Source organism: Lampetra fluviatilis, chromosome 2 (genome assembly GCF_964198595.1).
Source record: "Lampetra fluviatilis chromosome 2, kcLamFluv1.1, whole genome shotgun sequence".
NCBI lineage: Eukaryota > Metazoa > Chordata > Hyperoartia > Petromyzontiformes > Petromyzontidae > Lampetra > Lampetra fluviatilis.
The window spans coordinates 5749300-5819825 of NC_136276.1; the positions used below are offsets into that span (position 1 = coordinate 5749300).

The window sequence follows — 70526 nt, forward strand, 5'->3', positions numbered from 1 at the left end:
AGCCACCGCAAGCGAGCGCATCAAGAAAACTAATTGCGACGCACATTTGTCACCCGCGGCCCGATCGTTCCAGTTGCTAAAAGTTTCGAACTTGCCACCGAGCATAAACGTGGGTACGGGAATCGCAAAAAAAAAGTTTCTCGTGGCTTGGGAGGCTTGGCGCACGGGCCGAGGCCTGCCACAGACGCTCCTGCCACGGCAACCCCAACACCACCATCACAGTAACAACCCCCCCCCCCACACACACGATACACACCGAGTGTTAGTGCAGATCGAGGAAACACAATACTTGATTAGGCCTCCCGGACTAAAAGTCACTGGGGCTCAGGCGCGGGCCATCCAACAGCCGCAGCAGCAGCAGCACCTCGGTCGGGTCGGCAGCGGCAGAAGCGGCGGCGGCGGTGACCACGGCGGCTGAGCCGCCGTGGTCGATGGGCCCCACCTGGGTCCCGAAACGCGAGGCCGAAGCAGGGCGGGCAGGCGGGCGGGCGGGCGGGCGCGCGCGGGGGGAACCCCACACTGGCACGAGCGGCAACGCACTTTAAAATTATTTCATTAGTTATGTTTTTTTTTCTCTTCTGTTAACAAAAAAAAAACTTAGCTCGCAGCGGCTGGCATGGAATTGGGGGAATATGAGGCCGCTCCCCCGTCGATTCATTTGTGTCCTGGAGGTTTTTTTGTGTGTTGTTGCTTGCTTTGTTTTTCCGCCTGCCTTCTGTTGCCGCATAAAGAGAGAAGGGGGGGGGTGTGGAGGGCAATAACGCGGAGTCCGCGGTTGCGTGTGACTGCAGAGCATGGGCCAGCGCTGGGCGAAAAAAGCTGTCAAACCGGCCACTGTCATAAAACTTTAAACGCGTCACGTGCTCCGCCTTCAGCCAGTGAGCTCAGTTGCTATATGGCCCGCAAAGAAGCAGTAAAACTCACCAGAAACAAAGTGTAAATTAATTTATAGCACCCCTCCTCCTCCTCCTCTCTCTCTCTCTTGGCTACCTGATTGCTTTTGAGGCGCACAAAAAGGCCAGCACGAACCTTGAAAGAATGACACACCAAGTTTATGCAACTCGGTGGGAGAGAGAGAGAGAGAGCGTGTGCAGTGGCCGGGACTTCTCCGTGTGCGTTACAGGGACACGCGGGACTCCTCCGTGTGCGTTACAGGGACACGCTGGTCCTCTCACTGTGATGTCGGGTGGGTGGGTGGGGGGGGGGGGCGACTCCTGTGAGTTGAGGTAAGTGCCTCCGCCAAGTCAGAATCTCGCCCGAGGGCCTCTGCGACGGCAAGATACGCGCTTTGTAGGCCTCGTGTTAAGCAGTTCATTAAGTCGCGTTATTTATATATATATGTGTGTAAAGATGTATAATGTAATACAATAAACGACGACTCTGTCGGGCCTTCCCGTGCGGAGCTTGCAGTCACAAGTTAGCTGTGCGCTGGAATATTGTTGCTCCGCCCTCCAGAGGAAAGCCACGCTCGTAGTGAGAGAGAGAGAGCGAGAGCACGTGCAACTACATATATACATATGAGTGGATACATATATGTCTATCTCTACTACGGCGGCGCGACGTGAATTGTAAGAGCAGAGGAGGGAAGAGTGGGAGTGGGTGGGGGGCTAAGAGAGGCCTCGGCGCGGTTTTGGTGGCCCTAGTGGGGGGGCGGGGGGGGGGGGCAGCCAGCGGTGGTGTGTCTCGGGGTACGGATTGGGGGGCGGCCCCCCCCCCCCCCCCGACGGGGACTCGCGTTGTAACTCGCTCGCGTGGTCTCGGCGATCTCGACTCGAGGGGGGTCGAACTCCGGGGAGACTGTCCCGCTTAGAGGAGCTTCCTGGGCGCGGGGGATTTGTTAGCGGGTCACCGCCGTTTCCCTCGGCAGATCTTCGCCGCCGCGTATTTTTTGACCGCTCGGAGATTTTTTTGTTTGGGGGGGGGGGTGGGAGGCGGGGGGTGAAGGATAAACATTTGAATTAAAATAGGAAACCACAAGTGACAGATTTCGGATGCGCTTGAGCGTTACTTTGAAACAAAGAGGATAGATTGCGCTGTAAAGTTTAATGGCTCACCGGCGACACAAAGCGGTTTATGATCGCTTCCCCTAAAGCCCGCGAGCTGGCGATTCGAGTTTTATTGCGCAATCGGAAATCGGGCCCTTTTGATATGCGCGGCCTCCGACAGAGCCCCTTTCATGGCCCACCATCAAAGAGCGGGGGGGGGGTAAGTTATTTTCCCAAAGTCCCGAAAACACGACGCTTCTCCTGCTGCTGCTGCTGCCGCTGCTGAACAGTGTCAAATATAAACTTCTAACCTATTCACACCGCCCCCCCTCCACAACTATCACCACCATCACCACCACCACCATCACCACCACCATCGCCGACTCTTCGACCACCAGGCGCGCGGCTTTATCGGTGATGGCAGCCGTTTGCTGTAATAACGACGGGACGCCTTGTAACAACAATTTTCGATAGTTCGGGAAAGTTAACGGAGCAACGTTCACGCGAGCAGCCTCGTCATGGCAACGACGAGCATTGGATATGCCGGTGCGCGCGGGCACGAGTGACGGACAACCCTAAACGCAGCGACCGCGATGGAAACGTAGGACAGGGCGAGCGGTTTGATGACTCAAGATCTGACTTTTATTTTTTTTTCCTCTTTGTTCTGATATACAGATAAATTGGCAAAATGACAGCACACCTTTGACACGAATTATTTTTTTTTTAGCCCGACGGCCAAAAAAAAAGTGAGCAGATCGATTGCGAGTTCATGCGCGTTAAACAATACGATATACATCATCAGACAGCACGAGTAAGTGAGTGGGCAGGGTGCCCAGGCAGATCCTCACGGAATGTCCTACTATCTCTCTCTTCTCTTTTCAAGATAAGTCTTACAAAAATCAACCTCACAAACTACAATTGTACCGACGTAAAAGCGCGCGCGCGTGCGTGCGTGCGTGCGTGTGTGAGTGGTTCCTTGCGTTTTGTTTGCTAAGCAAAGCAACTAAGTCTAATTTAGGAACAGACAAAAACGTATTGCTCTTAATAAAATTACTTTACACTATACAAAGCGGTTGCGGGACTTCCAATTGTCTCTCGAGCAAAAGCCACAGTATAGACACAGAGAAGACGACGAAATGCGCGGCTCACAGCTACCAAGCCTGAACATGCCCCCCGGACACATTCTTTAAAAGTACGCGAAGCGAGATCATGGACACGAGTCCCCGCAACAACAACAAAAAACTACGGTTCACAATTGCACCATAATACAGCACAACACCTACACGTCACATTATTTATACAAATGTCAATGCACAGGTATCGTTAATACTGCCCGCTATTACAAAAAATCATAAAAAAAAACGAAAGATAATGTAAATGACACGAGACTGGATTACGTTTGTTTTGTTTGTTTACCCTCATATTAATAATTATCAGCAATTTTTTTTTTGCTGAGGCTGTCGCTCGGCACACACACAAACAAACACACACGGGGTGGGTGGGTGGGGGGGTTCTGGAGATGTGACTTTAGCCGTGGTAGGCGCCGGCTTGGTTAGCCATGCTCAGGCTCTTGAGTTTGTTGTCCTTCTTCCACTTCATGCGCCGGTTCTGGAACCAGATCTTGATCTGGCGCTCGGTGAGGCAGAGCGCGTGCGCGATCTCGATGCGGCGCCGGCGGGTGAGGTAGCGGTTGAAGTGGAACTCCTTCTCCAGCTCCAGCGTCTGGTAGCGCGTGTAGGCGGTGCGCGAGCGCTTGCCCTCCGGTCCGCTCATGCCGTCTACGAGAAGAGGGGGGGGGAAGCGCGCATCACGGCAAACGCACGCGCAATCCGTGAGATTTATTCGACGTGAGAACGGGGACGTTTCGGCGCGTTGTTGTAAAATAAGGGAAAAAAATATCGGCGGCCGGACGAGCGTGAAACATGCCCGTCAACTGTCCCTAACGCAAACAACAAATCTACAAACCTATCGATCCGTGGCTATTTTCCTATAGCCGTCTATGTCGCTTTCATTCGCCGTGCGCGTTTCAAATTGGCCTGTCACCCCCCCCGCGCGCGACGCGGTGTTTTTGCCGTCAGTGTCCCGCGGACGCCGCGCGGCCGTTCCCCCCTCGGCTCGCGATTTGAGCGCTCCCCTAGCCCTCGGAGTCGCGCGTGGTGCCGTGCGTGCGCGTGCGAGCGAGCGAGCGCCGTTACCGTGGTTGAGGTGGAGTTTCCTCATCCACGGGTAGATCTGCGGCTGCTGCTGCTGCGCCTGCGAGTTCTGAGACTGCGCCGCTTGAGACTGCTTCCCGCTTGCTTGCGACGACGGCGGCGGCGGAGGCTGCTGCTGCTGCTGCTGCGGCTGCTGCTGCTGTTGCTGCTGCTGACCGGCCTGAGCGCCGGCCGTTCCGCCCGCCTGGCCCTCTTCCTCGGCATGCATTGCCGGCGAAGAGCCCTCCTGCTCGGCGCCTTGGCTCGTCGCGTACTGCGGGCTGGCCAATCCCGCCTCCGCCTTGGCCCCGTCGCTGCTGCTGCTGCTGATAGCGCCGTTGCGCTTAGTGGCGTTGGTGCCGGGCGCGCTGGGAGACGGGCAAAGAGCGGAGCAGGCGGGCGGCTCGGCAGCGTGCGACACGCCCAAGGAATGCTCCAGGCGCGAGCTGTTGGCTTGCGGGAAGCTGCGAGAGGTCTCCGGGCCGCCGCCACCGCCGCCGCCGCCGCAGTGCTCGACGGAGGAGCGTCTCAAGCTGAGATCGACCCCACTGTAACCGTACGCGTACCTGGGCGAATGCATCGCGGCCGACTCCCTGTACGAGTCGCTCACTGCGCCCGCATTCCCGTAGCCGGGCACCTGGTAGTCGGGGCCATTCTGATAGCGCGCCGCGAAAGAGTTCACAAAGTACGAGCTCATTTGTTTTGTTTGTTGTTTTTTTGCGTTCGGGCTTGATTTGTGGCTATCGGTGCCTCCTGAAGCCCGTTTCGCACTGCACCCCGAACGGTGTATGAATTATGGGAATATCGAGGACCATGCTGGTTGCTAGTTTGGACGGGCTCTGCCAAATATGGGTGCCGCGTCGAGTCACGTGTTCTTTGTTGCCCAGTCGTAAATCTCGCAGCGGTGACCTCTGGGGGTGAATCCACGGCGTGGCGCTACGAACCACGCGGCACAGAGGGCCCCGCGCTCGGCTCTCGTCGCGCGGGGGGGGGGGTTGGGGAGGGGCCCGGCCACGGTTCCAGCGCCGATCTGTGGCGGCATCTACTGGCGGAGCTCGGGCACGCACGCCGGTGTCAAAGCATAAGCAGGTTGCCCCCCCACCCACCGCCACCATCACCACTCCTGCCCGCCCCGTCCGCCCGCCCGCCACCCTCCCTCGCCGTAGAGGGAAGGGACAATAACATTAAAATTATTGCGCGAGATGATAACGCGGCGGTATTGAACATTTTATGGTGGACATTAAAGTGCCGGATGCGGACAATAGATCACCCGAGCGCACAATGGCCGCGAGTGTTTTTTTTTTGCCTTCCGACAAAAAAAATAGAAAACCCCCCTCTTGATAAAGGCGCCTCGGCGTTTGCGGCGGCGCTAAACGCGCGTAATCGCCGGGCCAAACGTTACAGATGCTCGTTCGAATTTATGATGCGGGCTCAGATAAAAATAGATAAAATGCCCGCGCGTGAAGTTGTCATATTCGTTGCGTGCGCGTGCGCTCGCGCGGGCGGGCGGGCGAGCTCAAAGAGAAAGAGAGAGGGAGAGAGAAAAGGTGTGGGGGGCATAAATCTGAATGGTTCCCAAGCGTGCATTTGAGCCACTTGGAGCGGCCCATAAAGGAGCGTAGATTGAAACAAAGTGTTGTTCCAAACAAGGCGTCGGCAAGCCCTGTAATATTTTAATTGTGTCTGACGCACGGCGAGAGGAAGAAGGGGACCGACGAGGATGAGAATCCTCCCGATAAATGTCTTTCCCGCACTCGCGGAAACAATCGGTGGAAGGCGGGCGGGCGGGCGGGGGGGGGTGAGACGCGGAAGGGGAGCACGGGGTGCGAGATGTCAGCCAAACGCAGGCGGCTGGCGCCTGGCGGTGGTGATGGTGTGATGGTGGTCGTGGTGGTGGTGGTGGTGATGGTGGTCGTGTTGATGGTGGTCGTAGTGGTCGTGGTGGTGGCGTTAGCCCCGCGCGGACACACAGAGAACGAGCGAGCGAGCGAGAGAGACAGCGGACAGGGCGATCACACCACGAGCATCTCCCCAACAACACGCTCCGTGTTGTGTTGCCGCACTCGGCGTGAGACCGTGGCTGTTGATTTACACGAGGAATATATATTCACCGCCCCGCGCGCGCCGGGACGCCGCATATACGAGTCCCCTTAGTTGCGTTTAAATGCGCGCTCCGTACAATAAATGTAACCGCGGTATTATTATTACTAATATTTATGTGAGCGCGCCTCTCTTTATTGTGACAAGCTCACACACGCACGCACAAACACGTGTCTGTGTGTGTGTGTGAGCGCGTGTGTGTGTGTCTATAGGTGCGTCGCACACGTTTATGGACACGCACACACTCACTCGTATGTACACACGCACGTATACATACACACACACGTGGCGCGCGCGCGTGTATATATATTATAAGAAAAAATGTCTTGAGATACATTTTGCCGGCACCTCGCCCGTCCTTGTGTGCAAGAAAATAGCAGGCGACTCAGTCGAGTACCCAGGGACCTAGCAATGACTCACACCGCCCAGAGCTCAACCCGTGGTTGTTGTTGTTGTAGTAGTAGTGCCGATGTGGATACACGTGTAAACAACAACGGCAAAGACAAGAGATCTCTCCTAGAGCCCTTCTCACAGAATGTTGGAGAAAGTGCTGTTAGCGAGCACCTAACAGCGACAAGACACGCGTTTAAACACGCGGGGCTATATTCACACACTACTCTCACAATGTACACGTTACCACCGATGGTTCTTATTATTATTGTTGTAGTGATGATGATGATCATTATTATTATTGCGATCACAACTCGCTGATTAAAAAGTTTAAATAAATAAAAATCATAAATTACATTCACCATCTCCAAGAACTCGCTCGTGCATCGTCTGCTTCCTATTCGAGGTGCGGTGATTAAAAATTAATCCAGAGCGGAGCCGTTGAGGCAGTGGTAGACGCTCATCGGATAAATTTGACGTCGATTAAAAAAAATTGATTTTATATTTTACTCCGCGATCGCTCGGTATCCAATACGAGGGTATTTACCAAACAGGTCTTTATCTGACACTTTTGAATGTTTTTTTTCTAACCCAGCGATAATACGACAAGATCTTTAATTTTTGTTTGAGGGGGACAACAACAATAAAAAAACACCCTCCCCAGAAGATATTCCAGGAATTAACAAAAATATATTCCACCATACAATGGCAAAAAAACAAGCCATCTTTGACGTACACACATACACACACATATATGTACACATATATACACATATATATGTACATGCGTGTATTCCGTATATGTTTTCAGAACGATGAAATGCATAGTTTGAAGATAAACATTTTTAAAGTAAGCATCTTTGCCGTCAGTTCACATGTTTATTTTTGATCATCTGTCGGTTCGGAGATTCTGATTTAATGAGTTGCCTTGGGGGTTTTTTTTTCGTGAAAACACTCGGAGAGATGGTGACAGTCTTGTTCTTGTTGCTGCTGCTGCACCCTTCTCTCCGTCGTCCCGGCAAACTTTCTGGACTTCCCCAGGTTATGTGCGTACGTCGCAATATGCCCAGCAGGTATAAAGACAAAGCTCCTACCACCCCCCTCCGTATAGCCCTCACAGAGAGACACAATGGCCAAGATCCCCCGTATAGCCTTAACAGACTGTAGGTGCAAGTGTTGTTAGCGAGCACCTATAAAGGCCGGCACAACACACGAGGGGGTGTGTGGCCAACACCACGCCCGGGCGCCTTTGTCTCCCTAGTGGCGATGTTTACACATCGCATCAAGTACTCATTTAAGGCTGAGTCGACCTAGTAAAGGCCCAGGACCGGTTCAGATAATCGCCACCGGTGTTGGCCGTGAGCGGGAATCGAACCCGGGTCGACGGGTTCGTAGCGCAGCGTAGCGCTAACCGCTACACCACCGCTCCCCACAACAGAGAGATACACACGTACACGCGCGCCCGTGCCACCTATCTAGGGCTGCCGTCGAATCGACAGACAGACGTCAAGGTAGGTAGATACGCGTGCATGGGGTCACGCTTTTTTTCAGTAGTGCCAACGTCTCAATGATGCCAGCCAGAGTCCGCGTGCGACTCCCGGAGTACAGGAGAGGAAGAAGAAACGCGGGCGGGGGGGGGATGGAGTTGATTAACGCGAACTTAGTTCCACGCGAACTTAGTTCCACGCGACCTTAGTTCCACGCGACCTTAGTTCCACGCGACGTGAGTTCCACACGATTTGGCGACGTAAAATCGTCATTGGGTGGCGCGGAGAGGCTCGTGTTGCTTCTGTTTGTTTGATCGCGGATCGGTCGTGATAACGTTTGGTGTTTGAAGCGAGCCGCGACGAGCTTTAATCCGTTCTCAAATATTGAGCGACGTCGCCTTTGAACGCGCGAAGAGGTCAGAGTCGTTTCTGCGGTTCACATGTAATAATTTTATTTCAGATACATTAATACCACTAAGTGATAGCATTGTAACACTAAAGATACGTAAATCACACGACGATTTTACAATACATTTACAAATGCTCTCTTTTTTTTACAGACATCGATTTCAAGAATATGTTAACACGTTCCATTTAACTACTTCCAATTATACATAGGCGATCGTGTATATGGACATACGGCCACTATTTCAAACAAAATATGCGACATCTTTTGTACACATTCATATAAGGACAGCAAAGTGGACACAATTGTAAAAAAAAATATTTACGTGTACAATAATTAAAATAATAATATCAAACAAGAAAATATTTTACCATGGTTGTAATTATAGTGCACAACATAGTTTACGTTTTTTTTTTTAAATGACACACTTAACTGCGCGGAAGATGTGTTGTTTTGTGCGCGTGTGCGTGCGTGTGCGAGTGTGTGTTTTTTTTTCCTTTCGTATATTTTTGTTTGTATCGTTGTAAAAATGCAAAGTCCTAAAGTCCCAGCCCGGTGCACGTCACGCACTCGGCGTTCCCTCCGACGCGGCCGCCGCCACCGCCGCAGCCGCCTCGCACTCCTCCTTTGAGAGGCTCGGGATATTGTGCTCCTTCTTCCACTTCATGCGCCGGTTCTGGAACCAGATCTTGATCTGGCGCTCGGTGAGGCAGAGCGCGTGCGCGATCTCGATGCGGCGCCGGCGGGTGAGGTAGCGGTTGAAGTGGAACTCCTTCTCCAGCTCCAGCGTCTGGTAGCGCGAGTAGGTCTGACGGCCGCGCCGCCGGTCTGTGCCAAGCCCCAGACCTTCACGGCCCAACAGCCAGCAGCACAGACAAGCGCGTTACAAAGAGACAGGCCAGATCGACACCGAACGCTGGCATCGTCAGATACACACTGTAGATAATCGGCAACCACCACCACCACCACGACCACCACCACCCCGTACCGCCTCAGTCAACACCCACCTACACATCAAGAATGGCACTTAAAAGCGCACACATACAGCGAACGTTTAATTTACAAGATAGGATTGTCAGATAGGGGATCACGCGGCCGCGTTTTGGGCGAGGCTGCCGCTACTGTGCTGCTATTTTTAAACCGAGCGGCAGCAAGCACCGGCCTCCCGTATCTGCTGTTGTTATTATGCAACGGAGCGTTTATTTGCGAGCCATCGAGCGAGCAAACTGTAGCGTGCAAGCCACCGCACTCGGCGTAGCTATCGGCACAAGTCGCTCGTCTGGGTCGGTCACCGCTACACGCGCTTTGCACAAAACAACTCAGTCGCTGTACCTGCGAGTTACCCCCCCCCCCCCCCATAACATTCTGCCCCCACACCTCCACCGCCGCCAATTCAGCGTTTCTATCGCCGCTTAAATCCGCCCGCGAGAAACGCGACTCTCAACAAGCAACCCATTGTTTACATTCGCGATGTGCGGCTTTTAAAGCGACGGCGCCGCAACGCGCACAGCCGCCTACCGGAGCGGTGGGGTGGGTGGTTGGTGGTGAACTCTGCGCAGGCAAGAACACAAAAAGGTGGCTACGCTACAGCCGTGCACTCCCGTGCGTGCAAAGGGGGCGAGCGAGCGAGAGAGCAAGCGAGAGAGAGCAAGCGAGAGAGAGCAAGCGAGAGAGCGAGCGAGATCATCGCCACGTACCATTGTGCGAGTTCATGCGCTGCATCCATGGGTAGATGGGCACCGTCTGTTTGTGCTCGTAGGGCGACGGCGACGAGAGCGACTGCGCACCGACGCGGGCCTGCGAGGAGGCCCCCTCCTCTTTGCCTTCGTGGCCGGGCAGCGCGAGTGGCAGCGAGGGCTCTCCGGCGAGCGCCGCAAGCCCCCCCACTGCCTCCTTGTCGCGGTAGTAGCCCGCGTAGCTGTAGTCGTAGGCTGCCCGGCTCGCGCCGAACGAGCAGTTGGCTTGGGACGGGTAGTAGGCGTGATGGGACGCGGGGTAGGTCCTGTTGGGAAGCGTCGCCGGGCCGTACGGAGCTGGGAAGTGCCGAAGATGCTCGTATCCGAGCGGGTAGAGGGCGGGCGCTTGTTCGGGGTAGAGCTCTTGCGAGGCGGACCCCGCTAAACTTTCGGAAAAGGCCGAGTTCACGAAATAGGAGCTCATGTCGCTCGGCTCCCGCGGGCTGGCGGGCGGGTGCTTAAATATTTGCAAGCTTTCCCCACAAGTCTGGGGTTTAAGTTATAGTTTTTTTTCCACTTCTTCGCAAAATGAAGTGTCTCGGCATGGCCCTGCGCCAGAAAATCGAGAGCGGGGAGCGGTCAGCTGACCGGCGGCGAGCCAATGAGAGGGGAGGTGAAGAGGGTGGGAGAGGAATTTTTTTTTACATGCCACGAACAGACAGCTCAGAGCGCGGCAGCGACGGCTCAGTGCGGATGGCAGCAAACCCGCCTCTTCTGCTGCTGCTGCTGCTGATGATGCTACTGCTGCTGCTGATGCAACTGCTGCTCGTGATGCAGCCGATTCCCTCTTTTCAAGCCCTGCGCGCTTCTCTCTCTCTCTCTCATCCGTTTTTTTTTAATCGTTTGATTTATTTTTCTTCTTATTCTTCTGCCCCTTCTTCTGTTTCGTGGTGGTGGTGGTGGTGAGGTTGGGTTTTTTTTGCCGGGGGAATTTTTTTTGTTTGTTTGATTGTTACCGCCGCCGCTGCTGCTGCTGCCACTGAACGCATAAAAAAAATAACCGAAAACAATCGACTGAAAACCGAAAGCGCGAATTCGGTATTTCTCCTCGACACCTCTCCACCCCCACCGCCCCCCTCCCCCCCAACACGCCGCACGCTTTGCCCGCCGACACGAACGCGCAGAAAATTGTATATGGCAAGGATGGTGACGAAGGCGCTCCAGCGAGAGGGGTGGGTATCAGCTGGCTGCCTGGGCCGAGTCAAGGTGCGCGCGACCACTTAACGGCGCTTTAATTACTGCGCGCGCGCGAGCGCTCGATACGCAGCGCGAACGAGCACGCGGTGCGCGCAGTTTCTCACTCGGCGAGTTGTTTCGGTCCCGAGATTTCTAACCTCGCCTCCCCCCCCACCGTCCGCCCCTCCCGTCGGCTTTGTTTCTTCTTGTTGCACACAATTGGCGAGGTGTACACAAAGTCAGGCGACAACAACCAACAGCGACCGTGCGCGACAAAGCATCCGCGCCGATCTCGCTCGCTCGGTGAGGAAGTGGGTGGGGGTGGAAGCAGTGGGGGGGGGGGGGGTAGCAGCGATATCCGCAGTTGCGAGGGATATCCCGATCCCCTCCCACCGTGCGGGCCACGCTCGCCCTGGTCCCCGGTCAAGCAGAGGGGGGGCTCGCGAGGGGGTGGGGGCGGGAGGGGGGTGGGTAAGTTTCATCCACCGCGGGAACGCGAGGACGCATGGTCACCCCGTGACAATCCCTCTCTCGTCTCTCCCGACTCCGTGCGGTACGCGCGTGTGTGTGTCTCTCTCTATATCGCACGCAGTGGTGAGGCGACCTACGTAGCGGTGACTCACGCACGACTCGTAATTATCAGCGTTTTCTGCGCCTTCCGTATGCGTCTATGCACGTGTGTGTGTGTCTGTATCTGTATGTGTGCGCAAACACGAAGACAAAACCCGCGTGTACAAAAAAACCAAAGACAACATGCACACACACACACACACATATCCATCGACACGTCGAGAACATAGATCGGGCGTGTGATGCCCCGTGTGTGTGTCGCGACGCACGGGCGTTCGCTCCGTGTACCACGCGGAGTGTCTCGCGTGTCACCGCGCCTCATTCAAGGAGGGACAGAGAGGCGAGGTCGCCCAGGGCAGGGCAGTGGGCATCGATTTGCGAGCGAGCTTCGCCGGGGTACGAGGAAGAGAGAGAGAGAGAGAGGGGGGGTGGGGGTCGCCTTTGACGAGGCGCGAACCGGGCTCGCTCGGCTGCCCACGTCGAGGGGACACCGCCGTGGGGGGCTCGTGGGGGGCTTAGGGGGGTTCCGCGAGACACGGACGGACGACACCTGGGGGAGTGGGGGGGTGGTGGCAGTCGACGGTCTCGCGGCTACATAAAGTCGCCAGAATACGGCGCGTACTCAGCCGGTCTGAGCCGAACGTCACGACAACGTTACCAACTCTCGCATCAACGTACACATATATACACACACACACGTTATAGAAGCACACGCACGGGCGCGTGGACAGGTTCATTTATATATTATAATATCAGTTGACACAAAAAAATTCTAAACTATTAAAACGAATGAAAAGTCCACGATAAATATACTATCGGGAAATGTTTCCCTATTTTAAAAGTTTGCGGCTGTCGCCTGCAATCGACGCACGCGCGAGTTCTTTGCGCGGCGATCGCTGATAATGAATTCGCGTCGTTATTCGGCGCTTAAATAATTCGTGTTAATTGGTTCGCGGTGTCCCCACAGCGTCCTCTCTCCCCCCACCCCCCCCCCCCCCCCCCCCCGTGACCCCCCCCTCTTCTGCTGCAATCCGCAAGGCGCATTGTGCTGGCGGTACACGTGGATCAATAGCTATTTCGGTTTGTATGTGAACCGATTTATGGTAAATGCGCTCACATTTTGATGGTATTAGTATTGGATTTGTATGGGGAGACGCGCATTGGGTTTTTTTTTTTATCTCGCAAACAACTGCCCATAAGTCTGCCGCCTAAGACGGAACCCCCCCCCCCCCCCAACCAGCCATCGAGCCCTCCGGCGGAATAATTTACCCCCCCACATTTGCGGCGCCCAAACAGCGACCCCGCGACACCCGCCGCACGGAGGAGCGAGATGCGGCGAGAGCTTTTTTGTGTCTCTGTGTGTGTCCGTGTTTAATCTCAGACTTTCACTATCAGCAGCAGCAGCAGCAGCATCATCAACAACGACACCATCAGCAGCAGCATCATCAGCAGTATCACAGAATGAGACCGACAGACTCTCTCTCTCTCTGCGCGGACACATGTTCGTTGAAACAAACGAGAGGTTGAATTAGGGGGTGGCTTGGGGCCGCGGCGACGGCGGCGGCGGGAGGGGGGGGGGGGGTTATAACGACCCCGGCAACCTCGTCCGTGAGTTGAACCGCGCGTAATTCCACGCGCACGCAAAGCCGCGCCGAAGACGGTCGCAATTCCAACGCATTCGGTGTGAACATTTCCTCGAGTGAGTCTCTCGACTTCCCGGGCAGGGGTGGTGTTTTTTTTTATTGCCGCAGTAAACAGGCGTTGTAAAATTAAAGGCTTCGGCAATAAATAGCGCGAATTCCGCTGTCAGCACCCGACGGAGCCGGCCCGCAAGCCCCGCGACCCCCCTCGCGTGTCCCGCGGCTCCGAGCCGCCAGCCGGAGCCCCCCCTCCTCCTCCTCCTCCTCCTTGCCCTGCCCTGCGCTGTGTCCACCCTCTCGGTGCTGGCCGTGGTGAAGACGCCACCGGTTCTTTCTTAATTTTCTTGTTTTCTTTTGGCGAAGACGGATTCCGCGGTGCAACGCTCGCTCGCGCGCGCGCGCCTGTTCGCGTCCGTGTGTTTACGTGTTAAAACATCGCCACGAGGGAGACAAAGGCGGTCGCGCGTGGTGCTGGCCACCCACCGCCACTCTTCCCCCAAAACCCGTGCGCCGTGCCTGCCTTCATAACGTGTTCGCTAACAAAGGCACTTGTCAAGGCGATACGGGATGAATTTATTTTTTATATGTATGCATTTGTGCGTGTGTGTTTATGCGTTTGTGTGTGTGTGTGGTGTGTGTGTGCGCGCGCGCCCGTACGCGTGCGTTTTGTGTGTCTGCGTAGACGCGCGCGTTAACGACCGCCGCCCCCGAACGCGGCGTGCGCGATCGGGGGTGGGAAAAGTTTCGAGAAGGGGAACAGATATTAGGAGCAGGTAAAACGGCGCTGGCGTCGTTGACCCGCGTCGCGGTGCGAGGCGCCATCTCCTGCCGCGCTGCCTCCTCCTCCTCCGCCGCACCGAGGAGGTTTTGCCGGCCTCGACTCTCGCGACTCGCCGCCGCCGCCGGCGAGCACCGATGCGTTGTCGCGAACCTCTGCGACCGCGCCTCCTCGGAAGATACCCGGGGCGAGCGCGTTCCGTTCTCTCTCTCTCTTTTTTGACTTACTTAGTTTCGCCGAGGGGTTACTGCGATTGCGTTCGTTGGCGATTATCTGTTCCTCGTTTCGTTTCGTCTCAGCGAACGCGTTTGCTAAGCGAGAGCGGTGCGAAAAAGGCACGGATTTGCTTTCATTTTCGTCGTAGTGGTGGTGGTGGGGTGGGTTTACATTTACTTTAAAGTGCGTACGTTACATAATTTTGCGGTCAAATGCACACCCCCCTCTTGTTCGACTCGCTGCAAGCGCTCTGACGTTCGCGCGAATCTCTCTCCAAGCAACGCGATGTCTCTCTCGCGGTGGCTGAGTTGACTCGAGACTCGTGGCTCGGTTGCACGAGTCGACATGAAACGACTCGGCTCACGTAAAGGGAACTCGATACTAAAAAGTCACACTCCCCCCCCACCCCCACCTTCCACGCCGTTACTCCCAAATACTCAATTGCAGCCCTTGTATTTATCACCAAAAAGGTAACTCACAACAACAGCGACTTGTCCGCGTTCGAGTCAACGGAGCTGGCGCGGTTGGCTCGCAAAGTGTGGGAGAATTCGGAGATGTGCGACACAATCCGTGCGCTGTCATTTGATATGAGAGCGCGTTGTATTGGAGAAGCCGCAATGTGCATATTTAAAATACGCGTGTGCGTATGGTGTTGGCAGCCATGTACCGCAACGTAACGGTTACTCCTGCAGCCGTTTCGTTGACACGATGCTAAAGGCGAAAATAAGCCGCCGGCGAAAAAAAATGCACGACAGTAGGTACAGATATTAGCAATAATTGTTATTTAAATAACACTAAAAATTGTATACCAGACAAATACTGGACGTGCAACTATCGTATTATATTTAATAATCACCGTATAATTATTTAACCCCCCTCCCACATCGCAACTCGCGACGAAATGTGAGTAAACATTCAGCCCACAAACAATGCGGCGTCCGCGATGTCGCTGAGTTTATAATAACAGTTAATAATAATGGTTAATAATACGTTTATAATAATAATAATTTACATGTGTGCGTCCGCTTTAAAAAAAAATACAAGGTCCTCCCTTCAGACTTTACTCACTCGAAAGACAACAACAACAATAATCCACGCACGAACCTCCGCGTTCTCAATGCATGCAGATTATTATGATTAAAAACTATTGCGCACCAAAACATGCCCAATACCGTAAATGTAAACAATGTATTTAACAACAAGAAACAAAGTGTGCACGTAATTAATAGCCCCCGAGTCGAGCACTGAAAGTTTCAACAACAACAAACAACAACTACAATGCCAAGTCGTATAATTGACACGCACGCGTACAATTCAGATGTTTTACTTCGCAATCATATCTACTAGATCTTTACAAAGTGCCGCTTGTTGCTGGCCGTCGCGTCGGCGTGCTTTGGGGGGGGGGGTAGGAGTCTTCTCGGCAAATCTTTATTTGTCAAACATTTTTTTTTCAATAATCGACATCAATGTTATAGATCGTTGTTGTTTGTGTACCCCCCGTATTTTGACACGCCAGTTGCTTGAAGTTAACGCGGCGATGCTTAGCGGCGAGAGTGCATCTCAAACACAGTCAGGCGGCTAGGCCTCTGTACTACAGCACCGCATATGCAACGTGTATGCGGATACACATATACGTACACGTTGAAAGGTGTACCGTGTATACATTCACGAGGGGGGTGCGGGCAATATCTGCCGTATACCCCCCCCCGACCCCCCAATTCATAATTTCACTTCAATTCCACAAATCGCATCCTGAGTCCTGGTATCCGTGGCCTCGTATTAGTGGAAGTTCCCCCCCACCAATCCCCCCAATCTCACCCCAAAAATAACAACAGCTTTTGTATCGTCGCTGATTGCACGCGAAATTGTCCCGTGCTAATTAACACTATCGCACTATATTAATGTAAATATTTTTAAAATAATTGCGAAATTTTTTTTTTTAGTCGGCGAATTTCGAACACCGATAGATATACAATCCCGCGCTCAGTGGGAACAGCGGCGACTCGCTGGTGGCGGCGTTCAGACGGCGCCGAGGCTATCCGCACTTGAGACACCTCCACGCGGCCCGAGAATTGCGATGGGCTGGCGGGGGGGATGGGGGTAGCGTCCCTTTGGAGAATGTAAGGGAGGTGAATGACGCTGTCCCTCCACGTATCAAAAAAAATCATGAAAAAAAATTTCTATAACAAAAAAGTGTACACATCCCATCAGCCGTCAATGCCTTTTTTGGGAGTGAGGATTATCAGCAAAAATTGGTTCGATACAAGCAAGACTCTAGATCGGCTTTTGACATTAAGTGCATGCTTATATATGTGTGTGTGTATATATATAAAACGAGATACCTCCTTAAACAGGTATGTACGCTACGACTGACGCCAGGTGGAAGAAACTCTTACTTTGGAAAAATTCTCTCTCGCAACGCTATATCGCGATAACACAGCACAGGTGTGTGCAAACGCGTATCAAAACACGCGAACGCGTTTCATTTTTAAACGAGCCGTGACAGATCCCCATGTGCAGTTGATGCCAGTGTAATTTTAAATCCTCCCGAGCGGGTGAAACATAACTAAAATAAGATAAGCATGAACAGTAATGCTAATTTGGATGTATAAAGTGTCCATAAACATACTCTTAGGTTTTTTCGGTAAAGTCAATGGATCTCAGAGCGCTAATATATAATATTTCAGAAGAACAATAATAATATTACGATGTAATACTTAAGAGAGAGGAAAAAAACGTGCACGAAAGAGACAAAACTCCGAAACAAAAGTGACACCTCCTAAACCCTTTTAGAGGGCCGAAGTCTGAAACGTCGACGCTAAGTGTGATGATTTACGGCACACAACGAGAGGATCCCACGTGGCGGGAATAAAATAAATTATAATATTTGTCATCGTTCCCGAAATTGATTAAACGTACAATTTTGCAACCTACAATATTTCTGCTTTCATATTTGACGACGATTAAATTATCATTGTTCTTTGTGCGCAAACTGAATAAGCACAAACGAGCTTGCAATAATTCGCCATTTAGTGAATATCAAACGTACAAACGGTAAAATATTTCCGTGTATTAACAATGTAAACAAAGGTGTGTACACACGTGACGCGTGTACGCGTGTCGTAACGTGCGCAGTGTCACGAGTCCCCGTGTCTCTACTCTCGTGTTGTCCCCTCGGACCTGTGGGCTTTCTCCCGATACGCTTCGTTTGCCCCGAACCACTTCTTTCGCACCGTACGTAGCCAACCGTGTTCATCGGAGGTGCGGGTAAGGACAACAAAACTAAACACACTTCCGCGTGTAGCAAGCAGCAGCAGCAGCAGCAGCTGCAGCCACCCCTGCCTACTTGATAACAAAGAGTCTTGAGACTCGCGCATGTGTTTCACCGGGGCATGAGTACAGGGTTAGTCGTCGTATGGCAGTCGTGGTCCACGGTCCAAGCTGCGTGTTTGTGTGTGCGGGCGCTCTTGTTGTGCCGTGCCGGGTGTGGCCAATGTCGCGTGATGGGCAGCCACCGAATTGCAGCCGGAACAGTCCGGAACGCCTCGCCGGGAATTGTTTTGGCCAACGCCACAATTCCCATGAACGCGCGCGCGCATGAAGCAGGTAACAGCACTTTCGGGATTATGATGATGATAATTACTATTATAATCGATAGGTGTACCATATATATAGAGCCTCTTACGGCAGTGCATTTTCCACCGATAATTCCCCACTCTGGGCCGAGCCGGGCGAGCATCTTGCCGGACCGGACAATACCATCGCGTGGGAAGTCAAGCACCGATGTTGGGCGATGCGATGGGGAGGCTGGCTGCCTGCACACCCCGCAACCACCACCACCACCGCCGCCTCCCTCCCCCTTTAGGCCTGGCCATCATCACGCGCAGTAAAGGGGCGCTGCTTTGCCGCAGGCCTGAACCCCCCCGGCGGCCTCGGGTCTCCAGGAGGCGCGCGGCTCTCCGCTGCTTAGACGAGAGCGGCTCGCGCTTCAAGTGGCGGCTCCGCGCCGCAAGGGGGCGCACAGCAGAAGGGGGCGCGGCGCGGCGCGCGCACCGCGACGCGCCGCTGCCACGGCTCTTTGCCGCAAAGTTGTAAATTACGGGACCGCTGGTGCATAAGCCGAGGCACCATTTTTGTTGTGAATAAAAAAAAATACCCCCAAAAAAACAGCAGCAGCCACCGCCAACATCCGTAGCCAGCCGACAGAAGAACAACAACAACAACCACAGCAGGCATAGCACATAACGCGACTCAGCCGCGCGCGGAGCGGCGTCGAGAATGAATGAAAAAGGGACACGGGAGGGAGCGAGGTGTAGCGAGCGAGCGAGCGCACGGGGAGCGCGGGGGTGTCGCGGAGGCGCTCAAAGGACAGAGGCTGCGCGCTCGCCGATTGACGCGGAGAGCGCCCGGCTGCTAGGACGGGAGAGCGCCCGTGTCGCAGCGAGCCACGCACCCGCTTGTGTCACGCGCGCACACACACACACACACAACACCCCCACCACCACCACCACCAGAGCCAGAGCCCACCCCCCGCGCACGAGATGCACCCCAGCGGAAGCGTTGTTTTTTTTCAAAAATCAAAAGACGTAAACAAACGCCGTTGCTCTTATAACAAATTAAAAGCAACAACAACAACATTGGCGTGCGCGAGGTGGTGCGCTGAGCAAGCGGCCGCGGTCGGTCGGCTCGCGGCCGCAGCCCCGAGCGAGCGGGGGTGATTATTCCGATCACAGCCGCTAACCACACCCACACAATTACCCACGACGGACGGAGTAATTAATAATCCTCAATCCAACCAAGCAAACGGTGGTTTTATTTGTTCTACATTTGAACGAACACACAGGAAAAAAAAGAAAAAAAAATTATACCAAGCGCAAACAATGCGACGAATTGCCAGCGAAGGTTGATCAAACACAGAGTCTCGGTAGCTGCGGCAGTGACAGAAACCTCAATAAGCGGGGGTGGGGGGGGTAGACGCGAGCCGCTCAGCCCGGACCTTTCCCGGGGCCCCTCCGCGTGCGGGTGGCCGCACACGGGGCCGGGCAGAGAGCGCGCGCGCGCTCGGGGGGCCCGGGGCAAGGCCACAACAAAAATTCACACTTTGGCTCGAGTCGCTCCAGCGGGAGCGCGCACTTGTCACATGAGCAACCCACGGACACATGAACACCGACGCGCACATTTGCCCAAGGCGTAAGCTCAACCGCTGACAGTGCCCGTCGGGACCGCGTGCGCGCGCGCGCCTGCGCCACGGAGCCTCCCAGAGCGCCCGAGGTGGCGGCCGCCGTTCCCGGTGCCGCCGCAGCGTCCGGGGGGCACCGCCGCCTTAGGGGGGGGGGGGGAGTCGAGCGAGACCGAGAGGCAGGCAGAGCCCGCCGCTTACCAACAGGTTCCGTGAGGAGGTGGTCGAGACGCAGGTCGTGCTCCCGCCTCCTCTTCCTCCTCTTCCTGGTGGTGTCGCGTAACGCGCACTCGTTCCGTGTCCGGGGCATTATATCCAGGGCGTCTGGCGGCGGCAGGAGAAGCGGCGAGCTGTGGCTGGGGGGTGGGTGGGGGGTGGCGGCGCAGGGAGTAGCGGTGCTCGCGACACCTTCACGATGCGACCGGGCAAGGCGGTTGCTGGGGGTAGGTAGGCAGGCAGACGGGCGGGCAGGCAGACGGGCGGGCGGGCGGTCGAGAGAGCGGGCGGGCGGGCGGTCGGACAGGCCGCCTCCCAGCCCTGCCCTTCGCCCGGCCCGCGGCCGCGCCTCCTCGCGCCGAGCCGCGCCGACTGCGCGAGCCGACGGCGCGAGGGGCAATGACAAAATGCCCGGGGTTTTTTTTTTGGGGGGAGCGTAATTTGGGCGACGTAAGAGCCACAGCTGCGACACAAGAGCCGGGTAGAGAAGACTGCACGGGGGGACACTCACTAGGGAAATCATAAAAAGTTCATGTTCATGGTTACTGGCCACATGACCGCCGCCAGCCAATGACGAGGCGGAACGACTCGTAAAGTTTTATCACAAAGTTGTAAATTTTAATAAAACAACAAGGAATTTATTGTGTCTCCCCCCCCGCAGTAGGTATCCTCGCCTCCAGTCCGCCATGTTCTTTTAGGAAGGCGCTTTTGTCTTTTGTTTTTTTTGGGGGGGTCTGTTGCTTGCTGCTGCTGCTGTTGTTGTTGTTGAGCAGCGCGTTTGTGCTGGCCGGGGTGTAATCCGAGATGCTCATCACCTGCGCCTGGCGGTGCGCACCGCGAGAGAGAGAGGAACTACTTTTACTGTGCTGGGATTCTGAGCGCGGGCTCTCACGATGGGTAGGCAGAAGCGGCAGCAGCGGGCGGGGGGGGAGCGCGAAATCGCTCTCGTGCGCGTTTGCATTGTCGCCCCTCGTGCACCGTGAGTACGAACAACAAGAAATATAAAAAAATATTTATATAATTGCGACGCGAGGTATTATCGCTGCTCCTAGCGCTGCTCGGAACAATATTGGCCCCATGGTTTTTTAGGTAGAGGCGGTGAAGGTGGGTGGTTGTGGTGGCGGCGGGGGGGGGGGTAATCTTCCACCGGAAAAGAGTGCGGGGGGGCTACCACGCACGGATTTTAACTCGAAACGGAGGTGGGGGCCGCGGGTTTTGGGGGCACTTACCGTGTATTTTATTTCCATGCAGTCAGGGATGTTACGTGAGATGTGACGCATTTATATACAGATCTGACACATTTAATACGCGGTCTCCGCACGCGACGGTTACGAGTCTTGTTATATATTTTTCTTTAAATAATATAGATTTCGCGCCCACGGTGGTACGCGCGGTGTGCGAGCGAATATTTGGGACTCAAACGATGACGCAGATCGCCGTAAATGCTGCCCGTTGTGCGTCACGAGCCCCTGCGACTGGACACCCGTGAAAGGATAAAGAGCTCCACTGCTCATCGGATTCCTCCGGTATAAAATTCAATATTCTGATTCTTACTTAAAGCAAAATTTTGGGGGGGGGGGGGGATGGAGGGCACGTCCAGGTGGACGCCCGAGTCTCGTGTACTGCTCACGGACGAGGAGGACTGCTCACCGAGGCAGACGTGACCCCTATAGGTCTCGGAACCGAATGCGACATCCGCACGGCGACCTGGCCTAGAGAAGGCCGCGGAACGACGCCCGTGGCCACTCGTCGGCGATTTCGCGCAGAGGATTAACCCGGCAAACAGCTACTACAGTCGGCGGGGTTGTGTTGTTGTTGTTGTTGTTCAGTATTTCAGGTTCTGTTGCGAGTCGCAGTAATTATTCGTTGGGAATTTTCCGTCGGCAGCTTTGGAAACCCGACGCGGTTACGCGCTTTGGCGTTGCGCGTTTTATTTGTTACGCAACGCGCGATCTGTATGGAGTGCAATACATTTATTTGCATTTGTTTTGGAAAATGCGTCAAGCGATCGCGCGCGCGTGTGTATGTATGTGCCCAGGTGCATACCCCCGTGTGTGTATACATGTTTGTATATGTATACTACATTTATTCCACACGGTTTTTTTTTGGGGGGGGGGGGGGGGTGGATAATAATCGTTGATATTTTGAATCGTTTATTGAATAACAAAGTCGAACGAACGCGCAACAGTTTATTGAGAAAGATGATCGACTTTCACGAACTTTCACAAACAAAGAAATGAAAATGACGACAAATATGTAAAAAAAAACATTTTCAGTGTACGGTTTTATTTGAGTGTCACGTTAAATCACACACCATCACCACCACTAACCGACACGAAATGCTCCACGATAATGATACATTCAAGTTACACAGGATGGACGTGGGGATTGCTTGTAAAATATCCCCGCCTTAAGAGACGACGATTTATTTACCTACCAGACACACACGGCTAAACGGCGACCACACACACACACACAGAGAACGATCACGTATGTTTAGTGTTACATTTACTTTGTTATTGAAAATATAAAAAAGAAAATGAAGGCAAAAGTTATGTACATGAAAAGAGACGCTTTTGTGTTTTTTTTTTTACGAGACGTGTGTGCGTGTAACGAGACGTGGTTTCTTGTGAGTGGGGGAGCGGCGGTACAGCGGTTAGCGCTACGCTACGAACCTGGCCACCCGAGTTCGATTCCCGCTCACGGCCAACACCAGTGACGATTATCTGAACAGGTCCTGGGCCTCCCCTTAGATCGACTCGGCCTCAAATGAGTACACGGCGCGGTGCGTAAAATCATCGCCACTCGGGAGACAAAGGCGGCCGGGCGTGGTGCTGTTGGCCACCCAAGCCCGCTCGTGCGCCGTGCCGGCCTTCATAGGTGCTCGCTAACAAACACTTTCCCCAACAGTCTGTTCAGGGCTATACGGGGGGGATCTTTGTCTCTTTATTTATCGTGAGGTCAGCCGATAGGAAGCGGTGCGTTTTCTCGACTCTCCCCGCGCCCCCGCTGCCCGCCCGCTTCTCTCTTACTTTCTAGGTTGACAACAGCCAAAAAAACAATAATACTAATGACAACAGCAGCAACACACACACGCACACGCGCGCACACACACCCACATCGAGGTAAAAATGCGTGTAAATGTTTCATTACGGCCACCGCTAACACCTCGCTCGTTCGCTCGGACACACGCGCGCGCGCGCGGCTCCACAGCTATTCCACACCTGGTGACGAGAGCAGAACACGAAGGACGCGCGGTCCGCCCCGGCTATACTCGTCGTGAGCTACTCAATGTGACGGAGCAAATAACTTACACGACACACTCATGCGCACTTTTTACGCACACACACACACGAAACAACCGAAGGCTGATTTCTACTTGAACCAATTTTTCCGCAGCCCCCCCATCCCAATACCCCCACCCCCCCCCCCCCCTAACTACTCCGTCCCCGTTTGTCTCGCTGGTTCGCGCTCGGCGGCTGTCTTCGCTGCCCCCCAAACTAAGAACCCCAATTGCCCCCCCCCCCTTCCTCCCCCCCTCAAAAAAAATAATCTCCCTTTTCTAATCTTTCTTTTCCTCAGAAGCGGACGCTTCCGCGGCCGGATTCTGGTGCTCCTTCTTCCACTTCATGCGCCGGTTCTGGAACCAGATCTTGATCTGGCGCTCGGTGAGGCAGAGCGCGTGCGCGATCTCGATGCGGCGCCGGCGGGTGAGGTAGCGGTTGAAGTGGAACTCCTTCTCCAGCTCCAGCGTCTGGTAGCGCGAGTACGTCTGACGGCCGCGCCGCCGGTCCGGACCTTGGCACGAGTACAAGAGCAGCAGCAGCAGCAGCGGTCACCCCCAGAGAACAGCAGCGACACCCCACACAGTGCCCACCACCACAACGAAGACAAATAATTAATTCCCCTCCCCCCCCCCCCCGCTTTCAACTTCTTCCACCGTGTAGACTGAACAGACTGTTGGGGCAAATGTTGTTAGCGAGCACCTATGAAGGCCGATATGGCACGCGAGAGGGTTGGGTTGAGGGTAGCCTTTGTCTCGCAGGTGCTGATGATCTCACACACACACAGAGCGCACCAGGTACTAGGCTAAGGTTGGGTCGAACTTGGGGAGGCTCCGGACCGGTTAAGAAAATCGTCAGTGATGTTGGCTGTGAGCGGGAATCGAACTCTGGACATTGGGGGTTTGTGGCGCAGTGCGCGAACCACTGTCCCTGCGTTTGTCCAACGGGACACGGATTCACAGACACACACGCACAAGACACGGACACACAGACACACACGCACAAGACACGGACACACAGACACACGCGCACAAGACACGGACACACAGACACACACGCTGACGGACTCACGCACTCGTGTGCTTTCTGTGTGCGCATTATGTTATACAAAGTCATGTACAAACAAAATTTGTGTACACGTGCGTATGCACACACACATAGTAGGCAAATGGATGCCTAAATTGTGTTTTTTCTATATAGACGTGCACGCGTCCACTGTATACAAACGCATATCCACACATTATGTACTCACAAAACAAGTTTCCGCACACACTCGTTCGTCCCTTTGCTGTTCGTGCATATACCTACTGCTCGTGTAGTAGTAGGTCACGTGCACATGCAGTGCCCGCATAGCAGGCCCGTGCACGTCTATAATATAACATTACAACAACAACACATACAGTTGTGCATTAGGCCGACTATGATCCACAAAATGCGCAGACGATGTGGACAGTCGTATACAAGCACGTGCGGGTCTTCCGTGTGCACGCGTGTGCGCACGTGCACTATGCGTATGCGTCGTGTTCATGCGGGAGGTGGTGGAGCGGTGGCGCGGTGGTTAGCGCGCCGGAGTTAAATGAACCCCGGTCACCTGAGCTCCATTGCCGGCCGCGCGTGATGTCGGCGGCTGGCGAGTGATACCTGGAGCCCATTTCCTCCTTCAACAGCCCGCACTTGACCAGCGCGTAGAAGTATGGCCAAACAACGCACGAAGGCGTTCATCCATCCACCAGTGGAATTGACGAAAGGCGCCGTAAATATTTTGTGCACGCGCCTCCTGCGTGTACGCAATCTCGCACGATGCTTTGTACTGAAAGGTTTATTTTGTTCGGACGCAACTGGGCCTACTGCACGCGTGCCATGTGTATACACACGCTGCTAATATATATGTGTGCAGTCTGTGTACACATGCATCGGTTCTGCAATACAAAAATGGCACACACACGCGTGCGCTGTTTAAATGTTCACGTGGTACACGCACGTAAAAAGATCCCCCGTATAGCCTTAACAGACTGTTGGGGCAAGTGCTGTTGGCGAGCACCTATGAAGGTCGGAACGGTACACGAGGGCGTGGGTGGCCAGCACCACGCCCGACCGCTTTTGTCTCCCCTAGTGGCGATGTTTACACACCGCACCAGGTTCTCATTTGAGGCTGAGTGGACACGCACGCACGCACACGCACGCATACGGGCCTACACTATGGATACATGCACAGATTACACACACAAGAATGCCATGCGTGTATACAAACCTTACATGCGCCGTGTGTTTTATATACAGAGTGGCGTGCATGTACAACTCCATGTAAGTCGTCAACACGCACCTGTATATGCAAACTGGTAGTATGTTATTTATTAATATGTGCTACAACTGTTAACACCCGTGTCAATATTTATATTCCAGGATCGTGAGACGAAAGCGGCGGCTTGGGGTGGCATCCATCCATCCAGCAGCGGACTGACCACGGCTGATCACGTGTGTGATGATGTCACGTGTACATGTTGGCCTGCTATATTTGCATGTACTGTATTATGCAAGCGCAATAATGCGCGCAGGTAAATGTCTAATTAGAATTAAAATAATATATATGTAGTCATTGACGCGCATATAACATATCGATGGACATGTGTGCGTGTACACATATTTACACGGACGCTGGAATTATTTACCATACGCATCCTGTACAAGCACAATGAATATCTGAACACTTGGTACGCGTAAAAGCGTGCAGGTGTGCTCAATTTATATTTAAATATTCCGTCTATATTTGTAAATAAATATCTGCTGCATGTATCGCTCTAGGCAATTGCACGATATATTCTTTGATACACTTTTTTTCACGTATATATGCAGTGTTCACGCACGCGCGCGCAGTAACACCTGCACGTATCCACACAGATCGTTTGTACAAACAGCGGCGGTCGCCCACTGACAACCGCGATGTACAATTAACGCGATGTACAATTAACGTCGAAAGGCGTTCATAATGGAATAAAAAAAAACATTACAATTTCTGGTATTGCAAATTGTTTTTATCTTCATGCAAAAAAATATAAAACGAGCCGCTCCTCGTTATAGTGCGCACGTTTCTGTGAAAACAAAGAATAATATAAATGTTTTGTAATGCATCGTTGGAAAATAAAAGCTGCGAGAATGAAAACAAAAACCTTCAAACAGAACATTTTCGGTCGCTCGTTCTCAAGAAACTTTTTTGTTGACGTCCCCGTCTCGCGCGCGTCGTCACCGCGGGGTCCCGAGCCGGTGGCCGTCTCCTGTCGACCCCGTCGAGTCTCCGTTGTCCACAACGGAGGCCGCTCGCCGAGACAAGAAGAGCCAGGGGGACACGCACGCTCGCTCGCTCGCCGCGTGCGCGATACAACAAACAAACTGCAGACAAACACGCATCCAACCCGTTGGCACGCAGACCACGCAGACCACGCGTTTAGACGTGACCGCGGCGAGTAACCCTGCACGGTCACCTGTGCGGCCCAGGCGCGCCTCCTCCCTCGTCTCCTCCTCCTCTTCACGGCGGCGAACTCTCCTCGACCCCGACCCCACAGCGCCCACAGCGCCGCCGCCGTCTTTTGTTGTCGCCGCAAAACGCTCGAAATTCGTCCCCCCCCCACACCCCCGTGAACAGCGATGTTGCACAATATCGACGTACAACATGTATCATTATGTAACACCACCACCACCACCACATTTCACCATCATCATCATCATTACCACCATCATCATCATCATCGGCGGCAACGTTGTGTAACATCACGCGGGGTTTGCATTCTTTTGTTCGAGGCAAGCGGCCACTGTGAACGCGTCGCGGGACATTTCACCGTGGAGTCATCTCGGCGCCGTTGTTGATCGCCCCCCTTAATGAGATGCGCGTCGGCCGTGCGCCCGCGAGCGCGGACACGAAGCGCGCGAGTCGCGAGGAGCCGCCGCGCGCGAGTCGTGCTTCGTCTCCGCGACTTCCCTCCGCTCCGCGAAGCGCGCGCGGACCACCACCACCACCCACCCACCCCCCCCACCCCGGCCTCGCTCCACGCAGCTCGCGACGCGCCCAGCGCGAACCTAAACCCCGCGCGCGTCCTGTACGCGCACCGCCGTGCACACGACCGCGGTGCCCCGCGCGAGCGCGTCGCGAGTTTGCGGCTGGGGTGGTGGTGGGTGGAGCGGGAGGGCTGGCGAAGAAGAAGAAGAACAAGGGGGAGGGAGGGGGGGTGAGGTGATGGCGGTGTGGGGAGACTACCTGCCGTGGAGCGCATCCACGGGTAAATGCGCAGCCCAGCGTCGCTCCTGGCCGCCAGCGCCCTCTCCCCGTCCGCCTCGGCCGCCGCCGCAGCCGCGGCCGCCGCCTCCTTCCCGTAGGGGCTGTGCCCGAACGGCTGCTCGTAGGCGGTGCACGCGAGCCCGAGCGGCGCCGAGCCGCCGAGCGCGTAGCCCGCGCCGTAGACGGAGCCCGGCGGGCCGCCACCGCCGCCCTGCTGGTAGAGTCCGTAGAGCCCAGACACGGAGCCCGGGAACGCGGCCGCGGCCGCTGCCGCTGCTGCGGCGGCGGCGGCGGCGCCCGAGCTGAACGAGTCGGTGGAGAATTCGCACGCGGGCCGAGGCTCCACCAGCCCCGCGCCGGGCTGGAAGACCGAAGCTCCCGCGGTATATTTGGGGAAAAGAGAGTTCACATAATACGACGAACTCATAATGCGGCCTGATGATTTGTCGACGAGACTCTTCCGTGTCGGTTTTACGAGGACCCTTTGATATATGGTTAAAGCAGAGGCCAGATTTACAATGAACGCCCATCCTCCTCCCAGCTAAACTCTTGGGCCGCATGTTTGCGCATGTGACGTTTCATAGCCAATGGGAGATGAGAGGGCCCTATGATGCATTCGTTTAATCTGAATGCCCTGGTCAGAGACGGCTGCCGTTGCCGCCGCTGCTGCTGCGTTGCAAAAAAGAAAAAAACACTCACGCGACGTTGAGAAAATGACCGCTCATTAATTGGCTCGTGACGAGAATGTGTATTTATTGGCGTCGTAATTATCCGTCGTCATCGTCGCGATCATCATCACAAACCGCGTGCGTATTTTGTCAACGATTTCGAAATTAAAGCGTCGCCTTCCGAAATGTTTCCAACTGCCCTTCTCTCCCCCCCCCCCCCTGTGCGCGCCCCCAGACAGGGGTTTAACACGGGCCATGGAAGCCCCCCCCCTATCCAGAGGGGGGGGGGGCGAGGGGTTTAGAAACTTGGCCGCGGGAGAGGTCGCCACTTGTCTTGGCGTTTTGACCGGTGACGGCCGCTGTGACGTCACCGCCGCGAGCCCCTCTCTCACCTCTCTCTCTCTCTCTGCTTCTCTCTCTTCTCTCTCTTATCTCTCTCTTCTCTCTCCCGATTCTCTCTCTATCCGTGGCTCGCGCCGCCGTGACGCGCTCCGTGATTTGTGCTCTTCCGTGAAACGCGCCGCAAGCCGCGACCGCTGAGATTGTTGCTGTATAGAGACCGGATGCACTATTTTATAATTCCATTTTTTTTTTAAGATACAGCTACATAATGTTATCTTTCGCGAAACATTGGCATCTTGGGCACTCGAGTGAAGGGTTCGAGCGTTCGAAATCCCCCCCCCCCCTTTCCTCCCCCTATGCCCCCCCCCCCCCCCCCCACTTTTGTTTTGGCGAGTCGAGGAACAATAAATTCAGGAGCGACACGAGTTGCGTTGATAGTGTTTCTTGTTTTTTATTGTAACATGTTCTAAACATCAGTTAATGCGACTCACAATAAACCCCACATCTCTCATATACAACAATAATTCGTTAAAAACCCTTCGGCCGAGTATTTCTACAAAGTTTTAACCAAACTAACACACGACAGTTATAATGTTTTTTTTTTTGTTCCTTCCAGAATAACGCACGAAGAGCAGAGTACAACGAAAAATCACTTGCGACCCTCGGTCACGATTATGTACCACCCAATAATAACTACGATATCACCACTGGACATTTACAGGCAGGTCATGATGTCGTGGGGTTTGCGCGTACGCGGGCGTGTTTTCTTTAAACAGAAGAAAAAAGAAACACACATTTCGTTTCAAATAAATATATCAAGGAGGCGCGACGTCACCCTCGTTGTTCGCGACCAACAAAGAAAACTCGGAGGCGCAGGAATGAGATGATGGGGGGGGGGGGGACGCGTGGGAACGATTCACTGTCGTTCACACGCCGACCCGGACACCGAGTCCCCGGGACGCGACACGTGGAGGTCGAACGAGGGGCAGTGGCATCAGCACCACAGCGGGAGTCGCTATCAACGCGGCCGAGTGGCTTATCAACGCAGCCGAAGTGGCTTATCAACCCAGCAGAGTGGCTTATCAGCACAACCGAGAAGATATCATCAACACACGCGCATACACCGAGCAGATATCAACGTAGCCGAGTCGTTCTCGACACAGCCAAGCAACAACAGCCCGGCCCACATCAACAGAGCAAAGTCGCTACCAAACAGAACGGAGAAGATACGGACACGGCTGAGCCGCTATCAACAAGGGGCCGGAGTTGATAGCGACCCATCCAAGTCGCTATCCAAGCACCAGAGTCCGTTGATCAATACAGCCGAAGCGGTACGACCAAGCCGCCCTGTGGCAACGAAGCAAAGTCGCCATCGACACAGCCCCCGAGGGCTTATTAACATCGGCGCTCAGGATGTCAACACGGCCGAGCAGAGATACTGGCGGACAGACGAATTGCTACGCACGCAGTGAAGTTGCTTCGAACGCGGCCATCGCGAGCAAGATATTCGGTCCGCGCTCAAACAAAGTCAACGCGCACTGATATGAGCAGCAGCAGCAGCAGCAGCACCACAGAAACACATTCCGGGCATAATAACGAGGAGCCATGCCAGCGACAACACGCGCACACACGAACTCGTAACTAACATTGAATTTTAATCGACAAATTGTTTTCCCGATATTTTTTTTTCTCTTCCACAACGATATTCATGATAACAGAAAGACAAAAACAAACAAACATACAAACAAACCGGGCGACTGAGGAACCATCGTTACACCATAATATATCATTTATACACGGGTTGCGTGTGTGTGTGTGTTTTTAGGGCTACGTTTCAAGAGCCATTCCCGCAGAAACTCGCTACACACTGTATAGCATCAGTCTTCATTCAGGTGCAAATAAGAGGGGCGAATCGGGGGGGGGGGGGGAGCGGGTCTGACCCCTAGTGGACACCCAGAGGGGGGGGGGGGAGGTGAGGTGAGAAGGGTCGGGGAGGGGGGGGAATCCGGGGGACCCCCCCCCCGAATCATTCTGCCACCACCTCCGCCTTTTCAACTGGCTCCGTTGCCTCCTCCGGCTGCTGCTGCTGCTGCTTTGTGCTTCCTTCCTCGCCGGCCTCCTTGGGCGCCGGGAACGAGTCTTTGTTGTTCTCCTTCTTCCACTTCATGCGCCGGTTCTGGAACCAGATCTTCACCTGGCGCTCGGTGAGGCCCAGCGCGTGCGACACCTCGATGCGCCGCTTGCGCGTCAGGTACGGGTTGAAGAGGAACTCCTTCTCCAGCTCCAGCGTCTGGAAGCGCGAGTAGGTCTGCCGACCCCTGCGACGGCCAGGGCCTAGGGGCGAGCGCGGTGCGGGGAGGAGGAGGAGGAGGAAGGTGGTTGTAGGAGGAGGCGGGGGGAGTGGGGAGAGCGGCGGCGTGGGGGCGGGAGAAAGAGGAGGGAGGAGGAGTGGGGGGGGTCACACGCACGGGCTTTGTCAGGTGGCCACGTCGGATCAAACGTTACGAGTTGAACAGGAGAGGGCAGGAAATTAGCGGGCTCTTAACGAGCGCAGTTTTAAGAGTGCGCCGGGCCAGGCGCGGCGCTGCTCTCGGCAAAGCCGCCAAAGGGTCAGCTGACCGCGCCAGGCCACGGCTCCCCCCCCCCTGCCCGGCGCACGAGGGTCAGGGGACGTTCAGACGCACAAGCGGGGGGTGGGGGGCATGCCGGTACCGCCGTGCGAATGCGTTCGCGACCCAACCTCGGGGAGGGGAACGATCCCTCGGTGGTGGTGACGAGGTCGCTTCGGTGCCGCGCACGGAGCGATGCGGGGAGGCGGCGGGGGGGGGGGGGGGGGGCGGGCTGCGCAGCTGCACTGAGGCTCCCTGGGCACGAGGTACTGAGCCCTGGGCCCCGGGGGCGATACACAGGAGCCCCGGGGGCGAGACACTGTGGCCGCCAGCGGCGGCGGGGTAAGCCTCGGCGCAGCGGCGAGTGATGATTTGCGAGAGAGCCACGCTTTACTCACCCGCGCAGATTATGGGGGTTTAACGAGGGGTTTAGGTCGCGCTTTAGCGTCGCCGCGCCGCGTGTAAATATCTGCGCTTCAGATGACCCCCCCCCCTCGCCCGCACGCTCGCCCGCCCGCCCTTCTCAGCACATCACACGGGAAGTGACACGCGGGGCAATGCCATGGGGGCAGCCTCGCGTGCCCAAGCTCGCCCCCCCCCCCCCTCTTCTTCTCACGGAAGAACGCGCGAGCGCTGTGCTAATATTACCGCGCGAAGTCGAGTAATAGCGTCATTTGGCATTTCCAAAAACCATTACCCCCAACGACGGTTGGCACGGGCAACTCAATTCCTCCTCATCCCGCGCTAACAAATGGCCCATTGTCAATAAGCGGAGCGCGCCTCGCGGGGTCGCTTCCGCGAGCCAAAACCACCACCACCAAGTTCTCACCTTGCGGTCTCATCCAAGGGAACATCTGCGCCGCCGTGTAGCTCAGATGGGACGCTTCCGTCTCCTCGCCAACGCTCCCGACGGACGATTTGTAGTCGGGGTATTGCACCAGGCCGCCCTCTTGCTGCGCCGTAAAGACAGCCGCCCTCTGCAAGGAGTCGTAGCCGTAAAATTTGGGCGCCTCTCCGTGGCACGCGCTCACGGCGCAAGGGCCCTGCTGGAAGGGCGCTCCGGCGAGTGCCGACGGGGGCCCTCCCGGCGCCCCGCCGCCTCCTCCTCCTCCTCCCCCGACCGCGCCGCCACCGCCGCCTCCGCCTCCGCCTCCTCCGACCCCGCCGCCCCCAGCGTGGTAGAAGTCCTGTACTTGGTTCAGGTGCTGGAAACCCGGAGCCGCGCCGGCGCCGTAGACGACGGCGGCGCGTCCGCTCACGTCCTGCCCGAAGCGGCAGTCGTAATAGTTGGGACGGAGGGCATCGCCGGGCTTGTACTTGGAGAAGAGCGAGTTGACAAAATAGGAGCTCATGGCGAGGGAGCGAGGACGCGGGAAGCGTGGGGCGCTGAGGGCCGCCGTCAGGGGCTGGGCTGGCAGCCCGTCCCACCGCTTTATGGCTGTTTTGTGTTCGAGCAGGAGGAGGAGTAGGATAACCTCTCTGTAACGTCTACTTGAAAGAGAGGCGCTCCTCGGCCGAGAGGGAGGCAGAGAGAGAGAGGCGAGGGCTGAGGGGAGCTGCTCGCACTCGTCACTCTCGCCGGGAGCTGGCGAATCCCAACTCCCCGATCTCAGCAGCAGCAGCAGTAGCGGCAGTAGCGGCAGCAGCGGCAGCAGCGGCAGGAGCAGCCACGCAGCTCAGTTTGGCGACACATTCAAACCGCTCGCTCGTTCGCTCGCGACGCGTCTCTCACGGAGAAATTTTTTTTTACGACAGTTTGTATTTATCGCGGTGTAACGGTAGCCAATTGACTTGCGGTCCTGTGTATGGGTTTTTGTGGAATAGAGCACAGGCAGAAAGGGCATGGAGGATGGGAGGAGGAGGTGGGGGGGGGTGCTGCCGCGCATTGATACACCGGGTGGGGCTGTAAAGCGCAAGGAACCGCGTCACTACAATCGGAATCCATGCGCCTTGTCGGGAAAGCTGAAGGAAATAGGGAGGAGGAGGAGGATGCCGCTGAAGGGTGATCACGAGCGGGTCGAGAGAACTTAGCCAAATGTCAAGGTCGGGCCGGGACCCGTGGAATGGCTAATTAAGAGTTGCGACTCTCTCGTTATTAAAGCGCCACCGGCTCGGGTTCACGACAACTCCCCGGCTGCCACATGCCTCGCAATTGAGTTGATGATTTGGCTCACCCCGAAACAATATTTTTCGAACGATTTTTTTTCTCTCTCACTTGTGTGTTCGTGTGCGTCGTTCGCGTGGCGATTTTTGGACTACGAAGAGCAGATTGTTGTTGTTGTTGTTTTCCCTTCATTTCCTAAATTATTATTTTGTTGTGTGTGTCCGTGAATAACAGGAATCGATGGCGGTTTCTGAAACGACCCTCCACGCCTTCCCCTTGTATGACGAATTTTCCTCCAAAAATGGGCGGTTTACCAAACAGATGATGATTTAAAATTATGGATTAAAATATAAAGCACGTTGAAGTCACTTGACGTACGCGTCCGAGCGCGCACAAGTGCGGACGTAGCTCGAAAGTGATGTCGGGTCCAGTCGATGACTTTTGTTGTTGTTGTTGTTGTTGTTCTGCTGCTGCTTCTACTTCCTCTTCCTTCCCCTGGTTCAGCGAAAATATTCGTCAACTTTGTCCGCTTTTGACAACTGCCGTGGCACGCCCACAGTTTGGTGTTGGACGAAGAAGAATGTAAGAATGTATGAATGCGTCCATGCACGTCCGTATACATTCGTAGGTATGCTTGTATGTACGTACGTACGTACGTAGAACGCACGTACGTATGCCATTACAAGTACGTTGTTCATTCACCTTCGCACAAATGTGTGTGCACGTGTTTAATATATGTCTATACTGACTTGCAGTATACATGCCTGTGTTCGTATGTTCGTATGCATATTTGAGCGTGCATTTTTTTTGCGCAACTGTGTGTGTGTCGTGTTTTTCTTTTGTAACGACGGCAACAACAACAATCGATTTTGAAGCTATCATCTGTGAGTGAGAGTCGGGGCCTCGCTATCACGGTGCGAGGATGACGAAGCGAACGCGAGCAGAACCAGTTGAGCGCACTTTGCACATTCTCCCAATCGCCCAAACTTCGAGACGCTCCGCGTACCAACGTGTGTGTTGTGTGTGCTCGTGTGCGTCGTGTCCTGTGTTCATCTCGATGAACGTGGTGAGCGGCAGCGGGGGTGCTTCGCGCCACCCGAGTTCGATTCACGCTCACGGCCACCCAAATAAAGCGTGCTGTGACGATTTGTCCGAACCGGTCCTGGGCCTCCCCGATGTCGACTCAATGAGTAGCCGGTGCCGCGTGCAAACATCGCCACTGTGGAGACAAAAAGACGGTCGCGCGTGGTGCTCGCCAGCCAAACCCCCGCTCGTGTCCCGGTGCCGGTCTTCATAGGTGCTCGCTAACAGCACTTGCCCCTACAGGCTATGCTGGGGGGGGGGGGGTCTTTGTCTTTGTTGTCGTTAGAATTACCGACATGGCGGAAACGCACGCGCAATGCAAGTCGCGAACCAAATCTGTCGAAATTTTTTGCGGAGTTTTTTTCCTTCTTCCTTTTATTTTCCTCCCTCTCTGTTTTCTGTTTCACGTTATGAAGAAAAAAAAATCATAAGCTGGCGTAAATTTTCGAACGCAGTCATGCAAAAATGTCGGCTTGCGGCGGCGCACACTAATGGAAATCATGGCCGTGAATGCATTTCCCATCATTTCCGTGCACAAATGTTCCCCGGGCCCCTCGCCGGATTAATTTGTAACCAGGTCTAGGGAATAAGGAGGCGGCGGGCGGGGGGGAGTCTTCGAGCTCGGGGAGTCCTCGGGATCTACACGGTACTCCGCAAATCTCGGCGTGCAAAGACAACACATTAGGGGGGGGTCAGCTTTTTTGTGTCCTGCGCCCGCGGATCTCGTCGTCCCCGGAACGCGTAAAAAGTGACGACAACTCCGGCCACTCGCGCCTCGTGGTCCGTGCGGTGAGTCACAAGTTGCCCGTGGCATGCCGTGGTGTCCGCGGGCACAGAGAGGTCTCCGCCGCGAAGTCCTCGCCACGCAATCATTGCAAGCAAGCACGCGGAAATCAAATTAATCGGTTGGTGGCTGTCGCATTTTGATGGCTTCTATTAATGGCAGTTAAAATTTCAGCAAATCGATGTGAAAGTGATTTTCTTCATTTTATATTTTTTTTTACTGTGAGATTTGTTCACGCGAAACTATGCGATTAGACACGCGGCGTTGTTGTTGTTGTTGCTGCTGTTGTTGTTGTCGTTGAAGGCGGCCACGACGGAAAACTATCCACCTTCCCTGCGAGCGCTTTGCAGAGTTGGGCCGCTCTGTAAGCGATAACAATAACTCCACTGCCAACAGGTCCAGAGCTACCAAACACATCTTGGGATTGCAAAAATAAAATAAAACAAATTTAGTAATTGAAAATGCCTGTAATAATAGTAAGGTTAGAGTAGGTCACAGTGAGAGCCTAGCAATGGGACACGCTGGCGCGCCGCGCTTTGCCGAGAGCCGGTTTTGTTTGTTGTTGTTGCTGTTGTTGTTGTGGTCAACACGAAGTCCCCTCCCCTCTTCACAATCCGTTTGTCCACTCTGTACGGGCAACTCGGTCTCGTGCCCCTCACCCCCCCACCACCACACCACCACCACCACCACCACTCAGCGTCTCAGTCCCCACTCACTCCACCCTCTCGCGTCGCGTGTGCCGAGTGCCCAGGGTAGGGGCAGCCGAGTCGAGAGGCACCGCGCACAGCCAGAGAGCGCGTGCGGGACGCGCGCGGCTCCAAGACAACAACAACAACAACAACAGAACAACAAGAACAGAACAACACGACGTTAGCAGTTTGTTTATAAACATATATGTATGTAATACTGCATACAGTATTCTTTGGGTCTTTCGGTAAAGCCAGACAAAAATTACAAATATCGACGTTTCGATCGCAACACAAGCGGTCGTCTTGATACAGTGTTTGCTTTATTTTGTGTAGCTTGTGTGAAACGGGCGCGTGTTACACTCCACAATACCTAGCCACGTGTACGCCCCTGCGGTGATTTGATTACCCGTGAGTTGGCACTGACGCGCTCTTAGCTGATGCTGCTGCTGCTGATGGCGGTGGAGCGAGTCGAGATTGTACAGATTAATATTCGCGACCTGCGCGTGAACTCCACGAACAGGTATGTTGTTGAACATGAACTATTTGTTTATATATATAAATCAATATATAAAGACTAAATCAGTGTATTTACCCGTCAATTACATTTTAAATATATGACGAGGAACGATGCTGAACACGTAAAAAAACTAAAAATACTACATCGAATTCCGTTCAATATTTGTGACTTTAACTATTTAGTTCCAATTCAAGGTGCAGTATTTTTTTTATGTTACATATAAAACACATTTCAGCAATCGTGCTTATAAAAGTATTTATTTTAAAACACCTAACTTTTTTTTAAATCAGACTATGGGGCGCTAAGGTTATTGTTATTCAATGTGTGTGTATATATATATGTGTATGAGAATGTACACAGCGTACTGTCTGATACAAAGCGTACTCGTGAACTCTCCAATCGCTTTACCTGTGTGGCCACGGCATTCGCGATGTTTAGTAAATTCGCACAGAAGCCGCGATAAAAACCGAATGAACGGTGGTCCAAAAAACGAATTTAACAACATCACGAACGGTGTCGTGACACCAACAACAAAACTCACTTCCGTTCCGTACTTAAAAGCCACCGGGCCCTCCACGAACGAATATCAATCCCATAATTAGTCGCTAAATAACCGGTAGTGCTCAAAACATCGATGCGGCTCTTGCGTTTTAACAGAATCATCTTTCCTCCCGTGAGCTGTGTCCGTGCACCCCCCCCCCCCCCCACAGCTCCTCGTTCCTGTGGCCTGTTGCCTTACGTGCGTCGATTCGTTTAATCCGCGGTGAAATGAACGCAGGAGCTTTATCCGCCCCGGTGTTGTGAGTGTTGCGTGGTGTGGGGGGAGTAGAAGGGAGGTAGCCGCCCCCACCTCCTCTTCGTGTTTCTCATCGCCGCAGGCACCAAATATCCCCTCTCTCTCGCCGCGTGTAAAAAATGTAATTTAAACCGCGATGGGCATTTTGTTTGTTGCTGTTGTTGTCGTTGTTACAAAGTCGTAATAAAAACTTCCACCGGTTCTACAATGTCAGGAGTTCGAAAATGAATACTGCTGGGCGGTCTTTTATTTGTTTAAATAAAAAAAAATTCGGGGAGTCGCGACAGCTCTCGATCGCTCGTGCATCGCGTTCATAGGTCGCGTACAGATTAATACAGCAAGTACGTGTTCATAGGGCACACAGGGTCACAAATCATGTAGTGATTCACAGATCATGTAGTGGTTCACAGATCGTGTACAGGTTCACAGGGCATGTACAGGTTCACAGGGCCTGTACAGGTTCACGTGTACGGGCTCGTGGAGTGTCCCCCCCCCCCAGCCTCTCTACCCGCACACAGTCGAGGCCCCGAGCCGCATCCTCCGCGGCGCGTGACCTCACCTGCAGCCGGGCTACAACACGACAACACGCACCTGTCACCTGGCCACTGCCTTCACCTTTACCTGCACCGCACGTATGGGGAGGGGGGAGGGAGGGAGGGGGGAAGCTTTTGCAGCGACTCGAACAGCGCGAACGCCTTTCACTGGAACCAGGCGGAGTTCGTGCGCGCGCCCGCGACATCTTGCAAACTGTTCGGGTGCCACGTGCAAGTTGACACCGCAGTCACGTGTCGTACTTGCGCAGATCGGGAAAGATGAACTCTGCACGGTTCGTGCGAGTGGTGCACCACGTGAGCAGCAGCGACTGTGGGCGGTGGGGAGGGGGGGGTGAGGGGGGAGCCGTGTGGACCAGGGGGGGGGGGGGGAGAGGCCGCCCCTGCCTAAAGGGGGGGGGGGGGGGGCAGCCAGGACTCTCTCGGCCCCTCGCGCTTGGACCGCCTCTCGATGCCTCTCGACCTCTGCCTTCTCGGGCCCCGCGGATGCACGAAACTTTCCCGCAGCAGCATCGGGGAGGGACCACCACCCCTCTCCGCCTACCTGTGCCTGCTGCCCGCACACAGTGACCCACCTCCTCAACTATGGCCTGCGGTGGCCGTCTGGGGTCGGGGGGGGAGGACGAAAGAGGTCACAAAGTTGCGTGCGCTCAGCGCGGGGAGGCTGCAAAAGTTCAAGAGGGTTTTGGGGGGGGGGACGCTATGGCTCCCCCGCCTTCCCCCCCGTGAGCTGTCGCCCATTTCGGGGAATCAAAATGGAGCTCTTCTTTGGCTGTGCTGCCAATTGGCGGTGCGCCCGTCCGAGGGAAGAGGCCGCTTGCGCGATGCGATGGCGCCACCTGGCGGCCGCGGACCGCAACTCCCGGCTGAGCTCTCAACGGGCAGCGCGCTCACTCCTCCCCATCCCTCCCTCCCTCCCTCGCTCGCTCCCTCACTCCCTCCTGGCGCGTCCCACCCCCCCCAAGCCCCCCGCCCCTATCCAGCCACCCCACAATTACCCCCCCCACCCCTCACGCCTCCACCTCCTCCCAATCCCATCCCCATGGCACCCCCCCCACTCCACCGCGGTGAGTGGCCTGCAGGGACAGAGGAAGGACGGTCTCGCATCAGATCCCTCAAACAAAGCGCGAGATTGCAGGCCCTGGCATTGCCGGCCATAAAACCCTATTGCCTCACTTCCCCGGCGTGCCAAGCAGAGCGCCGAGCTCTGGGCTTTTACTGACTTTTTGTCTGGCCTCTGCGCGGGCCTTCGAAACGGCCGCGTCATAAACTCATTAACCCGCAGACGTCTAGCCGAGGCCAGCAGAGCACCCATCACCCCCACCACCACCACCACCACCCCCACCACCACCAACAACACCACCACCGCCCCCACCACCACCACTCCCGCGACCCCCCCCACAAGCACACCCCGCTCCAACCGGGTAAACAGCATCGACAACAAGATCTGTCCGTGTGATCCCTCGCTCCTCCTCCTCCCCCGCCTCTCTCTCTTTCTCTCTCTCTCTCCCTCCGCCTGTTGACTCACAGCGCGTTGGCAACCGCACGTAAATCTAGAAACAAAATAAAAAATATTATTATGTAAAATATTACGGGCGATTCCGGCGCGATGATGGATGGATGCAAGCGCGCGCGCGTGCGCTCAACGTGCATGGGGCGATCAATCAAAAGGCGCGTCTCGTCGCAGTCAAAATACCGAGAGCGGTGTAGAAAAACACAGAAGAAGAAGCAGCGAGAGAGAGAGAGACGGGAGCTTGTCCCGTAGCGGGGAGCAGCAGCGGCAGTTCGTAGTTGCGGCGTTAAGCGGGGACGCATCCAGGCGTTACCGCTGATTTTTTTTTTATTTGTTGTTGTTGTTGTAGAACCGCGGACCGACAGAGTAAAGAGATTGCTGCTGCTGCTGCTGCAATGGGTGAGGCGAGCCCCGTTCGTTGTCGACTCCGGGGAGCCGAACACTCGTGCGGGGGGGGGGCACGGACGGAGCCGAGGGCCTTCATCGGTGCCCGTGCGTTAACACCGATTGTGTACGGTGCGGTTTTTTAACGATTATATATCTATGTGTGTGTATATGTATACACACACAAACATGTGTCTTTGTGGACGCTCGTAGGAGACGGGAGATGCGTGAGAGCGTCGTTTGGGCGAAGTGTTGGGCGACATGCCTCGAGCCTCTTGGTTTTCTGTTTCTCTGAAAATGGGGGGCCCGTGAGTGGGTGGGGAGTGGGGGGGGGCTATCTTCTGTCCACACCGCGACGCGGCTACGCGACCGGGCAAATGTTGCGTTTGTTAGGCGGCATTGTCAGGAACTACAGTGCTAACGTTTATTTTACAATTGCATACAACGCGCGTTACATACATGTGTACTGTATTTATTTAAAAAACACAGCTGTAAGCTTTGTTCAATACTTACGTATAGGTGACGTTATCATCATCATCATATTCACCAACCACACTACTACCCTAGAGCATGTGATGTGGGGCCATATCAAATTGGATTGCACTGCTGCTGCACAATCAATGGGAAGGTAAATTACGGGACGGCGCTGCGAGTTCATTAAAGCAATGTGGGAACATTTCTTGTTTAGCCTCCATCTCGGAACAATTCAACAACCCCCCCCCCCCCCCGCCGCTCCGGGCGCGCTACTCTGGTCGCGTCCTAGCAGCGGTAACGACGCAAACCTCGCGTCTCACCCCCCCGCCCCCCGTGGAAGCTGCCGAGTGCACGCAGATCCGCACGGCTGCCCCCACGGGGCCACGCTCTATATCAGGATCAGCCTGCGCTACGGGGAAAACGCACCCCCCCACCCCCCGGTGGTAGTGGTGGAGTGGTGGCCGCGTTTCTGCGCTGTCGCGAGATATTTTTTTGTTTCTCCCGAATCTTCCACCGCGACGGAAGGGAGCGGTGGCCGTGGTGGTGGTGATGGTGGTGATGGTAGGGGTGGTGGTGGTGGGGGGGGCTCTGCGTGGAGCATCACGGGGCGGCAGCAGCAGCAGCGCGGGGTGCCTGCAGTTCCCCGTGAGACGGCGGCGGTGAAGACGAAGACGCAGACGAAGACGACGACGAAGACGACGAAGACATCAGCATCACGGCTCGTCCATCGCGCGCACCGACCAGGGCGGGGGGGGGGGGTCTCGACCTCCCCCGCTTTCCCAACCTCTTTGTGCGGACCTCGATTCTCGTTTGCAGAACCCCCCCCCCCCCACATTTCGTGCGGCCGACTTCTCAGTTTTAAAAGTCGTCCGTCGCGGCCGACTCACCGCCTCCGTTGATTCTTGCGGTTTCAACACCGGTGGGTGCTCGGGGGAGAGGGCGAGAGGGATAAGGAGCTCGCACGGCCGGCCAAGTAATCACACCAATCGAATCGCGCCGTTTAAAATCCCCGCATGCTCCGTTAACAATTAAGCCGCCCGCCCGCCCCCCATTAGGCGCCGAACAGCCGCGCATCGAGGCGCCGCGGTGTGGACGCATCAGCCGTGTCCGCCAATATCACCCAAAAGCGTCCACTGTGTACACGTGTGTGTGCGTGCGTGTGCGTGCGTAAGTGGCCTTCATAGGTGCTACTCGCTAACAGCACGTGCCCCAACAGTCTGCTAAGGCTACACGGGGTGGGGGGGGTCGTTGTTACGGCGCTGTGCTGTGAAGTCGGGCCCAACCGAGTTCGATTCCCCGCTCACGGTTGTCTGAAACAGTGCCTGGGCCTCCCCTAGGTCGACTCAGCCTCACGTGATGAGTACCTGTTGCGATGTGTTAACGTTGCTACTAAGTGGACAAATGCGGCCGGGCGTGGTGTTGGCACACCCACCCAGCCCACCTCATCGTGTGCTGTGCCGGCCTTCATAGGTGCTCGCTGACAGCACTTGCCTCAATTGTCTCTGCCCAGGCGAAACGGGAGTCTATGAAATGTGTGTAAACGCGTACGCCGTACGTGTGAATAGATATTGTTTGTGCCTTTAACTTCGTATATGCGTATGGAAGCGGCCTTCATAGGTGCTCGCTAACAACACTTACGGCTGTATAGGGGGGGATCTTTGCCTTGTGTGTATTATTACATTTATGTGCGTGTGTGTGTACGTGTAAATGCATATGTACTGTATTGTGTAAATCTACGTAGTTGTGTGTACACGTGGATGTACTTTAATACATGCATATTGTGTACACATGTACGTATACTTTATTTGTGTGAATATATCACGTGGGAATGTACTCGGCGTGCACGTGTGAAACTATACACGGGGTAATTGTGCACGCACACATGAGTTTACGTGAATATATAGGTTTGTGTATTTAAATAAATAATAATTTACACTGCTGGATGAAGGGCTGTCCACGCCATGTCGATCGCCACCGCTGTTTGACCATACTTCACCACGCTGGCTAACTCTAGTTAAGACTTTTTTTTTTGTAAATGCTTGCATATGTTTTCGAAATCTATACACGTCGACGTGTGTGTACATGCACTTATATACTGGACGTGTGTGCGTAAATTCAGACATGCACACGTTTGAATGTACGCGTGCGCGCATATATATATATCGCTAGCAGAACTTGCCCCAACAGTCTGTAAGGCTATGCGGGAGATCTTTGTATTTGTGTGAATGTTTACAGGTCTTTATATGTGTGCACGTACGAACGCGCGTGTATGAATGCACGTGGGTATTCATGCATGTGTACGCGGTGTTTGTATAAATGTTCATGTAAATATCTGCGTATGTCAGTGTGTTTTTTTAATTATCGTACACATATCGATGTACGTGTGTATACATATAACGTGAACGTAACGCTAAAATCTACGCGTGCACTGGCATGTGTGAACGCGTATCGTGCGTGTAACTTTGCGCGACGTCGCACGTATAAATGCATTTGTTTAGATGTACGTGTGCATGTTAAAGTGCACATGTGTGCCCGAGTTGATATACAATTACACACACAATATACAGTATGTGTGTGTGTGTTTGTGCGTGATGTACATGTGATGCTTACGTCTCGTGTGTGTTTGTGTACACGTTTTGGCAAGATTGTGCATTGCATGCACGTGTACTTTTGAGAATTCACATGTACGTGTGCACTTTTGAGAATCCACATGTACGTGTGCACTTTTGGGAATTCGAAATGCCCGTGTACTTTGAAAATCTTCAAGCACGCGAACCTTTGAGAATCCACACGCGTGCACAAATAAAAGTGTGCGTTCGCCTCCGATGCAATGCGTGCCCCCGAGCTCTGTATCAATGCGGCAATTCCGATAGGTCACTCGGTCACGTGCATGACACAACACGGGTAAGCACAGCACGCAATGCGTGACACGGTCGTGAGGGTCACCCCTCCACCACCACCACGAGGATGATGATGGTCGTTATTATGGTGGTGATTATGATGGTGGTGGTAACGGTGGTGACGGTGGTGGTTATGATGGTGGTGACGACGATGGTTGGTGGTGGTGATTATGATGGTGGTGACGATGGTGGTGACGATGGTGGTGGTGACGATGGTTGGTGGTGGTGATTATGATGGTGGTAACGATGGTGGTGATGGTGGTGATGGTGATTATGATGGTTGTTGACGATGGTGACGATGGTGATTGATGGTTGTTGATGATGATGGTGGTGATGATTATTGATGATGGTGGTGGTGACGATGGTTGTTGATGATGGTGATTCTTGGTGGTGGTGTTGATGGTGGTGTTGGTGACGATGGTGGTGATAGTGATTATGACAGTGGTGGCGATGATTGTTGATTATGATGATGATGGTGGTGGTGTTGGTAGTACTAACTTGCGAGGGGTTCCCAATCTGCCCCGGTGAGGTCACCGTTCCGATCACCAACTCCGACTGTGGGCCGTGTTGAGTACGTAGGCGAGCTTGTGTGTGTGTGTGTATATCTGTGAACATCTGAACCGGTCCTGGGCCTCCCCCTAGGTCGACTCAGCGTCAAATTAGTATCTAGGGAGACAAAGGCGGCCTGGCGGTAGTGCTGCCCAAACACACTCGTCGCGCGCGTTACCGCCCTCCCTAGGTGCAAGCTAACAGCACTTGCCCCTACAGCCTCGGTAAGACTACCAAGGGGATCTTTGTCTTTTGTGTGTGTTGTGTGCCTACGTGCTGTGTGTGCACGCGTTGTTTGGTGCGCGCGATGTACCTGTGTGGTGTACACACGCCGTGTGTTCACGCGTGGTTCAGTGCGTGTGATGCGTACTTTGTGTGTCGTGTACGCGTTGTGTACGCGTGTGTATCGTTCACGTGTGCGTTGACTGTTGATCACGTGTGTTTTGTATGTTGTGGCGTGAGTGTTGTGTGCTGCATTGTGTATATCCCGAGGACGTGTTGTGTGCGCGTGTCTGTGCGCTTGCTGTGCACGTGTGCTCTGTACGCGTGTCTTGTGTGTGCACGAGTGCTGTATCCGTGTGCTGTTGACGTGGGTGTGTACATGTGTATCGTGTATGTGTGGTGTGCGCGGTGTGCGCATGCGCTGTGTACGTGTTGTGTACGCGCGCGTGTTATACGTGTGACGTCTACGTGGGTGTGTTGAGTACATGTATTCTGTATACACACACACACACACTTTGTATGTGCGTGTTGCGTTCATGTGTGCTGTGTTCATGGGCTGAATTGTGTACCGGTGTGCGCATAGGTGTTTACGTACGTGGGCGCGTTGTGTACGCGTGTATTGATCGGCTGCTTGATTTTTTTCTTGTGCGTACTGATTGTGTTGTACACGTGCTGGGTGCGTGATGCGCAGTGTGTGTGTTGTGTGCGTGGGTTTATTGTGTGTTGTATATGCTGTGTACACGATGCGTACTCGGCCGTGTACGTTCCGTGCGCGCTTTGTGCGCCCGTGTCCGCAGCACGCTTCGTGAAGCGTGTCCACGTGTTACTTGGGGTGCAAGACGCGCGTGTGGTGCGTGTCGCCGTGCAAGGCGGCTCTATGCCGTGTGCGCACGTGTTCTGTACGTACGTGCGTTGTGTACGAGGGTGTTGGCTCTGTAAGACGGCGGCGTGCTGTGTACACATGTGCTGTGCACACATGCGCTGTGTACTACGCGGTCGTGTCGCGTACCCCCTGTAACACGTGCTGTGTAGTGTGTACAATATTGTGTACGCAACGTGTCGGATAAATGGGTGTGTACATTGTACGAATATGCAGTGTTGTGTATTGTGTGTACCTACTATGATGAGTGTGTGTGCGCGCAGTTTCACAAAGCGTGTTCTGTATACGCCCTTCGCGTACGAGTGTGTTGTGTTAAAACGTATGCTGTGTACCAGTGTTGTGCCATGTACGTGAGTGCGTTCTAATTGTTATTCATAATGCCCTTTAGTAAATTTATATAGATATAATAAATAACCACTTTGAAACACGACTGCTTTTTTCAGGATAATTTTTTTTTTGCATTGCCGTGTATTTGGCCAACTCCGTGTGTCGCGTGTACACTGGTGTGCTTGTGTACGTGTGCTGTGTATGCGTGTGCGCTTTGAACGCGTGTTGTGTACGAGCGAGCTGTGTAAGCGTGTGCGTTTTGTGTACGCGTGTGCGCACCATGCGTGTGCCGTGTACGCGATTGTGTTACGCGTGCGCGTCGTGTACACCAAGTGTGCGGGTGGCTTGGACGCCTGGTGTACACAAGCGTGTTGCGGTACTTGGGAGATGTGCACGGAATGTCGTGCAGGTGTGTTGTGTCCGTGTGCTTGTGTATGCGGGTCGGTTATGTGTACATGTTGTACGCGAGCGTGCGTTGCATAGCGTGCTGTGTATACGAGCGTGCTCTGCACACGTGTTCATTACTAGTGTTGTTGTGTACGCGTTTTGCCTGTGCTGTGTACACGCTTTGTGTGTGTTGTGTACGCGCGTTTTCTAAGCGCGCTTTATATGCATTCTTGTGCGTGTATTAAATTCTCGCGTTGTATACACGTGATGTAAACGCGTGGTGTGTGTGTACACGTGATGTAAACGCGTGGTGTGTGTGTGTTGTGTACACGTGATGTAAACGCGTGGTGTGTGTGTTGTGTACACGTGATGTAAACGCGTGGTGTGTGTGTTGTGTACACGTGATGTAAACGCGTGGTGTGTGTGTGTTGTGTACACGTGATGTAAACGCGTGTTGTGTGTTGTGTGTACACGTGATGTAAACGCGTGGTGTGTTGTGTACACGTTATGTTAAGGCGTGTTGTGTGTTGTGTACACGTGATGTTAAGGCGTGTTGTGTGTGTTGTGTACACGTGATGTTAAGGCGTGTTGTGTGTACACGTGATGTGCACGCGTGGTGTGTGTTGTGTGTACACGTGATGTAAACGCGTGGTGTGTTGTGTACACGTGATGTAAACGCGTGGTGTGTGTTTTGTGTGTTGTGTGTGTGTTGTGTGTGTGTATTGTGTACACGTAATGTAAACGCGTGGTGTGTTGTGTACACGTAATGTAAACGCGTGTTGTGTTGTGTACACGTAATGTAAACGCGTGTTGTGTTGTGTGTGTGTTGTGTGTACACGTGATGTGCACGCGCTGGTGGGCGCGCGCGTGCGCCGAACGCGCGTTGTGCGAACACGTGTGATGCACGCATGCGTTGTGTACTGCACTGTTGTGTTGTATACACGCGCTGTGTACACGCGCTGTGTACACGCGCTGTGTACACGCGCTGTGTACACGCGCTGTGTACACGCGCTGTGTACACGCGCTGCCGCTCATGTCCGAGACCCCCACCCGGGTGACCTCGGAGCGCGCTTCGCATCCCCTACGACGGCGCCACCCGGCCTCACACCTCGACTTCATCACCCCCCCCCGCCCCCCCTGTGCAGAGAGGGGGGCCGGATGACTTAAAGAGTCTAGGCTCAACTACTGAGCAATGACATTGCTGCTCCAAGCAACCCTCTGCCAATCCACTGCTGGATCAAGGCCCCCCCCCCCCCCGACCACCACCACCACCATGTGCTGTTGGTCGTAGCAGTCGTTTTTATTTACCATACATTGTTTATTGATAATGTAATCGCAATACTACTAAGCAGGGGCGTTACGCGAAACGTCGCCTATTATTATTATTATATACATTTTTAAATCGGTGTTATTGACAAATGCGTTTATATAACGTCGTTACCAGTAATTAATAGCGATGGGAAACACATACGACGTGAATGCGCGCTGCACACGTGCAACTCGTGCAGGGAATCGGCCTCCAGTTTGATTGACGGAGGGACATAATGCACTGCAGACGTCTGCAGATGCGTGCGTGTGTCAGCGTGTGTGACAGTGTGTGTGTGTCAGCGTGTGTGTGTCAGCGTGTGTGTGCGCGCGCGCGTCATAATACACTCATAACAACGTCTACCGCGCCGCGACATGATGAAAAGCCACGTGCATGTGCTTGCATGATGTGTCCTCGGCGTATTTATGAATTACGTGCGCTCGGGGGTGGGCGTGCGTTTTGCGAGTGTGGCGTGAGGGTGTCAAAAACATCAGCACCGGGGAGACAAAGGCTGCCGGGCGTGCTGCTGGCAACCCCCCCCCCCCCCCCCATCGTGCTGGCTTTGTAAATGTGTTCGCTTAACAGCACTGACACCCCCAACAGTCTGTTAAAGGCTACGCGGGGGGACATTTAGTCGGTGTGTGTGTGTGTGTTGCTGTTCGCGCGCGCGAGTGACCAAACCCCCTGTCGCAGCAAGCAACAGCAGCGGTTCACCGTCGCTGTGCACGTTGACGACTTTGTGCACTAACGTCGTTCTAACACCACGTCCCTCTCGTTCACAGCGTTCGTTGTACGGAAGGAAAAACACAACGGCAACAAACCAAACAAACAAACACCGTGAATGTATTTGCAGCTCCGCAACCTTTCGTTGTGGTTATTGAAAAAAAAGACATATATGTATATAAAACAATATATAATAATGAGGAATCGAGAATTCCACCTCGTGGCAGCTACACATGGGGATTTTATTTGAGCGGACGATATCATTACACTTACAAAAAAAACCATACAAACTACCGCCAATACATGCGCATTGTAACCTCGATTTAAACGATTTACATACTTTTTTTGTTTTTTTTTACTTACAACGCGTTGTTAATATTCTGTCTACAAATTACAAAAAAAATGATGTTACTGCCTTTAATCCCAGCAAAAAGTTTTCCTTTAAATTACACACCTCTTGTTAACTTCATTACATCAAACCTCACTGTCCCACACACACACACACACAAGATCCCTCCCTCCTCGTATAGCCTTAACAGACTTGTTGCGGAAAGTGCTGTGAGCGAGCAGCACCTATGAAGGCCGGCACGGCACACGAGCGGGGGTCAGTGTGGCCAAAACCACGCCCGACCGCCTTTGTCTCCCTCGTGGCGACGTTTACACACCGCACCAGCTACTAATTTGGGGCCGAGTCAACTTAGGGGAAGCCCAGGACCGGTTCAGCAGATAATCGTCGCTGGGTGTTGGTTGCCGTGAGCGGGAATCGAACTCGGGTCGCCAGGTTCTTAGCGCAGCGCGCCACCGCTACCCACAACATACAAAGACCTCCCATATAGCCTTTAACAGACTGTTGGGGCAAGTGTTGTGAGCGAGAGCCTATGAAGGCCGGAACGGGACACGAGGGGGTGGATGGCCACAACCACGCGCGGCCTCCTTTGTCTCCCCCAGTGGCGATGTTTACACACCACACACCAGGCACTCATTTCAGGCCGAGACAATCTAGGGGAGGCGCAGGATCGGTTCAAACATTAGCCAGTGTTGTCCGTCATGAGTGGGAATTCAACTCGGGTTTCCGGGTTCACGGCGCAGCGCGATAATCGCTGCGCCACCGATCCCCACACTGCCCCCCCTCCTAGGTCGACTCAGCCTTAACAGAGTACTCGGCGCGGCGTGTAAACAATGCCACGAGGGAGACACAGGAGGCCGCGCGTGGTTCTGGCCACCCACCCCGTCGTGTGCCGTTCCGGCCTTCATTAGGTGCTGACTAACAGCAGCACTTGCCCCTAGAGTGTGTGAAGGTTATATGTGTGGGGGGGTCTTTATCTTTGTCAATACACGCACACACACACGCACACGCAAGCTTTCAACCTGAGTGTCACAGCCACACTTAACAATTGTGCAAAAGCGTGAATCTAACCCTCGGCGTGAAAACCTCAGTCGCGACGGCCAACTACACTTCAAGTATGTTCCTAGTATCGATCTTCAAAAAAAAAAACACACGAAATGACGTCACCAATAAACAGCACTAAAACGCTTGCACGACAATTACATCAAATAGCATCGATCAATTATTATTAATAATTATGGGGGGGGGGGGTTGGGGGGGGGTTTAGACGTAATTAAAAAAGTTTATGCTCGGCAATAAATTAACGCGGAGGTGATGCAGCCGTACGAGGTTGTGCAGAAGATACGGAGGATAGTTTTCGTCTATTTACAACACACACACACAAAAGTTAAAGAGCTTGCGAGAGAAAAGACAACATGGGTCCTTTCTTGCCAGATTTTAAGAATAAGAATAGGTTTTACCCTTTCTGGCAATAAAAAGAGGTGTTACGATGTTCAAACAGCAAACATAAACCCTTTGCAAGGAATCGCGTCCACGCAAAAGGACTTGAAACAACAAAACAATAATAATGATGATGAAAAAGAAGAAAATACGTTCGCACGACACGAAGCCGAATACCAACGACAGGTGAAAACAAACGACAAACTATATTTGTATATAACGAACACTATGCAATGTAATGAGATGTCCCTTCACGGGGAGGGAATGTTTACATTTTTTTTCTCCAAAATGTTGTTTGCGTTTGAGGTTATTAAAAAAAATGTTGTTGTTGTTGTTGAACTCGAGTTGCATTGGCGCGCGCTCGTGTCGAGCGTTCGGGGGCCTCTGCGAGAGACTGCGTTGATGAACTTATTAATTAAACGAGCGACGGAGTGCCCACAGGTGCATGTAAAGTGGAGCGGAGAGAGAGGGGGGCGACCCCAAAGGCTGGGCAAAGGGGGCACACACACAGGAGAGACGGCGACTCGCGCCGTGGAAAAATAAAAACAAAAACTCGATCAAGAATAAGCGAATCAAACGCCGCCACCTCACCCCATTTAGCCGGCGTACGAATAATGAAAACGATTCTCCGTTCAGGTTCCAAAACTTGTTGACTTTGAAATTCGAGTCGTTCTCGTGCACAGACAGCACTTTCGGAATATTTTTCGTGTTTAAACAAAACAAAATACTATATTTATGAGAATTCTAATATCATAAAATATATAAATTAGACACTCTGTTGCGCTACATACTTGGACTGCCGACTACTCAAGATTTACGTGGCTTTTCTTTAAAAGGGGGAATCAAAGATAATATAATTCTTTTTTTACATCAAACGTGAACTCACGTTGGCAGTCCCAGGGCTGCCCGCGCCGTAGCCAGGACCCGGATTGGAGTTGCTCGCGGGTTTGCATGCGTGTACCACACACGTACCAGTGCACACCTACCACCCACGTACCACACACGTACACGTGCACCTACCACCCGCGCGCGTACGCACTCCCACCGTCTCAGCTATGCACCTTTTTGTACACCGCCTACATATGCGCTCGATTACGAATTTGCCGACTTTTAACTGGAGCGAATATCTCTTGAGGATTTACGGTCTGTACATATTTATAGTCTGTCCTCGCTCCTATGATATAATGAAATTGGCGTGGGTCTTGAGCGAGAGAGAGAGGGAAAAAAACGTTGTTTTATCTGGAACCAATCCAGCATGCAAAAAGCCTTGCACGCTGCGCACGCACGCACGGCATGGCGCACGCACGCACATGGAGAACGCGACCGCCCGCTCGGATCGGGTCGCAATGTACGGGGCTGCTGCTGCTGCTGCTGCCGCCGTCTCGGGCTTCCGTGCTCGCGACGGCACAGAATCACCGTCGTGGTTTCCCCCCACCGCCTCCCAACCTCCCACCACTCCACCATGGTCGCGTCATGATGTGTCGCGCACTCTCCCCCCCCCCACTCACCTTCTCTCTCACCTCCTCGAGACGGCCAGCGAGAGAGAGGAGAGAGAGAGAGCGAGCGAAGCCAAGCGGCTCGCAATAAACACCGACAAATACATTAAACCCACACCTCGCTGTGTACACGCGCGCGCGTGCGTGGCAGCACGGGGTTACGTACAACGGCGGTGCAACAGACAATCACACGTTGCTTGCCACCATTTCAACCTCCCCCACCCCCCACCACCATCACACCTTCCCTCCTCCCCCGAGTAAGCATCACCTACTAACACTTGCGCCGATACACCGCGCTCTCTGAGTGTCCTACGCAAGGTTCGAGTAGTAGGTAGGGTAACGTCGTCGGCGTCGTCGTTGTTGTTTAGGTAGTTACTTGCCATCACGCACAGGTGTAGCGAGACGACGACGACATCGTCGGGCGCGCCCGCGAGCGACGGGACCGATGGCCGATTGCACGAAGCCGGACCCCCCGCCCGCACCCCTCTGCCGCCAGCGCCGTTAACAACGCGGAGACGCAGCTCTTTGTTGTTGTTGTGCCGATTGTGGTGGTAATGGTTGTTGTTGTTGTTGTTGCAATGTGATTAAGGAGCACGAGGAGCGCCGTTTCCGAAATCCCTGATGCGGCAATTGTTGCTTTTTAGACAACTACAACAACGAAAATTTGGAGATGGAAATTATTGCGGAATTGTCTAAAAGCGCGCTGGCGGTGGTGGTGATGGCGGTGGTGGCAATCACTCGGCCCGGCCAGGTCGTCACGGACCCTCGCTCCCCGTGTAGCAACGGAGAGGTGGTCACCCCAACCCCCCTACCCCCCCCCCCCCCCTCCTGTTAATAAAATACCTGTCCAAATGGAAAATGTGCTCGCGTTTCAAGTTTTACACAGAAATTAATAACAATAGTAGTAGTCGCGATTCGCCGGACGTCTAGGATGCGCGTGTGTGTGTATATAATTCTACATGCAATATTGCTGACTATACGTACACACGTACAGACCCGAGCGCGCACACACACACACACGTAGCCAAGTCCGCAGCCAACTCTACGAAAACGTCACGAAATAAATTGCTGTGCTCGCAGCCAATTTGTAGCGGATTTGTTGTTGTTGCCGGTTTTTTTTTCTCTCATATTTCAGTTTTTTTTAACACAGAGCGAGGCGATGGTGCCTCTTCCTGCCCCGACCAAACAAGGAACCGCGTTGTTCCGTGCGCTCGGCGCCCCCGCAAGACACCCCCCCGCACTTCCTCGCTGCAGTCAGCGGCGAGAACAATACCGGGGGGAGGGAGGGAGGGGTGTGCTTGTTGGGGGTGGATATTGTCATTTTTGTGGTCTTGTGCCGGGGTTACCCCCAACCCAGCCCCCCTCGTAATGCGAGAGTGCGGTAGCAGGGCAGCGGTGGAGGGAGGAGAGTTGTGGGGGGGGGTTAAGAGAGCTGGGGTGGTGGTGGGGGGGTCAGAGAACGAGACGTCAGCCCTGATCCGCGCTCTTCTCTTTCTTCATCTTTTTCAGCTTCATGCGCCGGTTCTGGAACCAGATTTTGACTTGCCTCTCGGTGAGGTTGAGACCGCGTGCCACCTCGTAGCGGCGGTCCCGCGTCAGGTACATGTTGAAGAGGAACTCCTTCTCCAGCTCCAGCGTCTGCTGCTTGGAGTAGGGGCAGCGCTTCTTGCGGCCCGCGCGCGCGTGCAGCCAGTTCACCGAGGGGTCGCCTGCCGTGGGGGGGGGGGGGGGTGCGAGTGGGGGGGGGGTGGTGGTGGGGATGATGTCCCTCGCAGGGTCGAGTGCGCGACGGCGGATACCGCGTGCCGGCCGAGGTCGGGAACGGAAGGGGAAGGCCGGCAAGGCGCGGACGAGCAGGAGGGAGGGCGGGCGGGCAGTCGAGTAGGCCGGCGGGCCCGGGCGGGCGGGCGGGGGGGGGGACAGGGTTGAATATGGTAAAGAGGGGGCGGGGTAGACAGTCGGGAGAGGGATACACCGCACGCATGTAGAATGTGCAACCACGCGCGCACGCGACACGCGGAGCGCGTTCACGCGGCGCCGGGTCAGAGCTCGCGATTCGTGGGTCCCCCCCGCCCCCCCTCCACCCCTTACCCCCCCCACCGCCCTTATCGGAGAGCTTCGCCTCTCATATTGAGCGGGCCCACGGGGAGAGCGCAGCGGGGAAGACGACGAGCGGCGCGATGAGCCAAGGGCGGGTCCGGCACACGCGCGCACACACGGGCGTCCCTTCACGACTCGGGCCGTGAGCCGCCCTCTAATCTCTCTCCCGGTGTGTCCTCGCTCTCTGTATTCTACCCCGCCCCCCCTCCCTCGCCGTCTCTGACGTCTCACCGTCACTCCGCTTCCCTTTCTCCGTCTCACAATTTGAAGAGAAAGGCCCTTCCCTCGATATCTCTCTCTCTCTCCCGTCGTTGTGTATTTCTGTGTCAGTTATTCCCGTTTGTATCCTCGTCCCGGTATCCCCCCGTGTGTGATTCTCTCACCCGGCCAATGACCCCTCGATACATTTCCATTTCTACGTCTACAGCCCACAGTTGTGTTCGTCTCCCTCTACCTCTCTCTCTCTCTCCCCATCCCTCTCCCCACTCTCTTTCCGGAACATGTGCCCTGCAGCCGCTGCTTAAACTAATTAGTGATTACATTACACCCACAGGGCAAGAGCACGCAGAAATTGGCTCAAAGGTTTATGCCCAAGAAGGCGATTAGCATAAAATTAATGGGGGGGGGGGGGTGATGGTGGGATTCTACACAAGGCTGCCCCCCCCCCCTGCCCGGACACGCCGCGACGGGGATCAAAGCTACGGGCCTCCTGCACTCGTCAGACGCAGCAGCAGCGGCATCGGCAGCAGCATCATCATCAGCACTCCCAAGTGGCACACGAGACGCGCGCTGCTGCTGCTACCGCTGCTGCTTGATGGTCGTGGCAGTGCGGCGGCGAGCGCGAATTTGGCGTTTTAAAGAGCCGCCGCTTGGTGGGTGAACGCGAAAAATGCGAACGGAGCCATAAAATTCAAGGCGACGGGGTGGTGGTGGTGGGGGGGTATTGCGGCAAAAGCGAGGGAAAGGGCCGCGCGCGGAGCTCCGTCCTCTCCGCAACTCCGTTCGGGCGCAAACACCAAAAAAAACACCCACCACCACCCCCCCCCCCAAACACAATCACGGCGACGCGAGACAAAGAGCGCACACCGAAGCGAACAAAAGGTAGCGATGCGCCACAACTCACTTGCTTCCAATTGACGTTTCTCTTCCGCACTCGAGTCGAGGGGTCCCAGCTTCGTGTCGGTGCACGGGTCGCCTCCGACGCCCCTTCCGTCGAGCGGCGCCTCGGGAGCGAAGCCGCGGTACAGGATGGGCTCCGCGTCAAACCTGCCCAGGCCGGGCCCCTCGGCGCCCATCGGGGCCACGTCGCACTGCCTGCCCGCCAGGGGGAAGGCCGCGTGCGAGCCACCCACCCCGACCCCGACGCCGGCGAGCGACTCGAGCCACGAGCGCGCGTACGCGCTCTCGGGCGCTACCGCCGTCGGCGACGCGTACACGTTGAGCTGCGTGTGCACGTGATGGTGCGGCCACGACGCCTGGTACATGGCGGGGGGCTTGGGCTGGAAGCTGCACGCGGGGTACTCCGCGCTGAGCCCCGCCGCGGGCTTGGGCAGCTGGAAGGGGGCGTCGTGAAGCGGCGCCATCAGCTCGTCGCCGTCGTGCCTCACCAGGGAGTCCACGAAGTAGCGGCCCTGGCTCCCCTTTGACGCGGACATCATGACAGCCGAGCTGCCCAGCGCGGCGCGGCTGCTGCTGCGGCTGCTCCTCTTGCTGCTACCGCCGCTGCCGCTGCTGCTGCTGCTCGTGCGGCTGCTGTTGCTGCTACTGTTGCGGGCGCGCGCGCGACCCAATAGCGGCCGGGCGCGACTGCATCGGCGGCGGCGGCGCTCCTCCCCGCCAACACCGGGCCGCGTGTTTTGAAGGCGCCGCGCGCTCCCATTGGTCGCGGGCGACACACGTGTGAGAGCCTCCACCATCAGAGGGGATGCGCGCATGCGAAATCAGCTGCGCGAGCCCCCAAAAACGCACGGGGAGGGGAGGGGGCATGCGGCTCCAACCCTCCCCCCCCGCGTGCGCGCGCGTGCTGTGTGTTGCGTGCGGCTAGGAAAACCCGACGAGACGAGTTCGATTCCCGTTCATGAACAATAACGGTGGCGAATGTCCGAACCGGTTATGGACTTCCCCCCCCTCCTCCTCCTCGGTCATCTCATCCTCGGATGAGTACCTGGTGCGGTGCGTAAAACAAAGCCTCCCGGGAGACAAAGGCGGCCGAGCGTGGTCCTGGCCACCCACGTCCTCGTGTGCCGTTCCGGTCCTTCATTTGGTGCTCGCTAACAGCAACTTGCCCCAAAAGGTCTGGTCGGGCTATACGGGGCACCTTTGTCTTTGTGCGTTGCGTGGACGTTTGCGCGTCTGTGTGCGCGCGTGTTGTTGTGCACACGACATTTGCATACGGGGCAGAGCGCCCACGTTATTATATACGCTCGCGCACAAATCACGGTGTGGAATACATTAAAACGCTGCGCGTGTGTCAGTGTGCCACCTAATTATGAATCCATACGGTCCGCGAGAGGTGAGAGAGAGAGGGGGGGTCAAGACGTCTCGAGGAGGATGAAACCAAAACACCGGCGTTGTGACGGTGGCCGCGCTTTCATTGCGATTTTAAACAAAATGACGCGTGTACATTTTAAAATAACCGATGAAGACGACGACCACGATGATACGATCTCACGATTCAAAGATGTCATGTACAGAGAGAGCAATCATTTGGAGGCTGCGACGCAGCAGCAGCAACGACAACAATCAACAACAACAATCAACGCAATGATCACGACTCGTGCACAGAACTAGCTCGTTCATATCGAGCGGGCCGAAACTTTGCGCCATCCCTCGTGGATACGCATTGCGAATGGCCAATATCTTAGGAAAACGCGATTGCTTCATCCATACCCGCCCACAAATTAACCCCGAACACCGCAACGCGCGGAAAAGGCGGGGGGGGGGGGCACGGAAGGGGGGGGACAACAGAGGCTGAGAGAGAGAGAACGACTGAAGGAGGGGAGGGGAAGAAGGGAAGGAGCTCGCATCCGCCAGGGAAACCGACGCGGCTGGACCCCGTGACGGGACCCCAGAGAGGAGGGAATCTTGGACGATGCCCGAACAACCGTCGGTGTCACAGCGACGACCTCGTTCATGCTCTATGAATATCCCTCTGTCTCTCCTCTCTCTCTCCTATTTATACTGTATTCCCCCACACATATATATATACCCACACACCACTCGCACCACTCACGGTGCGTACACGACCGGGAATGTCCCATCCCCCCCCTCTCTCTCTCTCTCTCATCGTGACTCACAAACCTCGCTCTCCTCTCTCGCTCCCTCTCTCTCTCGCTCTCTCTCTCTGCTCGGCATTTGGAGCGGCGCTCGCTCGGTGTTACCGGGGCAGGGACTTGGGATGGACCGGACAAATATAATCCCGCGTGAGTCAGGCGCGCGCGTGAGTCGAGCGCGCGCGCTCGCACGAGACGTGGGGGGGAAGGGGGGCAGTGGTTGCGGGCAGCCGAAAGTAGCCGCGGCGAGTCCACGACAAATTAACGCGAGTTGTGGAAGCACCGATCGACAAACCGTTACCTCGCCATTGTCACCGGGGCATGACGGCGCATAATAGAATTACGAAACGTACGGAAAATGTGTTACGCGGCAGAGTTATCTTTTTACACAGACACACACAATTGTTACATACGATGCAGTCGTGTGTATATGTGTATGGGTAGTGTAATGGTTAGCGCGCTGCGCTACGAACCCGGCGACCAGAGCACTCGCGGGCCAACATCAGTGATGATAATCACAAACGGTCCTGGGCCTCCCCTAGGTCAACTCGGCCTGACATCAGTACCTGGTTTGGTGTGTGTGTGTGTAAACATCGCCAGTCGAGTAACAAAGAGGGCCAGGCGTGGTGGTTGCCAACCATCCCCTCGGTGCTGATAGGTGCTCGCTAACAGCACTTGCCCCAACAGTTTGTTCATTCTAACCGGGGGGGATTTTTGTAGTGTATCACCAATACGCTTATCATCTGACTAGTCCCAGGTCTTGTTGCTCATATATATTTATTTTAAATTCATCAACATTTTTTTTTATTTCAAAGAAACCGTTAAAGTTTGGCCTGACACAAGCTGGCGTTCTCTAAGGGTGAATGCGTTCGTCCACGGTTACTCGCACGCACGCTCACTCACAAATTGTTTTCAGCCGATTGCTTTAAACTCCGTAAGAAGTTCACTGCGTGGGGTTGATGCCGTCACGCCGTACGAAAACCCGTCACGAACACACAATAATAATAAACGATACATTTATACAAAGCATAAATGCGTTACATATTTAAGAGATACAATTATCAATTGGACAAAAAACCTGAAATAATTGTGTACGCACCTAAAGCTCCTATCACCACGATTCTCACAAATATTACATTTTGTGGTTCCGTATCATCACATCAGAATACGTGCCCAACACACCGTGACACGACAGTGCAAAGTTACACCGAACGTAAACACTGCACAACGTTGCAATGTTACAATTGCACACAACACACAACACACGCGCGGGGGTGGGATAGACTCAAGAAAATCCGAAATTCGCCGACTTGCAATCACCGCATTGTGTGTTTCCAAACCCCATTATTTTGAACACAAGCCCCCCTACTCCTGGGCCGTCTATGGATTTGCTAACACATGCAATGTGCTTCTCACCTTGTTAAAATGTTATATTTAAAAAGTCTTACGACCCGTCTTTAAGAAATGTACTTTGAATAAGATTTTTAATATGAACGTAACAACGGTTACGTGGGTGGCACGACCTTTTTTCATATATATAACATATTTTTTTTTACGCCCCCTTTTCTCACCACCCCGCTCATCAGCTCAACAACCTCCGCTCAGCTACCGCCCCCCCCCTCCCAGCCCGGCCATGCGCCCCTGCCTCTCGCTCCGTGCCTCCCTCTGCCAGCGGTCGTGGTCGCTGCGGCTGCCAAACTCCATCGCGGCTTCCAGGGGGAGCTTCCTCCACTGCCGCCGACACCTCAGGGCGACGGAACGCGGCCATTTTGCGCTCGAGCGAGGCCCTGGGCTCTTCCCTCCCCTCCACCTTCCCCCTACCCTTCCACTCCGCCCGCCCATCCAAGACTCCCCCACCACCACCACCACACCCTCACCACCCTCAGGCCCGGAAAGAGAAGTCATCTCCGCAATATAATCCATAAACAGGCCCGCTCTGCCCACACACACGCAGAGAGAGAGAGGCCCGTACGTGGTGACTCGTAGTGATAATGCGCACGTGTCGATTTGGTGTACACATGGCACGTGTCGATTTGGTGTACACATGGCACATGTCGATTTGGTGTACACATGGCACGTGTCGATTTGGTGTACACATGGCACGTGTCGATTTGGTGTACACATGGCACATGGGCGCCTGCTGATGGCAAAGCAGTTGCCTGCGAATGCCAGGTTTAGATGCATCTCCCGTTCATCGCGAACGCGAATGTTCGTTTAACATACAAAGACAAAGATCCCCCCCCCTTATAGCCTTGGGGGCAAGTGCTGTTGGCGAATAGCACCGAATGAAGGGTCGGTGCACGAGGGGGCGTGTGGGGTGACCAGCACCGCGCCAATATCTACGTGTGCCTTTAACATACACACACACACAACAACTACACGCATGAATGAATTAAGGTGAACGGTGCAGTATTACACGATAGGGCAGCACACGTGTTCGGGCGTCATGAGTCGTTACGCGCCATGCCCCGAGTCACATGTCGTCGTGAAGGCATTTGGACCCGAAATGGCGAAATCGCCATGGTGTCGTCTCACGAGAACACACGCCGCCGTCGTTGTTGTTGTTGTTATTGTTGTTGTCGTCGTTATTTAACGATGCCGTGTGTGCGCATGGCCGGCTACTGACACGGACAGCTGACAGACACCGTCACACTCGTCCGTCCATGCCGATGAGGGCACGATGTTGTCACCGGAGCGCGCGCGATGCCTTGAAACGTCTTTTATATTTTAAAAAAACCCAACGAAATATAATCGCGCGCGTGTGTGTAAGGCAAGCATGTGTGCTGTGTTGACGCTGCTGTTACATCACCCATGTAATCACAATAGGGCGGCTGACTTTGTATTGTTATTATGATGGTTATTGTTATTATTGAGATGTAGTTTTTAATTGTTTACAGCCGCCACGTGACTTTACCGAAAAAACCTAAGAATATGAATATCGAACTCTGCATTTCCGCGTGTCAATTAGAACAACGACTGAGACAACCAAAACACGCATTGAGCAAATTGAACAAGCTGGCTGCAGGTAAAACTCGTTCCATCACGATTATTGAAGCTTATTGAGGAGCTCTTACTAGATAGTTAAAAAGAAAATAACGTTCTGTTTTGTGTGTATATATATATATGCTTGTATCCGAAATAATCGGACCGACGATGCAACATACATTGTTAAATGATCTCGTAAATACGCATCGCGATATTTGTTGTCATTAAAAATATATGTAAGCGGAAGCATCGTTCGTTCATTTTTTTTAAGTCTATCTGCCTATTTGCTATGTCGACCAATTCTATAAAAAATCTAACTTTGGTTAGGCGAGCCACACTTTGGGCCGGGTTCGACCTTCTGGATCTCATCGGCAGAGTCATCAGGCTTGTTAAAACGAATGCTCTCGAATTTGCCAGATGTTAATTTGGCACTCGGTATGAATTACAGGGAACTCGGCTTCATCGTAAAATGAGGGGGGGGGGGGGTAGGGAGACGCGACAAATGCAAACTCCGTGTGTGCCGCTGCGGTGGACGATGGGTAAACTGTTGAAACATCAGTAGACAATTACCCGGTCTATCCACATATATACACAAGTACATTTTAAATTATACCTATGTTCATAATGAGTTTATTTTAGGGATTAGGCCCTGTCGGTTCGGTGCCCAATTTTTGTTTGACTATAATCCTACACACAATGCGACAGAGTCTATATTAAATCAAATCGTCACATGGGCAAATGTAGACATTGATTTTGGTTTGATTGGCCCTGCCGGATACGTTAAAAAGAATATCGTTACAGCATTACACCTAGACGAAGATTGACCACCAAAATGAACCAATTATGAATCTGAATGTTGGTCCTGAAAGCAGGAATGTGCACTTATATACTTTATTTATTTTCAGTGACTTGGCCTTTTCTCTATTTTGCATTTTGTTGTTATTGTAACTCGCCGATCCCGTGTCCCTACTTGACATCTGTGCGGGGAAAGAGCTTTACAGCTCATCAGATTTATCCTCCACCTCTTAATACAGATTATGACTCTACTGGCATTTGCGTTTGAATTCATCAGCCTAGCCACTGCCGCGTGGTGTGAGTGAGGGAGGTTCGATCTGCACGCTCATGAGGTGGCGTACAGACGCCAACGGAGGCACCGTCACCTCTGCACGACACAACGAGGCGGCTACACCCAAAGACAAAGATCCCCCGTGTAGCCTTAACAGACTGTTGGGGCAAGCACCTATGAAGGCCGGCACTGTGGCACACGAGGGGGTGTGTGGCCAGCAACCACGCCCGGCCGCCTTTGTCTCCCGAGCGAGCGGCACAAAGTACTCATTTGAGTCTGAGTCTACCTAGACGAGGCCCAGGACCGGTTCAGATAATCGTCACCGGTGTTGGGGAATCGAACTCGGGCTGCCGGCTTCGTGGCGCGGCGCGCTAACCGCTGTACCACCGCTGACAACACCACCACCACCACTAACACCACCACCACCACCGAAAACACCACGACCGCCACCACTAACACCACCGCCACCACTAACACCACCGCCGCGGGAGCTACGATGACTCACAGAACATCTCAAACTGCTCAATACTGTTTAGAAACAGGCAATGTAATTTTTCTTTATTCTTTTTTTTTTAAAGTTCGTTCGCTTTGAAGCAAATGACGAATGCGCGCACGCTTTGCGGGACATTTATGGTAGCGTTGCTCTATGCTGGAAGCGCTCGCCCTACTGTATTATTAAAACCGGCTCCTGCCCGCGCAGACGTGGCCGGAATGTCAATGCTGCCGCTACTGCTGAATGCTGCTGTGACTACACACGCAAGGAGCACCAGCAAGCAGAAGCAGCAGCAGCAGAAGAGCACGGGGAGACGAAGCCGCGGCGCCCAGGAGGCGCCCACTCATCGCGTTTTGTGGCAACAACAAAAGCGCGTCGCACTTTTATTGCGAATCATTGAATCCGTCTCCCCCTCCCCACCCACCCACCGGCCGCCTCCATTCCTCAAGGAAACAGCAACGCGCCGCTCTGCACGTGCACCACCAACCAACCACCAACACCAACAACCGCCGCCATCAACAACCACCACCAAGCACCACTCACTAACTTCCACCACCAACCACCAGCACCAACAACCGCCGCCACCACCACCAAACGCCACTACTCATCAACCACCACTTCCACCACCAACCACCAGCATCAACAACTGCCACCACCTCCAACCACCCACCAACCACCACCGCCAAGCACAACTCACCATCCACCACCAACAACCACCAGCATCAACAACTGCCACCACCGCCAACCACCCACCAACCACCACTACCGCCAAGCATCACATGTCAACCACCACCAACCACCACCAACCACCACCACCACCACCCAGCACGTGCTCACAACTTTGGCTCCAGGCGAACGGTGCCAAACGCTGCGCTCTGGACGCCGTCGATCCGAGTTCGATTCCCGACCACGACCCCCGGACGCAAACGACGATTATCCCGAACCGGAACCGGTCCTGGCCCTCCTCAGCCGTGATTCAACGAGAGTGCGTGGTGCGTGGTGCGCGTGAACATCCCTACTGGGGGAGACAAAGGCGGCCGGGCGGGCGGGCGTGGTTCGTACCCACACCGCCTCGTCCGTGCGCCCTTCCGGCCTTCATTAAGGTGCTCCCTCGCGTAAGGGCCACTTGTCCCAGCAGTCTGTCAAAGGCTATACGGGGGACCTTTGTCTCTTGCACATTCAAGCGTGCGGGGGGGGGTCATGGCGAAGTGGGGGTGTAAAGGGCGGAGGGGGCTCGAGTTTAGGGGGGGGGGGAGGCTTGAGGGGGGTTGAGGGGGGTTGAGGGAGGGTGTTGAGGGGGGTTAAGGGAGGGGTGAGGGAGGGGATTGAGGGGGGGGGGGTTGAGGGAGGGGGCGCTAATGACGGCCCCGCGCGCGGGTCTAACCGGATGTGGGGCGCTCATTTCCGTCGGCTTCTAATGGCCCCGCGCTGGAGGTGAGCGAGGCGGCGTGCCCAGGGCGCTGTTTGTTGCCTGTCGTAAAAAGCGCGCTCACCACCACCACCACCAACAACAACAACAACCACCCCCACACACCAACACCACCAACAACCACCACCACCACCACCCCACCCACCGTCTCCGCTCTCTCGCCGCAAACTTTCATCTCGCTCCATGTCGCTTCTCTGAGCAGCAGCAGCAGCAACAACAACAACAAAACGCATCCACACACCCACCCACCCCAATTAAATGGAGAACTAAAAGCGCCGCCAACTCGGCTCTCGCGAGCAATCTCCCTCGCGCCCAGCGTGAAACGGGGGGGGGGGGGGGCGAGTGATTGCCGGGCAATTGCGCGCTCAGGGCCTCGAGTGGAGCGCGAGAACGACCAGACCCCTCCTCCTTATTGGGGCCCATATATAGAGAGAGCGCTGGGCCATAGAACCCGCCCGCCATTGTGCCGGGGGCTCTTACACGTTTATGTGGCGACATTTCCTGCGCCCCCCCCTAGCGAGCGAACCCCTTTCATTCATTCACCGCCCAATTGTTATAGATGGTGCGGGAGGGGGTGCAGGAATGGGTGGGGGGGGTGACCGAGACAGAAGCGCATCTCACGGTGCCAAGCGAGGAGTTGGCGTCGTCGTCGTCGTCGTCTTTCTCGTGCGCGTTCGAACCTAAGGTGCTGGGAAGGGGTTGAGGAAGGAGGGGGGCACCCCCCCCCACCCCACCCCCAGCCCCCAGGAACAGCGAAAGCTGGGTGCGAGAGGAAGGTGGCGGCGAAGGGGGCCGATAAAAGAAGAGACACGGAGAGAGACCTGGATGGCGTGAGATGCGATGGTGTGAAGAGATGTGGACGCGAAGGGTTATGGTTAGAGCACTGGGGTGTGAACGAGAGGGTCTGAGTTCAGTGTGTGCGAGGTACAGCCGAGTGTTTAGGGCAGCTGGAGGTGTGATGGGAATCTGGAAGGGTGGGGGGGGGTGCTTGTGTGTGTGTCTGATCTGGGTGTGAGCGAGAGACGCGGGTGAGTTGGGATCCCGGGTTCCTTACAATCCTGCATTGGGTGCGTTACAATCCTGCATTGGGTGCGTTACAAGTATGAATGGGTGCGTTACAATTCTGCATTGGGTGCGTTACAACCCTGCATGGTTGCGTTACAATCCTGCATTGGGTGCGTTACAATCCTGCATTGGGGCGTTACAATTCTGAATGGGTGCGTTACAATCCTGCATTGGGGCGTTACAATTCTGCATTGGGTGCCTTACAATCCTGCGTGGTTGCGTTACAATCCTGAATGGATGCGTTACAATCCCCGGGTGTGTTCGAAAGCACCGCGCGCGGCCTTGTCCCGCGGGCGTTGTGCGGAGCTTTTTTAACACGTAGGGGGAGAATGTGTAGCCACGACGTCAAACAAATATCAATACCAATAGAAAGTATGCCCAATGCCGGCATGTCGAGTCCGCGCCATTACGCGACGCGCTCCGTTTGAAGTCTCGCGGCCAAATTAAAGCAGAAGCCTCGTTAGCACTAATTGCGTTGTACGGAGGGGAATTTGCTCTGCAAAATGGGACATTAAAACAAAATATATCCCCTCCCTGGTATTCATCATTTTATTTTCTCCGTATAATAGCCGAAATTACACCGGTATATATAATTGGTTCTTTGAAGTAAGTTTGGCGGCCAGTCAAATCGACTCTGTTGTTGTGACAATTAATTATAAACGTTTTATTCACACGAGATTTATCGGGGGGGGGGGGGGGGGGAGTGGAATAAAATCATACCCGCACTTGGCACACAGCGTTGCTTAGCGAGCACGTATTGACAGATACTGGGACGGTCATTCGTGCAAATATTTCTTTATTAGGTATTGCTCACGGGGTTCATACGATTAAGACCTCTCAGATATACATATACGTTTACCTTTCCTATACTTCGTGGTCTTTTAAAAAAATATTTGTTGTAACGCGCTCTGACGCGCCCCTACAGAACATTTGTGAAAGAGCTGTATAGCGCATCGGATTCCTCCAGTTTAAATAAATATTCCGATTGTGATACTCGCACACACACGTACACGCTGACATGCACAGGTCAGGTACACGCGTCAAGGCTGCGGCGTGTACGTTAAGTAGAATATTGCATTTAGCCTATTTCTGCGAATTTAAAATGAAATAACATTGTTTGTTTTCAAAGCGTGAATTTTGTTAATTGTTTTGTTGACAATTGCGGCCTTGCATATGAATGTCAGTGTCGACGTGAAGTCAAAAGGCGGAGTGTGCGCGCTGCGCGGATAACGCGATAGACGGAACGGCGCACACACGTACGTGTGCGTTTATTGAATTATTGTGTACACAAAAAACTGAAATTGTAAACGCGAAAGTTTTTCTGGTTTTAATTACTAAGCACGGTTGTGGAAATACATTCGCGCGGCCTGAGAATGTTGAGTGCAGGAGCAATCTTACGGCAGGAGGAATACGCGCGTGAGAAGACTACATCGCGTAAACCGTCTGTGATTAACATCGTGTTTGCATGTAATACAATTGCGAAAGCATTCCTAAATCCGTTCAATTATTATACACTTATTATAGAAAACAAAGACAACTTCAAACCAATTATATAGCTACACGCGCGTTCTCGTACAAATATAAATGTGTATGTGTATCATTATTATTATTCACCAAACAAGCTCAACGAGGATCACGCAGCAGTTTACAATAAATTGGGAAACCAGTATTTTATCTTAAAATGTAAAGCTACAATCGTAACTAATGCACGGTGTGGCAACTCTGCTATATATATATCTAAAAAGCTATGGAGGGGGTGCGGGGTGGGCTAAAGAAGTCTCCCCGCTTTCGATTCCCGTACATCGCGTTTGGTTCGCCGTGCGCGTGTTTACGTCGCTTTGTGAAGATGGTGCAACGTGGACGTTCTTATGTGCATTGCATTGTTGTTATTGTTTCGTCTAATCGACACGTGGCTACGTGTTCAGAGCGAGCTGGCTAGACGTGAGCGGGGGGGGACAGTCGAAGCGAACAGAGTCGGCGAACGGAGTCCCGCGGTTCCAAACCCCTCAGCTGTCCCAGCAGCAGCAGCAGCCGAAGTCAGCCTGCCCCAGCGGCTGCACGGCGTTTATTGTTTAAGACGTCGATTTCGGCCGTGCTCTGTAGGCGCGCGCGCGGTGGTGAGCGCGCCGCACGCCCCTGCGACGATCCCGACGACGACGAGCCGAGTTCGATTCCCGCTCACGGCGAACACAACAACCGGTGACGATTGTCCGAACCGGTCCCGGGCCCTCCCCGAGGTCGACTCCCCCCCACCCCCCCCCCGCCTCAAATGCGTTACCTCGGTGCGGTGTGTAGAACATCGCCAAATTGGGGAGACAAAGGCGGCCGTTCCGGCCTTCAATAGGCGCTCCGCACAAACGGCACTTGTCCCGGCAGTCTGTTAAAGGCTATACGGGGGATCGTTGTCTTTACAGTACTGTATTTCGAACAGAAAACAACCCCCGTCATGCGCGCGCCCCAAGATGCAGTAAAGACAAAGGTACCCCGTGTAGCCTTAACAGACTGTTGGGGCAAGTGTTGTGAGCGAGCAGCACCTACGAAGGATGTCGGCACGCGAGTAGGTGGCCAACACCACGCCACCTTTGTCTTCCCGACGCTGATGCTTCACACACCACACCAGGTACTTATCCGAGGCCGAGTCGAGCTAGGGGAGGCCCAGGACCGGTTCAGATAATCGCCACTGGTGTTGGCCGCGAGTGGAAATCGAACTCTGTCGCCTGGTTCGTAACCAAGTGCGCTAACCACTGCACCACCGCTCCCCCCCCCGCCACACACACATGTACGCACATTTTTACACGTAGTCTATTATTGGAAATGCGTGTACAGCATGCACACGTAATTATATAAAACAATTGCTTAATTTTCCTATGCGCCGCTGCGAGAAGTAAAAACAAACTAACAACTTGACGTTTCGTCCGATTGGCCTTTTCTCAGCAATGCATATATTGCTGTCGTGTTGTCATGATGCGCGTCGACGTTCAACAATCGGATTTAGTATCGGGTAACGTGGTCGCAAGTGCGTTATGCGCGGATCCAGTGATGCATAATGGATGCTTGCGATCATTACACGAGTTGGCACCGACATCATGGATGGAATTCGTGGGGGGGTGGGGAGGGAGGGAAAGAGTCGTGGCAAAGCAAAAGCTATTTTTGTTTAAATATAATTCACCACGTTTCGGCCAGCAGAAAACAAATTGCATGGCACCGAAACGTGACGCGTTGGGGGCACGTTTCATACCGCGGAGTGATTGACCGGCACGTGGACCGTGTGTGGACAAGGGCTTCGTGGCTCATCGGATTCCTCCAATGTGCAAATAAAGATTGGGATTCTGTCGTGGTCGAACTTCTCTACACGAGGCAGGAGATCACATCGTAATGGGGCAAGTGCAGCGAGCGAGCACTTACAGTATTGCTATCATCAACAATATATACACGCACACGCACACGCTCACCTAACGTACATGTACATACATTCGGTGCCCACACTAATAGATACGCACACTCAATGACGTAAACATTACACGCACGCACATGGACAAAGATATAGTCATACAGACCGGTTTGGGCCAAGTGTGGTTATAGCGAGCGGCCAAAATGTGCATATACACACAGACGATCTCACCAAACACAAAGATCCTCCGTGTAGCCTTCACCAGACTGTTGGGGGCAAGTGCTGTTAGCGAGTAGGCCGGTACGGCACACGAGGGGGTGTGTGTGGCCAGCACTACGCCCGGCCACCTTTGTCTCCCCAGTGCTAATGTCGAATACACACCGCACCGGGTCGGCTCTCGACTGGGATTGAGGCGACCGAGGGGAGGCCCAGGACCAGCTCAGATATTTGTCACTCGTGCTGGCCGTGAACGGGTACAAAGACAAAGATCCCCGTGTAGCCTTAACAAACTGTTGGGGCAAGTGCTGTTAGCGAGTAGCACCGATGAAGGCCGGTACGGCACACGAGAAGGTGGGTGGCCAACACCACACCCGGCCGCGTTTGCCTCCCCAGTGGCGATGGTTTACACACCGCACCAGGTACTCATTGGAGGCTGAGTCGACCTAGGGGAGGCCCAGGACCGGTTCATATAATCGTCGCCGGTGTTGGCCGTGAGCGGGAATTCGAACTCGGGGCGCCGGTTTCGGCGCGCTAACGGCTACACTACCGTTCCCCACTTGCAAGTACACACGTACACACACATATACAAATATCATACACACACACATATACAAATATCATACACACACATAAAACACAGACGCCGCATACATCACACATAGCGCGGCCTTTGCCACTACAGGAAGTGTTTGTAATTATTGTCTAGACGTTATAGTTTTTTGCCTGGCTATCATCATCAACACCGCTTTGTAGTGGTGTATTACCATCGGTACCACGCTTCCATACTCGCGTACTACCGCAATAGCACTGCACCACTATCACTACTGCAAGAGCCCCAATGCATCACGACTTCATGCATTGAACCGTACCATAGACAGATTTGAGCATCGTATTACCACAACGCAGCCTCCACTGACTATCCACATCGCGTCGCCACAACTACTTACATGACGACGGAATAACGTCTATCGGCTTTCGCGAAACATGCCACGGAATGCGAATCGTTTGGTTCATTGACGAGAGTGTTTTATATATATATACACAATACAGGTTAATATATAAATACTGAATATACAGGGTGCTTCAAAAAAATGTTAACACTTGGGAGACTTTGCAACAATACCACGAGAAACGAGACTCCGGGCTCTGGAGACCACCTGGAGAAGATTCCAGGCGCGCGCGTTGACAACGATGGCGAACAAAAGTTGAGACTCGTTAACTTTTCGAAGCTAATAACGTAACATTTGTTACAGTGTATTAGTATCCGTTGCTTTTCCATTAAAAACGATAGTCCCATATAAGTGTTCACATTTTTGTTGAAGCACCCTGTGTATATACAATTGTGTAGTTGTAATGTTAGAAAGTTAAAGCAACCGGTATAAGGACCGTCGTGTGTGCTGGAGACTGAAAAGAAACAACGCTAAAGTGCTAAACATGAGATTGTTTTTTTATCATCACACAAATGGATTCCACTTCATCCGTGCCAAATTCCTGCGGTCTGCTCCGTCTGGAACGTCACTAGAATTGGCATCAGCGGCGAGCCACGATCGGTCATATTATACAATCGGACAGGGATTTCACCGCCACCAGTAAACCCCGCACCTCCGATTAGCACGGCTTGGTCACGTACAGTGCGCGAAAGAATTTCACACGTTTCACAATAATTGCGTTACAGTACACCAATTTGTTCCATTTCATGGTGACGTAACCGTTACGATGGCTCATTGCTTTATCATCATTCACGAACCGAGATCCACACGCTTACTGCCCCCACCGTCACTACCGCAATAGTCCACTGATATCGGTACCGCATTTCCATAAATAGGCCTACCGCACGACCATCGATTGGTACCTACGTTCATACGAATTCGTTCTGCCATCACCATCAATACCGCAACTGCCATCGGTGACCTATACTTCACCACAGTCCGTGTAGACGCTGCACTCTGGATGTTTTGTTCACGTGTTTAGTTTGCTGTCCCTCCCCCCGCCCCCGCATCTCCGGTTATCTACGTACGGTGCGAAAGAAGTTCAACATTCGCAGCCTTGCAATGGAGGCCCGCGCACAGCCTATACCGACCCAACAACCGCCAACCAAAGCCCGTGATCAACGACTCCATAAATCATAACCACAACGCGCCTATAGCTTTAAAAAAAGAAACGCGTTACCACGCATATTAAAAACACTTACATTCGATTTACACAACCAATAAATACCCGAGTGCCATCGATACACGTAACCTCCCCCGTAAATTGTGCACGACTATCATCGATACGGAATTGGCACCAAATGCTACGCGAACGCACGTAACGCATTTAAAAGTTTCAGCAAATACAATTATTACCGCAGGGTATACTCTGCCGAGCATCAAATGTCGCGTTACCCCATCGACTCCGTTTCCGTCGCTGTCCGCCTTTCGTTGATGGTGGTCATCATCGAACGTTTGCCAAGTGTGCTCAGCTGGATGCCCAAAGCGATGCTGGAACTTTCGCTTCATTTTTTTGGCCACGCAACGAGCGACACCAAATTAACCGCCGAGGCATAATATCTGAGAGCCCCATAAATCAGAAGTTAAAAGGTTCACATGGTCTAGCTATAAACTTACATTTACAGTTTACATCAAAGACAAATATCTCCCCCCCACCCCCCCATAGCGTTAACAGACTGTAGGAGCAAGTGCTGTTAGCGAGCACCTATGAAGGCCCGCACGGCACACGAGGGGGTAAAAGGTGGCCAGCATCTCGCCCGGTCGCCTTTGTCTCCCTAGTGGCGATGCTTACACTCCCCGCACCTGGCACTCGACTCATTTGAGACCGAGTCGACGTAGGGGAGGCCCGGGACCGGTTTCACAGAATCATCACTGGTGTAGCGTGGCGCGTTAACCGACACACCACCGCTCTCTATAACAGTTTTACACATCAGCCACTCAGTCACCAGCGTTTATTCCGTGGATAGCAACTGCGCTGGCGTCAGGACCCTACTCCCTTCACCACCACACTGGCACCACACGGGCACTCGAACCAAAAGGCCGGTGCTTGCCCCCATCACCGATGCCGCGATACGATCTTGCTGTCGGAACAGCAGCACTGCCGCCCTGCACTCCAGGCTGGCTGCGTGGACGATGCACTGCGACCCAGAGATTCACGCAGCCAGGCAGTGCAGGCCCACGCCCAGCCTACCAAATCCTAGGCAAAGACCCCCCCCCCCCCCGTATTGCCGTAGCAGACTTCGTTGTGTGCAAGTGCTGTTACTCGAGTAACACACCTATGAAGGTCGTCGCGTAACAACGAGGGGGTGGGGGTGGCCAGCACCAACCGTGTTAGTTCGACTGTGTCTCCCAACTGGGCAGTGGGTGGTTTACACGTGGCATTTGGTACTCATTTGAGTCGACCGAGGGGGTGAGGGGGGCGGTGAGAGGGGTGGAGCAAGAACGGTTCGGATAATTGTCACCGGCATTGACGAATCGAACTCGGGTCGCCGGGTTCGTAGCGGCACGTGCAGACTTACCAACCCCGCCAACGCAAAGTCATCCCTGGTGACGATCTCATAAATCATATCGCACAAGGCACCACCGAAACCGCGTTACCACCCACATTACACCACAATGCACACTGCATTGTTATCGGTGCTGAACTACCGCTCGTAATTTGTTATCATGAACACTGCACTACTTCCAATACTTCGGAACAACCACTGCTACGCGACTAAACCGCACGTCGCTGCTTTGTGGCAAAACACTCCTATGGCATCAATACTGCAACATTGCTGATTCTACCAGACATACGGACTT

At 54.0% G+C, this 70526-nt stretch overlaps 5 protein-coding genes and 1 long non-coding RNA gene across 7 annotated transcripts; 1 reads left to right on the forward strand and 5 right to left on the reverse strand.

The window, feature by feature from the left end:
• Positions 1–2728: 2728 nt before the first annotated feature.
• HOXA5 (homeobox A5) lies at positions 2729–5058 on the reverse strand. The gene is made up of 2 exons (XM_078866779.1): positions 4181–5058; positions 2729–3763 (listed from the first exon to the last, which is right to left on the reverse strand). The coding sequence occupies exons 1-2, from the start codon at positions 4872–4874 to the stop codon at positions 3513–3515; spliced, it is 945 nt and encodes a 314-aa protein (XP_078722905.1). The 5' UTR covers positions 4875–5058; the 3' UTR covers positions 2729–3512.
• A 3620-nt stretch (positions 5059–8678) lies between these two features.
• Positions 8679–11270, reverse strand: LOC144940411 (homeobox protein Hox-C6a-like). Its single transcript, XM_078866780.1, has 2 exons — positions 10258–11270; positions 8679–9406 (listed from the first exon to the last, which is right to left on the reverse strand). The coding sequence occupies exons 1-2, from the start codon at positions 10718–10720 to the stop codon at positions 9123–9125; spliced, it is 747 nt and encodes a 248-aa protein (XP_078722906.1). The 5' UTR covers positions 10721–11270; the 3' UTR covers positions 8679–9122.
• Positions 11271–20947: 9677 nt separating this feature from the next.
• On the forward strand, positions 20948–26312 carry LOC144940501 (uncharacterized). The gene is made up of 3 exons (XR_013639073.1): positions 20948–21050; positions 23654–23739; positions 25759–26312. It is a non-coding gene; the product is annotated as an uncharacterized LOC144940501 (long non-coding RNA).
• On the reverse strand, positions 23633–28262 carry LOC144940475 (homeobox protein Hox-A7-like). Of its 2 annotated transcripts, XM_078866785.1 has the most exons (3): positions 27605–28262; positions 24664–24723; positions 23633–23869 (listed from the first exon to the last, which is right to left on the reverse strand). In XM_078866785.1, exons 1-3 carry the CDS (start codon positions 28050–28052, stop codon positions 23634–23636), a joined length of 744 nt encoding a protein of 247 aa, XP_078722911.1. In that variant the 5' UTR covers positions 28053–28262; the 3' UTR covers position 23633. The 2 variants fall into 2 exon arrangements, with proteins under 2 accessions (XP_078722911.1, XP_078722912.1); XM_078866786.1 differs by lacking the exon at positions 24664–24723.
• An 862-nt stretch (positions 28263–29124) lies between these two features.
• On the reverse strand, positions 29125–32994 carry LOC144940459 (homeobox protein Hox-D8-like). Its single transcript, XM_078866784.1, has 2 exons — positions 32074–32994; positions 29125–30969 (listed from the first exon to the last, which is right to left on the reverse strand). Exons 1-2 carry the CDS (start codon positions 32594–32596, stop codon positions 30662–30664), a joined length of 831 nt encoding a protein of 276 aa, XP_078722910.1. The 5' UTR covers positions 32597–32994; the 3' UTR covers positions 29125–30661.
• An 18590-nt stretch (positions 32995–51584) lies between these two features.
• On the reverse strand, positions 51585–54883 carry LOC144937626 (homeobox protein Hox-C9-like). Its single transcript, XM_078864977.1, is given in 3 exon segments — positions 51585–52424; positions 53939–54617; positions 54620–54883. Coding segments are annotated over 3 exon segments (996 nt in total). The 5' UTR covers positions 54695–54883; the 3' UTR covers positions 51585–52182.
• Positions 54884–70526: the final 15643 nt, after the last annotated feature.

Bases quoted from the DNA above. Each gene is read 5' to 3' on its own strand.
- LOC144940459 (XM_078866784.1), bottom strand. From the start codon at position 32,596: ATGAGCTCCTATTTTGTCAACTCGCTCTTCTCCAAGTACAAGCCCGGC. The intron at 30,970-32,073 runs GTGAGAACTTGG...GCTCGCCCCTAG, and splicing joins CCCTTGGATGAGACCGCAAG to GCCCTGGCCGTCGCAGGGGT.
- HOXA5 (XM_078866779.1), bottom strand. From the start codon at position 4,874: ATGAGCTCGTACTTTGTGAACTCTTTCGCGGCGCGCTATCAGAATGGC. The intron at 3,764-4,180 runs GTAACGGCGCTC...CTCTTCTCGTAG, and splicing joins GAAACTCCACCTCAACCACG to ACGGCATGAGCGGACCGGAG.
- LOC144940411 (XM_078866780.1), bottom strand. From the start codon at position 10,720: ATGAGCTCCTATTTCGTGAACTCGGCCTTTTCCGAAAGTTTAGCGGGG. The intron at 9,407-10,257 runs GTACGTGGCGAT...TGGGCCGTGAAG, and splicing joins GCGCATGAACTCGCACAATG to GTCTGGGGCTTGGCACAGAC.
- LOC144940475 (XM_078866785.1), bottom strand. From the start codon at position 28,052: ATGAGTTCGTCGTATTATGTGAACTCTCTTTTCCCCAAATATACCGCG. The intron at 24,724-27,604 runs GTAGTCTCCCCA...GTTATATTATAG, and splicing joins GTGGATGCGCTCCACGGCAG to ACGTGCACGGGCCTGCTATG. The intron at 23,870-24,663 runs GTAGGTATATGC...ACTCGTGCCAAG, and splicing joins GACCTACTACTACACGAGCA to GTCCGGACCGGCGGCGCGGC.